Here is a 72,089-nt window from a genome sequence, read left to right on the forward strand (position 1 = left end):
TGAGAAAAGATGCTTAACTTTCCAAATCTCTGTAGAGATTTGGGGTGGGGAGGTTGATGAGAAGACAGATGTCAGTTTGTCAGTTTCAGTATCTTTAAGTCAGCTTGGGTAGAACTGAAGAGAAATGATAAGTAGAGCTAACCTAAAAATAGAAAATTATTTAGCAATGCATGCATGTTTTTTTTTTTTTTTTTTGCTTTTGAGAAGAAGCTGGTATGATGTTTTGCATGGGGAGTTGAAGATACTTGTGTAAACACTGGCCCATACCAGTAACTTTCCACTTCAGGCAGAGCATTTGTATGACACCCATACCTAGGAAAATATTCTGGCTTTTACACATTTTACAAAATGGAAGTAAAAATGTTACCTTATGCCCTCTTCTCAAATACACCTATATAATTGGAGAGGAAAACATATCACTTGAAATGTTTTATTAAGCACTAAAATGCCTGTCTTAAAAAATATAGCATTTCCTAAGGGTAAGTGGATTCCTTACAGAATACTAACATATCACAGGATTTTTTTTTTTAAATTGATGTGGCTCGTAGGCAGGGAAATTCAGGTTTTAGCTTCTCTTAATACTACTTTTACATTAATATTTGGTTTACTTGTGCCTGGGTTTTATTGTTATTTATTTTTAGTTTATTTTTTGTCTCCCGCCATGCGCAATGATTAAATTTCAAAAAGAAAAACATAAGAAAAAGTACCTCCACAGGTCCATACCACGCAATTGTCTGAATGTAGTAAATAAGGAAACGTTGACTGGGCAACACTTTTGACTCTCATAGCTCAGCCTCAATCTTCTGGTGGAGTCTAAATGCTGCAGGAAGGAAATTATCCCCTGGAGCGCCGCCTCCCTTTTCCCCCTGCCATCCCTGCACCTGCCCAATTGTGCAGTCCTCAGCTTGAGCGTTAGGATGTCATTTTCTCAACAAGCACTGGGTCAATTATAAAGTACTTTGGCATTGTGGGAGAGCATTTCTTCTTGACCTCCATCAGCAGATGTTTGATCTCTGGAAGCCTGGGGATTGATTACCTCCTGAGTTCAGTAACCACAGTTGCCAATCGCAGCTAAACATTTGGGAAGAAAGAAAGAGCAGCAAGGTGGGGAGAGCTTACTGCTACTGGGTCTCAGGTCCATTGATAAATTGACTCCTGTGGAAGAGCGAAATAGGAAAGTGTGTGATGATTTGTATAACTTACAGGGGTGGGGGAGTGCAATGGCTTACCTGTTGAGTCTCGCACGCAACATTTGCCTTTATTTCATTGGAGTTGACACACAGCATCAGGATGAAATCTTGGTGCATCTTCTTGGTCTTGGAAAAAGAGAGACAAAAGTATAAACGGCATTAAAAATAGTGTTCTTGAAACATAACTTGTATGGTTTTTAGTTACTATTTTAGAACCAAGAAAAAATGGCTATCATGAAGGAATAAGACTGGGTATCATGAGGCAGAACCAAGGCACCTGCTTCCTCAAAGCATCTCATATCAGAAGTGACTCTGTTTTATTTTTGATGCCATTTACAGACAAGTTTCTAGTCGACCCATAATCTCATTTGCTAAAATATTAATGCAGCTTTTTAACCTCAGCAGAAAACCGAGATGCTGCTACACATTTCTCTTTTCATTGTCTAAATTACTAACTAACTGCTACCTTAAGAAGCTTCCCTTATGAATGAGCTAATACATATTTTCTGAGAAAGTAAGAGAGAGGAGCTCCAGGACTGCCGCCACAAAGTAAAGATAGTAAAGGTGAAATGTCAGTCATCCTGATTGGGTCTAAACAGCCTGCAAACAAGTACTAAAATGCTGCACTGCACCCCATAAGTATGCACATTCTTGTCAACATTTAAAAAATATTTTAGGGCCTGGCGCGGTGGCGCAAGTGGTTAAGGTCCTCGCCTTGCATGCCCAGGATCCCATATGGGCACCGGTTCTATCCCAGCAGCCCCGCTTCCCTTCCAGCTCCTTGCCTGTGGCCCGGGAAAGCAGTTGAGGACAGCCCAAAGCTTTGGGACCCTGCACTTGTGTGGGAGACCCAGAAGAGGCTCCTGGCTTTGGATTGGCATAGCATTGGCTGTTGCACTCACTTGGGGAGTGAATCATCGGACAGAAGATCTTCCTTTCTGTCTCTCCTCTCTGTATATCCGCCTTTCCAATAAAAAAATAATAAAAATAAATCTTTAAAAAAATATTTTAAAAACAAAAGTTATGGGAAAAATTCCACTTCCTACTTGAAATTTTGCCTGTATTATCCTACAGCTTCTCAGGATTTTCTGGTTGCTACTGATTTATTTATTTATTTATTTTATTCTTACCATATTTCCTCGGATTTTAATGGAGTACAGGACAAGGGTATGTCAAGTGACGTCCATAGCAAAAATACAATATACTCTCTCTTATCACAATTTAAGTGTGTACTTGCAATTCTTTTTTCAAAGACTGCTTAAGCTCATGCATACACTCTCATTAAGATGTCTTCTGTCAGCCTCAATCTTCTCTCTGTAAGGTTAGCACCAATTCAGAGCTCACCCGAATGGATGAGTGATTTAAGCTGCTGTTTCCAGTTGGGCATAACGTTGCTCTTGTCCCCTCAGAGCTTTATTTGCCACTGTTTTGCCCAATTACTGCATTTGGAGTCTTTGTTTCTCGTATCCATCGTGTAGACTTAGGGAACCAAAATAGTTTCATACAGTCAGCAAATTTCAGCACCTCCTTATTTAGACAATTTTCAAGGGTGTTAATAAATATCACAGAAGACAGTGCTCTTTTATTGCTTGCTGACACCCCACTATTAGCTCCTTTTCGTGCTGAGAGCTGGTCATCTTTTTCTTTCATTCCTCCTCTCTCAACCCTATGTTAACTCATGATTGATGGCCTGTTACCTCTTACCCAGTGGTTACCAGTTTTTAAATAGTCTCTTGTGTAGGAAATTGTATCAAACCCCTTTGAGAGTCCAAATAAATTAAATGCACTTGTTTTCCTTTATCCATTATTTTGTTGCCTCCATAAAATGTGGTATTAAACATATCAAAGGCAACTCCAAAATATTCTTCGCTTCTTCTTGGCCCTCCTCCTTTGTTATTGATTTTCTGTTTGAGTCAGCCCTGAGCCTGTCACTGAACCACTGGGAACCAAAGCTATATCCCATGCTCATAAAACTATGATCATATACCTAGTATGATTTTGAGCTTCTTAAAAGGTGAATGAATCCTGATGGCTGACCCTTTCTGTGTCATAAGAATAGGTCTTCTTCTTCTTTTTAACAATTTATTTATTTATTTGAAAGGCAGAGTTGTAGTCACAGAAGAGGAAGGGAGAGCGAGATATCCCCCATCTACCAGTTCACTATGTAGTGACCTCCATGGCCAGGCCAGGAGCCAGGAGCTTCATGTAGGTCTCCCCTGTGGGTGCAAGAGCCCAAACACTTTGGCCATTTTCCACTGCTTCTCCTAGGCAGAAAGCAGGGAACTGAATGGGCAGTGGAGCAGCAGAAACGCAAACTGGCATCACAGAAGGTGGCTTTACCCAGCACACCAAATGCTAGCACTCCCCCTGAGCCCCCAACTCCCGTTCCACACAGAATAGATCTTCTTCATTTCTTCAGTAATTTGCTAGCCTTTCAAAAATTCCAAGAAACAAGATTTATCTCTTTGGTAATTAACATTCCAGTGCTTTCTTTTCAGGGACATGGGTCTGTAACATGACTTTGTGCTGTAAAGATGCTTATCTAAACATGTTCACCCTACCCCAGTCATTCCTTACTTTGAACAGCAAATAAAGTTGGAGTTAAATAAAGCATATTTTGAAGTGTATAGAAATGCAGTAGAAGGTCTCGCCTTTCATCCTGGCATTGTTTGTCAGTAGTTGCTGCTCCCATCTTGATGAGAGCTTCCCCCCACTCTAGCTCTGGGTGGCAGACGTACCAGTACACAGTGGGCAACTGCTGTGGTTGGATGCAGTTTGTCTCCAAGGGTGCAGATATTAAAAGCTTGCTGCTTGGTGTGGTGGTGCTGAGCTTGGGTGCTGTTCAGGAATTCAGGCTTGGTTGCCGATAGTCAGTTTCTTAGGCTGCTGACGTTGGAAAAGACGAAGGTCATTCTCCTGAGACCCTGTCAGTCCAGAGAGGATTGTTCTGAAGAGTGGGCGTGGCCCCTGAATCTTTGACTTGCTGTCTCACTCTGTGCTTCCTTGTGCTTGTACGTGATTTCTGCTGCTAGGACGCTCAGGGCCATGATGTAATGTAGGCGTGGGGGCCCTTAGCTGAGCTGTCACCGTGCTGTTTGGACATTCAGCCTCCAAAACTTGCGGTAAATACACCTATTTCCTCCATGAATTACTTAGCCTCGGATGTTTTCTTACGGTAACAGAAAACTGACAAATACAGGAGACTTGATATTGGCATTCATGTTCACATTCCTTCTGAGACTTACAACAGCTTTATGAAGTCTGTAAGTCCTATTAACATTATTTAATTACAGAGCAAACAAACACCCAAGAGGTGCATCATTTGCCCAAGGTCATGGAGCACCCTATTGACCCTGGACTAGACCCAGGCTTTTAATTCTGTATCCACAGTCTGTGCCTTTATCCGTGCTGCCACTGTGAATTCCTCTGTCCCTTTGAATTGAATGTGTAAAATATTTAAGCCATTTAAAAAATGACTTGTAGCTTTTTTTTTTTTGTACTCTTTATTTCAAAGTCTTTTGAGGAGATATGCAGTTCTAAATGTGAAGGGGACATATCCTTGCCCTCTCATATCTTACACCTGCCAAATTTTACTCTTTTGAAGTGAAGGACATTTTCATTTTGGATTAATATTAAGACTACATAAAAAAGCATTTTGCTCTCTGAGGCAAGCTTTTCTTCAGTGTTTCAACAAACCATTTATACTTTTATCATTTTTTTTCCCTACAAAAAAGTCTCCCTCATTTAAATTGTCACAGCTTGGGAGCCCTGCCTGGAATACATAATAACTGCTTGTAACACTTAAAATGAAAACAAATTTACCAAGAATGGTGGAATGACAACAAAGAGCGAGAAAAATATAAGTACATGGAAAATAGTCTCTCCTACGCATATATTTTCAGCACTAAGTATTTTTATTGAAATTGTTGCTTTCTGTTCTCCTGCTTACCTCCTCTTCATCTAGATTTTTTTTTTGTGGGGAGAGGGGGAAGTGTTAGGGAAAGAATATAAAAATCTAAAGACTTCAAAAGCGATGAATGTTTAGCTTTATTGCCTGACTTCCTGGGTTCAGGGGAACATTCAGTGAAGTGTGATTGAACCTGAGTAGATAAGGTAAGATAAATAGAGCAAGGCTTCATTCTTAATGTTGATAATGATAGAGTGGGAGAGCGTTTGGGGGGAGTGGAGGGCTCTGTATCCTGTCCTCTACGCACTAGATAGAAGAGTATCCTCTATCCAGGTGTGATGACCAACAGTATCTTCTGACATTGCCTTAAGTTGCCAGGTTTGGTGTGACTGATGCAGAGGCAAGGTTGTTGGGAAAACACTATGGCATGCTTGGTGGGGGAGGGGATGGCTTTGGTAAATCTCCCTCCACATCCTCCCTTGGACTACCTTTTCCATGGGAAAAGATTCCAAAAGAAGTTGCTTTTGATCCTTGGAAACAAATTGGCTTCCCAAGAGCCCTGCTTCCTTACCAGCCTTAAGTGTCATGCCATGTGATGCTTAAAAAATCCACTTAGCTTTTAGCTAGACTTTACTTTAAGAGTTGACAATCTAATACTTTAAGAGTTGACCTGTTGGTTGGGAGGAGCTTGTGCAGTTCCTGAAAATCCCATGCTCCTCTTGGGGTAAAACCCAGTTACTCCTCCCATGCAAGCCCATGCAGGCGCTGTGATAAAGGTGATTTCCCCATTAGGAAGCAGCAGGCTTTACTGACCTCCCCCTAGTCGGGCTGTGCCCTGGGCTTTTGTTTTCTTTTCCATGCTGTAACATAGTTGGACGAGATAATACATCTTCATGACTCCTTTCAGCTCTAGAATATTGCGATCTGCATGTTCTTATTTTTCTTGGCTTCTTTAATCTGTCAATTCAGAAGTTACAAGCCAACTTGCACTCCTCACAATGGAAGCGACCTATAACCCCGTTTTTGTAAAAGTGTCTGTAAAGTAGATTTATTTTCTTTATTTCATCTGTCTCCCCCTCCCCACCACCACCTGTTTTCACACCATAACTTTATTAACCCATAGATGAGCACTTGGAAGACTTAGCCATGTGTCTTGAAAAAGACAGCTCATTTGTCATATGATCAGATGAAGAACTTTTCAGTTCCTCCACGCCTTAGAAGAGCACCTTTGTCTATTGCATGCAGCATCAGCTATATGACTGAAATGGTATTTCAAACCCATTAGTGGTAATAGTTTATTTAAAGTAACCTGATGGGGAAGTCTTTTCGAAAAAAGGAGAGTACCTAAAAAAAAGATAAATCAAGTAGCTATTAGTAGATGTATCTAGGTATAGCTTTGCACAAGTTACAAGGTTTGGAGTCATCCATACAAATGCATGCAGTCTCCTGTAGTTTCTCTCCTATGTTGCTGGTGTTGCCAACTAGGAAACCTGACTTTGGGTGTTCTTATATGGCTGGTGCTGCAGGGACAGGTGTGACCAAGGTAGCAAAGATCTCTCTACTCCTGACTTGCTGCTTGTGTGACCTGTGGCCATAGGGAATTGCGTTTTCCCCCTTTCTGGGTTTCAGCTGCCTTATTTCTAAAAATTTCTAAGGTCTGTGGTAGCTGTGTAAATTCTGTGACTTAAATCAGAACTGCTGACCAGGAGTAAGTGTTTGGAACCCAGCCTTCTTAATCTGGGCTGGCGAGTCGATTCCCCAGCAGAACTGGCTCCTCCTGCTTAGGGCCATCCTGGAGTTCTGGTTCCCACCCCAAAGGCTGACTTGCTGGGCTGCCGCTCCCTTCCTTCTATGGAGGAGTCTGGAGCCTGCACAAGCGAACCTGCTGCTTGTCCTTTGGCCTCCATAGCTTTCATACCCACTGATACAAGTTCTAAGGAAATGAGTGGATTCCTGCTAAGGACAATTCATCAACAGGCCCAGGGGGATGCCAACAACCACAGGGGGTCTGGCCCTTCTTCCCGTTATAAGGAGCCCAGGGGGTTTTTGCAGAGTCACCCTGGTGCATTTACATTGTTATCAGATCTACTGTCTCCAGAGTGCAATCTCCAGCTCCTCCATGATCATAAATCCCAGACTGAAGCAAAACAGCTTCTGGGTTCCCTAGGAATGTCAGCTCAGGAAATAGTCCCAGCATTGGTTCTGCTGGTCTTTCTTGAAGGCGCAGTATGTGCTTTGTATCATTAGCACATCATAAATTTGCTTGAAGTGATTCCTTACTGATTACTCTGTGCCAGGTACTGTGCTGGCTGCTTGGGAGGCATGAGTGGATAAACAGATCCCTGCCCCGAGGAGCAGATTGTCCTAGTGGAGACAGATGTACAGTAAGTGACGTGTTACGAGGTTATGAGTAAAGACATAGCACCATTTGCTTCATCTTCATTCTTTACTTTTCCTCAAGCTCTACTGTTCAGAATATCCCGGGTTTTTTTTTTTTTTGTCATTGTAATTTCTTTGAAAGAATTTTATTCCTTTTTTTTTTTTTCCTAAGATTTGTTTATTTGTTTGCTTTGTTTGAAGGATAGAGTAATCAAGGTGTACTGCATCTGCTGGTCTGCTCCTCAAATGACTGTGATGACCAGAACTGGGCCAGTTTGAAGCCCGGAGACAGGGGCCTGGGGTTTCTTAAGGTTTCTCACCTTGGTGCAGGGACCAAGGACGTGGTCCATTTTCCACTGCTCTCCCAGGTCATTAGCAGGAGCTGGACCAAAGTGATGCTGCCCAGCCTATGTCAGTGCTGCAGGTGGAGGCCTAAACACCAACCCCTCTCATCACAATTTCTAATTCTTCACTTCTTTCTTCATTAGTGGTAGGGCGAGTGTATTGCTTCAGAATAGCTTCATTCTGTTCTGTAACAATGTTATGGGTTATGTAATGTGGAAGTGCCTTGTGTACATTCAGGGACACATTTTCTAGATTTTTCCTTCATACTCTTGTTTATTTATTTATTTTAAAGATTTATTTATTTTTATTACAAAGTCAGATATACAGAGAGGAGGAGAGATAGAGAGGAAGATCCTCCGTCCGATGATTCACTCTCCGAGTGACCGCAACGGCCGGTGGGTGCTGTGCCGATCCGGATCCAGGAGCCAGGAACTTCCTCCGGGTATCCCACATGGGTGCAGGGTCCCAAAGCATTGGGCCGTCCTTGATTGCTTTCCCAGGCCACAAGCAAGGAGCTGGATGGGAAGTGGAGCTGCCGGGATTAGAACTGGAGCCCATATGGGATCTCGGCGCTTTCAAGGCGAGGACTTTAGCTGCTAGGCCACACTGCCGGGCCCGATTCATACTCTTGGGAGGTAGTCAGAGAGGGTGTCATTGCTTTCATTTGACAAATGAAGAACCTGGCCTTGGAATTCTTTGAAAGGCTGGATATCTGGACTATTGCCAGTATTCTTTTCCCAACTTATGTAGGAAATGTTGCTTGATATTTTCTCTGTGGTGAAAAAGTGCCAGATATTTCAAACAATTGGCTTCAGCTATTTGAAATAACCCCAGATATTTTTTGGCAACTTTTAATATGGGAACTACTTTAAGTAGGTAAACACTAATAATGTGTGCTTTCTGTTTGCAAGAGGTATTGGTTAAAAAGAGGTTTACTTTTTTGTCAGCACTGTGGCTCCTGAATCCAGGCTATCCTCATAGGCCATGAAATTTCCTTAAAGAACCAGAAATCTGCTTCATTCAGTGGTGGTGGTGGTGGTATGGAGCTAAATATAAAATCAATGACATGGAAAAATCTGTTTTTCATTCTTCTCCAGGTACTGGGGACATTAGCTCTGGTTGCCTTCTTTCTGAGAGCTGATGGCAACTGTGTCCCTTGGGAATAGATGACATCCTCCCACGTATCTAGGTAAGTCATTCACAGAGGACAAATGAAACACACACACAGGTATACAGGTGCATGCTGCACTCTCTAGGAACTTTGTCTGTGTGCTTCGGGGTATAGTAATCTCCTTTCCCTGAGGTTTCCATTACACATAGTCAACCATGGCCTAACAGAGAATGAGTATGATACAATAAGATGTTTGGAAAAGGGAGAATGCATTCAAATAGTTTTTATTAAATATTGTTATAATCATTCATTATTGATTATTATTGCTGATCACGTACTATGTCTGACTTATACATTAAACTATGTATCAGAAAAAATATAGTATATGAATATAAGGTCTGTTACTAGTCATGGATTCAAGTATCTGCTGGGGATCTTGAATCTGATCCTGAGGACCAAGAGGAATGACTGGATATTATTTGGGAGGCTGTAAAAGGGGAAGTTTGATTTGTGAGTTCCTTTGTTCCCCTACCTGCTGGAAGCTTTTATTCCATTGTGGAAATCAGTGAGTGCTCAGAGTGGCTAAGCCGTTTGGTACCTTTGGTATCCGTTGTTCTCTGCTCCGCACCCCTAGCCCAGTTGTAGTAGTAATATGACCAGTAGCTATTAAGGAAGTGCATTTAGTTCTGCTGCTCTTGCAAAATATGATTATGTCAACTATTGTAACATCCAATGGATTCTTAATCCTCTAGCCCTCAGAATCTAGAATCCTATGCCTGTCAGTAATGCAAAGAACCAGGTGATTCTACCTCACTATTGACACCATGGAAGAATCACCTCTTCCTTCAGTTTAATTTTTATTTACTTACTTATTTTCATTTTGTTTGGAAGGCACACACACACACACACACACTCACTCACACACACACACACACTCACACACACACGTAATAACAGAAAAAGAGCTTTCATCTAGTGGTTTGCTCTCCAAATGCCTGCAATAGCTAGACTTGGGTCAGAGTGAAACCAGGAGCTTGGATTTCCATCTAAATCTCCCACAGGAGCCCAAGTACTTAAGCCATCAACTGGCACCCCCTCCCCCGGGGTGTGCATAACTGGAAACTATATGGCAAGCAGAGCCAGGACTCGAACCCAGTCACTGTGGTATGAAGTATGGGCATTCCAAGTAGTGTCTTAACTGGCTAACACTCACCCCACCTTTGCTTTTAAAAGTAGATCTGAAATGATAGACAGGCTAGAGAGACAAGGCCAGTCTGCTTGGACTTTCCAAGGCCTGCTTAAGCCCCATCTTTGTGGGCGTGGCTGCTGTCACAGCCACGCTGAGCCCAGTTCCTTGTCAGTACCTGAAATGCCCCTGTGAACTGCCCCCTCTGCCTCAGAGTCTCTTCTTCCCAAGACTCTAATGGGATGGGCACCTCCTCCACTAGCTCCCGCTGCCGCTGGCTTTGGTTTAGCATTTGGTCCTTCCCATACTGAGGTTTGTGTTTCGATACCTGCCAACCTCCCTAATCAGGGCCAAGACTTGTCTTATTCATCTTTGAAAGAGAAAACTGTGGGTACTAGGAGAATTTTCAGCACAGGGAGGCCAGGTAAATGTTGGCAGATACACCTTTTCCTCTGTTTGGATTCTGTTGATTCATAGTTCAACAGTTGGGATCCTTCAAGCTTAAAACTCCTTGCTTCTCTTGAGTGTTTGCTGTGATATCACATTGTGCCCTGGATTTGGCATCTGAACCATATGTATGTCTTTGCCCAGTGAAAGTTCAGGTTCTGAGACCTTGGGCCATATTGTGTCTTTCATTTCAAATTTTATTCATCAGATTATATTTTCCACATTGGCTTTTTCCTCACAGCCAAAACTAATCCTAGGTGTGTTCAGACCCAGTGCTGAGATTGTAAGAAGGGCCGCCTTTGTGCAGTAGGCCGTGGACTGGCATCTGCCAGAGGATTCCAGATTTGTCACCGCTGAAAACTGGGCTTTTGATTGGTGCCCCACGAAGGTGGTTGCTCCTCCCAGCCAAAGACCCTGCTGGAGAGTTTGCCAGGGGAACTGTTTGCTCTTCTCAGGACTTTCACAAATGCATTTTTATGGAGTTCAGTGTGGGTCGGTAATTTTCCACAGTTGGAGTTCTTCTGCCAGGTGGGCCGTTTCCCTTAGATTGTTAGAAATATCCTCTGATAAGGCTCAAGAGCAAATACATTGCTTCTCCATTATGGATATTTGGATACCAGCAGTAGAGGAAGAGAGGGGAGCTGATACAGCAGAGGATCTGACAGAAGCCCAGGGACCCAGACATGAAGATGAAATTAAAAAGTTACAACCAATCAGACACCTTAACAATGGTTACTCCATGTAATAATGACCTTCCTGAGACCAGGAAAGAGTAGGTTCACTGAAAACCAGCCCTCCTGTCTCAGGATGTTGGGGTGATCTGGCTGGTGCCCTTGCAGGTAAAGCGATAAGTCTTTTAAGAAGATGGCGTGTATATACAGAATTATATATATATATGGCGTATATATGCAGAATTATAGTTTATGTTTGCTGGACTCTTTCTAGGTAAGATGCCCGTGCTTATTAAATGTCTCATTCCATTCCCCAAGAATTGAAACCAGTTGATGAATTTACCTCCACTTTATAAATATCCAGAGAAAGGCTTAAACAACTTGCATAGCTTATCTTACTTATGCACCATAGTTAAACTGATGGTTTTCCCAAAATGTTTTTTTTTCTTTGTTTTTGATCAAGGCAAGGGACATTTAAGAAGTTTTCTTTAAAAAAAATTATTTAATTATTATTCTTTTTCAACATTGCAGAGAGAATGAGAGATAAAGATCTTAATATTTGCTGGTTTACTCCCCAATGGCCACCATGTCTGGAGCTGGGCCAGCTCACAATCAGATTCCATGGACTTCTTCCAGGTCTCTGACATGAGTACAGGGGGTCAAGGCCTTGTTCCATTCTCTGCTTTTCCAGGCCGTAAATAGGGAGCTGAACCAGAAGTGGAGCATCCAGGACATGAACTGGTGTTCATACGGGATGCTTGCAATATAGATGGAGGCTTCACATAGTCCACAATGGTGCTGCTGGTCCATTGAAGAAATTCTTTAGAGAAAAATCTATCACTTTGGGGACCCCAGTCCTTTGGCAGAGATGTGAGAGTTTGAGCAAGAAATCTTTTCTCCAAGGAAGATCTGATATTTTAGGATGCAACAGGTACAAACCAGAATGGTTTTGTGACCTACCATGATTTGCCCAGCATCCGAATCTGTATTCATCCTTTGCTCCTGAGTATTAACTGATTGATTCAAAACTTTGTCACCCAGGCCTGTGAGATTCTTTCTCCTAGGGATGTGGTCCTGAGAGATGAAAGCTAGGAAGTCTTGGGAGTAAACTCATAGCACAGAAGAGGACAGGCCCAGATTGGTGATTCCTGAGGCTTCTGAGGTGTGGTCTCTCTTTATCCCTGAAGGTATCTGGTGCCCTGCTGTTTTACAAATCCTTGGCAAGTTCACTACCAGGATTCCTTACAGCATCTGAGTAAGATGTGCTCAGCTCTGCTGTTTTGATCTCATATCTACCTTGAACACCCGTGCCTACAGGAGGAGGGTGAAATGCATGCTGTCTTTGGGGGTTGTGGGCTGAGCCCAGATGCCCAGAAGGGGCTCCTATACCTGTTCATGTTGCTCTGAGAGTTGTTCAGCAGCTGCTGGCTTCCTACTTATCTGCTCTTGTTGCTGGGCTTGGGGCTGAAAAGGGTGGGTAGCCTTAGTCAGGCAGAAAGCAAAAGGACCAAAGGTTGCAGGGTGGGGCTGAGTATTCTCAGGGCTCCCAGTTGGATACAAGAGGAGAAGGAGGAAGAGGAAGGCTAGTGAGCCACCACTGAAGAGTGAGTGTGTATACAGGGAGTGTGTCCTGAGAGCTGAAAAGCTAACCCTGGCCTTGGCAAAATTGCATAAGTACCCGTGAATAAAGACCCATTTGTTAGGAGAAACACTAAAAACGTTATGAAAATATCTGCTGATACAAAGTAGGTCCCTGGAAAGAGCTGCATGTCTACAAGGTAAACTTCCTGAATTTGTTTGTCATCCTTAAAAATGTACCCAAGAGCTCAGGGGAGATCCAGGAATAAATTTATTTCAGAGGAGAGTGAGTAGAAATGACCTAGTAAATTTGATAGGACAATTATGCAAGAGACTGTGAGAAAAGTGGAGGGATGCATCCATAGTATGGAACACCTGTGATAATGTAATCAAGGACAATACATAATACAGATTTTGAAATGATAAGTTATGACAAGCCAAATCGGTGGATGCAAGTAGGCTCACAAGGCTAGGAACCGAGTCCAGCCAAACAGATGTTAAATGTTTAGAATTTAGGAAAGCTCTTAGGGTGAGCTCTCAAAACATTTTACTTGCAAAATTAGGTCAGGTTGATTTGGATATGACTGTGCTGGAAATCAGACAACAAACATGGACACTGGTGAGACACAAGGTGCCTGGCAGAAAGGGAGAGGAGGAGGTGAAGGACAAGGCTGAACATAGGAAATACTTTAAAAAAAAATGAAGCTTTATTTGGTAACTATAGGAGCTGATTAATTTTTTCTCCACGCTGTGAAGGCATAAAATAAAGCAGGAACAAGGGTCTGCCAAGGAAAGGAAATAAGCACATCAGATTCAGTTAACAACAACAGTACAAACCAGGGTATTTTCTGTGCTGAACAGAACCATGGAATGTGGTGATGCAATCCCAGTCATCCACTCACTGCCTGAACACGTGTCTCCACCTCCTGCAGCCCAGGCCACGTAAACAAGCCTCTGCCCCCGGGGTGCCACTTGGCCCGGAGCGGAGGGGATGGTGAGCATCTTGCACAGTAGATGGATCTTGGATTGAGTCTTGGGTGATAATAACTGTTCAGCTGGTATCTTATTTGGTAGTTTTAGAAACACCTTCATAGAAATACCTTTTGTGGCCCTTGTCAAAGTGGTATGGGACAGAACAGACAGTGTTAATCCCATGGGGTCTATGCTTGAAGTCATTTCTCTGTCATGTTTGACATGATTGGCTTTCCTTTCTGGCTTCCTCGTCTGTGAGACTGAGTGAATAGCCCACCTGTTGCTATGGACTGAATATTTGTGTGTCTCCGAATTCTAAAGTGATGAACTCCTTAGACCCTGAGGTCATGGCAGGAAGGTGATGAGAACATCAGGCCACACCCTTGTGCATGGGATTGGTGCTGACATAGAAGAGGCTGTGCAGAGAGCCTTACTCCTTCCTCTGTGTGCGGTTAGGAAGAGAAGATGATTGCCTTTGAGGAAGTGGGTGATCCCCCCCAGGCACTCTGTCTGCTTTGCTAAGTGACTTTCCTGCTTCAGAACTTGTATAGAGATCACCCTGTTGGTGACATTTTGTTCTAGCAGCCTGTGGGGACCATAGCACTTTGCCATCATCCTAGATGTTCTTCAGAATCTGTTGACACCCCTTTCTGTACTCTTAAATGTCCTCTGTGTCCCCCAGAGGACTGTCTCCTGCTTGCCTCTCCTTCTCTTGTCCACCGTATGCTGATGACATGTTCCCCCCCACCCCCAGGGCTGACAGGTCGAGAATTAGTGTACAGTTAGGGGAAGGGAAAAGGAACTGGGGAGTTCCCATGGAATAAACTGTGGTTGGTGCAAGCGTCCTGGAAGTTTCTGACAGCCCCTTCTCCTCTTTGTTTTACTGCCAGCCAATTTCTTTCTTTGAGCTCTGGCCCTCTTGCTCCAGCATTTTACAAGAATGCTTGTTTGTTCCACTACACCTCACTCAGCTGTCCTGCATCATATTTACTTGTACTACCCCCTGCCTCCCCGACTCTGAGCAGGAATATAGATTCATCTTTTACTCCATCTTCTCCTCATACATCCCTCAATCCTCAGGGCGTCCAAATCAATCTCCAAGCCCTTTCAGTGATACCTGTGTAACATCTCCATATGTGCCTACTTTTTCGTGGCCCTGGAACAGCTAGGACTAGGCCAGGCCAAAATGAGGACTCTGGAGCTGTATTTTGGTTTCCTGCATTAGTAGCAGGACCCCAAGTTCTCAGATCATTGTCTGTTCCTCCAAGGCATATCATGAGGAAGCTGGATCAGAAGCAAACATGGGATTCTATCCAAGGTTGAAGGTGTTTTGAGCAACAGTTTAAACTATCACAACAGATGCTGCAGCTTCTTGTTCCTGGTGGCAAGAACTCCAAAATGCTCCCCATGTTCCTACTGGAAAAATGGTTCTAAAATAAAAAACCTGCCTCTCTTCCTCACTACTGGTGGGAAGACAGAAATGACTGTGTACAGGTCTTTGTTATCAGGTTCTAGTTTAATTGCCAACCTCAACTCTGTAATCTCACTCCGTCTTCCCCTTGACTTCTGGGCTTCAGTCAGATTGTACTTCTCCAGATGACCCTTTTTCCTTATCTGCCTGCCCAGCCCTTGTCGCTGCCTGGCTAACTCTTCTACACTTGCACCTCTGCGTTGTATTGCCACACATCCATATGGAAAGTTTTGTCCTGGTCCCTTCCAACCAGGCCCAGTCAGTTGCCTTCCATTTATTGCCACCATAACATCTGGAATACAGCAGTGACACTGTCTTATCCTCTATCAGGGAATGAAAGTTCTTTGAGGGACAAGACTGTTGATATACATAATTTTACACCCAGAGTTGAGAATATAGCAGGTGTTCTGTTCTGTTAATGTTTATAGATAATGATGTATATGCATAATGAATTTATTTTGCAGAGAAAGAAATAGAGGTTAACTCATGTGTCTAAGAGTGACATTGTAAATCTAAACATTTATCTATGTTTTGAAAGACTCTCAGAATATACGCACCTTGGAATTCAACCTTTATATGGTAAAGTTTTTTTTAATAGGTTTTTAAATTTTTATTTTTAAAGTTTTATTTATCTTAAAGATGGAGTGACAAAGAGACGGAAATCTTTTTTCTGCTTCACTGCTCAAAAGCCCCCAACAGCTGGAGCTGGGCCACGCCAAACTCAGAATGCAGGAATTCCATTTTGGCTTCCTGCTTAGGTAGCAGGAGCCCAAGTTCTTGGGCCATTATCTGCTCCTTCAAGGCACATTAGCATGGAGCTGGATCAGAAGCAGAGTTGGGATTGTATCCAAGGACCCAGGTGCCTACCACAGCAGTTTAAATCATTGTGCCATGATGCCTACTGCCTATCCTTGTTTTCCTCAGTGACAGAAAAGGACCAAAGAGCAAATGTGGCAGATGAAGGAAGGAAGTAATAGAGAGGAGCCTGATGCTACACAAGCTTCTCTTTTACCTCATAGCTCCTTTCAGGGCCTATTTCTTTCTCTGTTATATATATATGTATATATATATGTGTGTATATATATATATACAGACTAAATGCTTACATTAAAGTTCCATGTAACTCTGAGATTCTATTATACTGTCTGTGTCACAGTGTTCGCTAAGCTATTTTTTTTTCCTTAAAGGGCTCGGTGAGCAACTAATGAGATGTACTGAGAAGTATGGTGTGTCCTTAGACACAGGTACCCCAGACAGCATGCTATGATGGACACACCTGACTGAACTCAGATCCAGATATCTCCCCCTGTCCTTGACCTTTCATCGGTGATGATAATTCTATTGTCTTTTACTTCCCATCTAGTATACACAAGGTTAATGATGTGGAGGACTCACCAGTAGATAGAACTAGTTTGAAGTATTGAAGATGGTTCTGGTCTCTTCTAGAGCAAGCCTTACCTAACCAACTCTACTAGGTCTGTCTGCTGATGATGAAAGCACTCCAGGTTGGCCTAGCACAAGGGCATGTTCAAGTCCATGGAGGATTCCCCTTCCCTCCCTGTCATCAGTTAATACTGATTGAATTGGGGTTGACACCTGATTTGATCTGGCTTGATGTTATGCCTAAAACACCTGTTGTAGTTAGACTCTTGGAAATGTGAAGGGTCTTCTAAAAGTTGTTGGACAAATGGAATTAAAAGATAATTTGCATTGTCCTTGAGCCTTTTGGATACAGTGGGGAGTTAAGTCCCTTAATTTCCATGGTGCATACAGCAGCAGCAAAGACTCAAGCTGGAAACTTTGTGGTTAGGTTAGGTATGAAGAATCCTGGTAACCTGAAGTTATGAAAAGGAGTATGTAAAAATTCAGAAGTTGTACTTACACATGGGAGCATCTCAATATACAGTCTGGCATATAGGACAGGCAGATCAGAAAGAGGAGAGTGGTAGACGAATAGAGAGTATAGGTGAGTGTCACACCCACTTAGTCCCATGGCTACATCTGGAGTGGTCCTGGACCCTGCTCATGGAGGTCTGGCCTTACCTCAGCATCTATTCTCATTTCTGTGGCTTCCTTCTCCAGTGAGTGTTTTTTCATAGCAGCTACTCTTTTCTATTTCTAGTAGTAATTGGAAGAGCCTAACACAGATACCCATGGTTCAGGGTCCCTGTCTTGCTCTGACTGGTCATTGGTAGGATATTCAGGTGTCTCAGTATCTATGTCACTCCTGCTCCACATTTAACTTATGTCTTCTCTAGCATTTGAAGCTTCTTTGCTAAATAATCAAATTCTCATACATTGATATTTAAGGAAATATTTAAATTTTAGTTTCATAATTTAGGGCTTTTGAACCACAAGGAAACCTAGGAGGTTTTCAGGGGGTATCTGGGAACCCTTTGAGTGACATAGTAAAAGTGTATGTGTGTGTGGTAGATTCTCCTGGGGAAAGATTCCTTAACTTTAACCAGGTTCTCAAATGATCCATAAGCCACTCCTCCCACCCCCCAAGTTAAAGATCAAGATCAAGTTTATGAAGCAAGAGCCCAAACTGCAGAATTTGTGGAGAACTGTGACATTTACTAGTTGGGTAGTTCTTGCATGTTTAGTTTATTCCTCTGCACTTTGTGCTATTTACAAATGAAGTTAGTGTCATACAAATAGTACTTAACATAGGAGGGTTATGAAGATTAAAATAGATAGCTCAAATAATGTGCTTAGCACAGTGCCTACCATATAATAAATTTTTATTATGGTTAATAAATGTAAATGTGATAAATTCTGCATTGGCGCAATTCTGAATATATTTTACTATTGAGGGTGTTTTCTTTTGGTCATAGAATTATGAGAGCAGAGGTAGGGACTAAAAACCAAATATAAATTTTTAAATATAAATTTTATGCTCTAGTAAGACATAGTAGAACATGCTGTGAAGGGGTACTCACATTTTATGAAACTTATAAATATATGAAATACTAATGAGCTATATGAATCTACTCTGTACTGATGATTATAGTTTTATATTTGAAAATCAACTGCTTGTAGGTTAGTAAAATATTGAAGTAACTATTGTTTCACTTAATTTTAAGAGTTGACAAAACTTAACACATGCGCATTTAATACCCCTTGGTTCACTCTGACAGAATAGTTGAGAAGTCAACGCATTGATTGAGTTTGTATGAATGTTTCAATATAGTTGCTATTACTTGATCATATTTCTTTAATGCTTCATAAAAATCTATCATAAACCACATTGTTGTCATTACCAATTAAGTTGCATAGGAAAATGGGCTCTCCATAGTGGGCTGGCCTCTTATTTTAGAATAAAAGCAGATTCAGTCAAATAAATCTTACTAGAACTACTAAGATGGAAGCACCTAGTTGGGAAATAGACATGATTTTCTCAACTTGCTTCAACTGTTTTACAATGGATTCAGATTTCCCAGAGTGCTGACTAGACTCTTACAAATAGTAGACACTTCCTTGGGGGTGGTTCTGAGAACACCGTCAGCTGTGGCCATCCAGCAGGTGCTAACAGGTCACTTCTGATGAGTCTGTCCATTGGCAGAGAAAATCCTCAAAATTCCTGATAGGAGGCCTTTGACTTTTAATTTGACAGGTGGTTGGTCAAGTGGGAGTGAATAATCATTACACAGGGAACAACATCAGCAAAACAACACCCAGCCCAACTCACGAATGTAAAAAATGTCATGTTTCCAAAATAATGATGTTCAGCCCGCCTTTTGGAAGGGCACGAAACACAGGAATGCTCTTTACCACTGCAGCATCATGTTCATATTCCACTGAGTAGAAATGAAAGGATTTTCCTGCTGTCTTGTTCCTACCAACCTCTGTCAACTGGGTCCATGATCTGCATTTACTTTGGGCAAGTGAGGTATCTGGGTGGATTACACATGTGAATAAAAACAAAACCCCTGCTATTTGTAGGCTACACAGGTTAACAAGACTCAGCGAGGTTGATGATTCTCGTAGTGAGGATGGTGATGGTGAGGAGAACAATACTTTGAGTTGGGTATTCTCTGACGTTTTGATGGGACATTTGTGCACAATTTTAAATCCAGGTCTGTCAGTTATACCTTTGTGGAGCTTCCAGGGTCTGTCTCATATCTGAGAAAGTCTTCCTTGTGCCAGTTGGCTCCACCTGCTCTTGACCATAGTGAGGCTTAGGGCCCGTGGCCAGCATTTTGCTTAGGTGTGAGGTTGTTGCCTAGCAACTCTGTTCAAATATGCTGAGAACTGATTCTGACCCTTGCACTGATCCTCTCACAAGACAGCCCCCCTGTAGGACACTATCAGCACAGTGCCTAGCCCACGAGAGGAGCTGGTTAGGTACTCTGTAAATGTTTGGCTGCTTCTTCTTGTTAATCAATACACAAATGGCACCTTCATGCAAAGAGCAATCCACGCTGTTCCCCTCTCTGTTTATCTTTGGTTTTTTTTTTTCCCCCTGTGTTTAAAGGGAGACAGGATGGATTGAAAAACTTAAAAAAATTTTTTTAGTACATTACTAGTAGTACTTTTTATTCAAAAGAAGCTGCAATTGTTAATATACTTTTAAATATTTCCTATTTCTGATCTTTGATTTCTCTCCTTTTTTTAAATGAGAATTGTCTATTAAGTTGGCTTCATCTTTCTTAAATCTAGGTATGTGAATGCAGGCTTCTTGCAAGTGCTCTGGAAATTCAGGACCTTGAGACATAGTGGAAAGCCTAGGATTAAATTGATTTTTGAACGATTACAGCTGTTGTTCCTACAAACCCATTCTATGGAGAGTTAAAGAGAGGTCTGTTGTATGGCTTTGCACCAATGTCAGTTTAGCTACACTTGACTTTATGCCTTCCTGATCAGCCCTTTCACTGTATTGCTCTGGGTTCTGTTTGCACACAGGAGAGAGATCTGGACAAATGTGGAGGGTGTAAGTTAAGCATCTCCTGTATTACACCTAAGGGTCAGCGTGGGGCAGTGGGCACAATGGTGGAACGCACACATTAGTGCTCATCTGGCAAATCACTTTGCAGGCCATCTAGGCCGCGGTTCCCCCCAGAAAGCACTAGATCTCCTTTTGGCTTCTCTGAGTCCTTGAACATATACACATACAACCCCATGTATCACTTTACCAATCAGGTGACCGCATCATTGAGGCCAATAGACATAAGTCCTGTTTTATGCCCATGCTCCTCCATTTTGTGTCGACCTGTCCTACCTGACTGCTGGCCCCTGTCTAAACAAACTTCATGTCCATCACAGTCTCTCATAGACTTTCCTCCTGGCTCCCACATGTGTGTAGAAACATTCCCTATTTTACATTACCCAAGAGGCTTTTGCTCATCTCTCTGAGTTTTGATTAGTATTTGTATTCTTATCCTAAATGGGTACAAGCAGTCCTTTTCAAACCATAACCCTAGAGTTCACATGTATTTGATACTGGTGTGGGGGCGCCCAACCCTGGTGAAGGAAGGTATACAACTCGAACCTGTGTTTTGTAACTCGAATGTGTTTCCATAGGAAAGGCATAATTGAGCTTATAGGAAGAAATAGATGATCCTTTGCCATTAAAGAGTTCTATTAGTGGAGTAGACGTGTATTTGATACTGTTTGGGATGCCTGCACCCCATATCAAAGTCATGGCGGCTTCACTTCTGACTCGGGTTCTTGCTGCTGCATCTGGGAAGGCAGTGACTGGCAGTCCCTGCTCCTCAGGTAGGAAACATGGCTAGGATGCGAGGCTGCTGCTTTTGACGGGGCCCATTCCTGGATGTTACAGCCATTTGGCGAGTAAATGAGAGGATGGAAGGTCTCTTGCCCCTTTTCTCTATCTTTCTGCCTTTTGGGAAAAAAAAAAAAATCTTTACAAACAAGCTGTAGTGGGGAGGGCAGACATGCACGCAGGTGCAGAGAGAATACTGGTTAAACATCTGAGGCCATAAGAGAGTGAAAATAACAAGACTGTGGTAGAGTGGATGAAGGTAAACACAAGTTCCTTGTACAGTCAATATTTTTGTATGAATGCATAACATTCAAATATTTTGACATTTTAAAATAAAAAACGAATATAGCAATATCAAACTAAAACTATATCTACTCTCCCATTTTCATAATATCCCAATACAACTGTGTTTATTTTCAGCTGTTATCCTGGATATTCATATTCATTTATTACCTAGATGGAAGCATGGTGTGACAGCCTTTTGTAGTTTCTGTCTTGGCCAACTTACTTTCCATATATTTATTTTTTTCGCAGACCCTAATCTCAAGAGAGGCTATAACTACTTTTCCGGGCATTTAAACTTATGCTTAAAATTATATTGTTTCTGACTTCTGCTTCTGATAGTATGTTGGATTCTGAGTGGGATCTGACTTGTCTGGGAAACCAAAAAGTCTGACAAATGCTGGCTAAAGGTGAGTGCAGCGCAAGGGAGTCCTGACAGGTCAGAGCTGTGGCCCAGGGAACCGCTAGAGAAATGTTTAAGGTGTAAACTTTGCTATCATATGTAAATTTTTTTGCCACAGTCCTTGCTTAGTGGACTTGAATAGCTAAACAGTTCCAATCAAGACAGGAATGCCCCAGGGTTGATGGACGTGGTGTGCCACAGGGCACTGTCAGAAAAGCCAGTGCAGGAAGCTGGAGGGAGTGGAAGCTTGCTTTACCTACTGGCCAGGGGGAGCATGTCTGGGGTTCTGTGAGCTCGAATGAGAATTGGTTTAATTTTGAGAAAGATCATCCTTGTGTTGCTGCCCGTCTACGTGGTGCAAGTGTTTTGTAATGACAGTTTGAATACAACCTATTACACTTGTATTTTCAGCATAAGAACACAATTGAAATGAGACCTTATATTGAACTCCAGTGCACAAAATCAATAAAAGGGCAGCTTCTTTGATGACATTTTTGGATAAGGTAACACAATGTCATGGACTTGGTCCTTGACCTCCCAGTTCCAGCTATCATTTGTTAGTACTGTTCCTGAGCCCATGTGGTTATCATAAAAATGGCTTGTACCTTGTTAGTTTACAACTACTTGAGATCACAGGTAGGTCTTATGAGGAAATTTGAAGCTTTAGTTGGTGAGTCAGATATTTTGCACTTCTTTCTCATTTTCATTAATCTTTTTATAATAATGCTGTAATAACAGAGTCCTCCATCCCTCCCACAGAGGGCCTGCTCCATTCTAAGTACTCAGTATACAGCAACTGATTTGATCTTCCTAATAATCCTATGCAGACATTGCTAACATACTTTATTAATTCTAAGGAGTAATTTTCTCCTGCATTTTAGTATTTATGGAATTGAAAGATCTCTGATTTTTAATACATATCCTAGTTTCATTTACAGCATTTTAAAGTTTCTTAACAGACATAAAATAATGGTATATTTTACAATAAAGGATAGCTGGGATTCCTGGAAATGCAAAATCAATGTTCCCACTTTACAAATGAAGTCCTAAGGTACTGAGAGTTAAGTAGCTTGCTCAATATTACAAGGCTTGACCTTCTGGCTCAGGACTCTGTTCTCTTGGCAACCTTGCGTCCTCCTGGCATTTGGCTTTAGCCAGTGCTTTCCCCTGTCCCTATTCACACTGCCACTGACAGGCAAACCTCTAACTTCAGTGCCCCCTTGCAGTTAGGATCTTGGATTTCATCAACTGAGTGGGGGGCCTCCTCCAGGCAGATACCCTTTGTAAGGTCAAAACATTGGGCATTTTTTCATTCAATAACACTGCTGGAATTTGCTTATGTATCACTTTCCCAAATGAAAGTGATTCCAAAACAGTTCTGTGGGGAAGAGGCCAGAATGAGTTTTGATTGGGGCAAAAAATGGAAAGGAAAGGGGGTTCTAGAATTACCTCTGAGAGACTTGCAAGAACTCTTGCCAGCTAGTTGTGAAATCATTCTAAATGAAATTGACCATGGTGGAGTCGTTTATATCATAGAAATCAGCAAAAGTCATGAATCAGAGCTTTTTTGTTTGTTAGTTCTTTCCGGAGCATGTGAGGTTGGAGGATGGGGATGGGGGATGGGGGCTGAGGGAGGGGGAGGGGGGAAGGACTGGTCTAGCAGCACAATGCTAGTTAGATGGCACAGAGAGCCCCTATTGGTTAAAGGCTCAAGGAGAGTGAGTGTGAGGAACTGAGCAAGCTCTGAAGTTCTTAAACTAATCTCAAGCTCTGATAATTCCACCACTATTAGAATGAGATTTTATGTGTATGTATTTTAATTTATCTTATTATCTAAATGTTGGTATAGGGAGAACTTTGACATATATGAGGCATATTCAAAAAGCTTATGGAAAAAATAGATATTATGAAGAAAACTACATTTGGTACACAAAACTTTTTGCATCAAAGGATACTTATCTTCTTTGATGATTTATTTATTTATTGGAAAGGCAGATTTACAGAGAGAAGGAGAGACAGAGACAAAGATCTTCCATCCATTATTTCACTCCCCACATGGCTGCAATGGCTAGAGCTGAGCAGATCTGAAATCAGGAGCCAGGAGCCACCTCCAGGTCTCCCATGTGGGTTTAGGGTCCCAAGGCTTTGGGCCATCCTTGACCGCTTTGCCAGGCCACAAGCAGGGAGCTGGATGGGAAGTGAAGTAGCCGGGAAACGAATCTGAATTCATATGGATGTGAGCACTTGCAGACAGCAAATTAGTCAACTAAGCTATTGTACTAGCCCCAAATTATCATCCAGTTTCATTTTCTGTAAGCATTTTAAAGCATCCATGTATGCTATCCTCATGTGTGTAGCTATTGAGAAATACAAATCACCCCAAAAGAGCACACTTTCTATTTATCTTTGTGAGGTGGAGTGGCTTTTTGCAAAAGTTAGTAAGTTGTCAATGGGGGTTCCAAGATCATCTGAGGGATATAGCCCAGAAAAAGAAAAAGAAAAACAAATAAACAAAAAAAACCTGATTGTGTCCTGGGGTGGGGTGGGGGCAGTCAGTGACTTCCATCCAGGGAGTGAGCAGTGACCACTCATGGTGAGTGAAGCCAGTTCATGGGAAGTCGGTCACTGCTCTTCCATGTGAACTCTCGGGGTGTTTTCTTTCTCTTCTTGAGATTCTCTGGAAAACCCACAAAACAAAGGGCATGTGAGCTCATTGTGAGAAAGAGGAAGGAACAAGATGCCACAGAGACTGGGCCTCATCCTTCCAGCTCTACGAAAGAAAACTGCACGGACTGGAGTGTACAAGGTTACAGTGACTGCCCCAGCTGACCGAGGACCTGAGCACTTGGCAAGAAGGAAAAAAACACCACGAAGCGTCGAAGTTGGAAGGGAAACCAAGAGTGAGAGAAAGGAACTTGGGTCCCCAGGTGAGAGCTCTTTCATGTGCCTAAGGCCACAGCAGATGGAGCACTGTTGAGACACAGGGATGTAGGACAAAGAGGAGGACAGTGGCTACCTGACACGTTCCAAAGAACTGTCCGTTTCCTATTTCCTAAACGGGCTCTTTTAGAGAGAAGCATCTGTGTGATTGTTTCTACTTAGAGCAGCTGCGGATTGAGCTAGAGAAAGGTGTCCTCATTGACTTTAGGATGCAGAGTTCAACAGTCAGGCTCTTGGCTAAGTCGGCTAGAAAATGTGGACTCTATGAAGGTGTAAGGCAAAGACTGGACAAAAGCTTCTGGAAAGATATCGCTGATGTCACTCCTCCAACACGCACACCCACCCCCAGAAGAGTGGTGCTCGTAAGTTATTAACAAATTTGACTTTCCTTAATATTCCTTCAGCTGGCAGAGCAATCATAGCTGATTGAAAATAATTATCAACCTCTCCAGATGATTAAACAGCATGCTTGGATTTTCATTCATATCATCATTTTGATTGAATGATGTGTGTGTGTGTGTGTATGGGACTGTGTATTAACAAGGTACCTCTCAAAAGTAATAATAAATGCTCAAGAAAAAAAAAATAGAAATGAACTGCATATTGCTCTGTGTGAAGGGTAAAATCGGAATGTGAGACAGGTGAGTAAAAGTACCAAATTGGGACCTAAAATACAATCTGAAGGACAGCCTGTGATGGAGATTGAGTTTCATTAAGTGATAAACACATAGAAGAATGCTCATGGCATTCCAAGCATAGCATCAGAGGATTGAAAATTCTGGTCAGCATCAGCAAACAAGTAGTGTAATTAATCTGGAACAGAAAGAATACCACAGATGTTTAAAATTATTTTTTCTACTGACTCAGTCTCCTGCATATTTACAAATTGAAAGCTGTAGATTAATAGCCCCTGAGATTCACGCCCAGCGGGCCCTACTCCAGGACTGTGTCTGCACTCAATGACATCCTTTTGGATTCAAACTCTTTCCCCTAATCAGAATATAAGAAATATTAAAACTGAAACCTGCTTTGTCTCACACTGGCCTCTCAAGTGTATTGTGTTAAGGATTCATTCAACAAGAAAAACAAACCAAAACTCCCACCAGAAACTGCAGTGTGTCACGAAAGTGGTGCAGGCCGCTGTCCTTCGCTAGTGCAACTTCGCTTGGCGCAAGCTCATTTATAATACGGTGATGGTTAACTTGCTTCCACCTGGTTCATTTGAATTCTGATTTTGTTCTCTGTCCCCATCTGGATTAGCTCAACAAAACTTTAAATGCTAGGGAAAAAATTATGCAAATATGGTGGATGTTCATAACACACTGAGGACATTTTATTCCACAGCCCAAGGAGGAGACAAACATTTCCATGAAGAGGTAAACCAAGTCATCAAGCTGCGACTCTGAGGAATTGTTAGCACGTTGTCCTCTTTCAGGTGGATTTTTTTCTTGGTTTTTAAAGGATTGCAGTGATTCTTAAACATGAAAATTTTCTGAAGGGACAGTAAAAGGCAGAGTGGGTGTACATGTTTGGAAAGAGGCAGCTTTGTAAAGAAAGGTCCCATCTCCTAGCTGCCTGCCCTTCCTTTGGAAAAGGGCTGGCTGATGGAACCCCAAGCGAACTTTGTCCACAGACTCAGCTTGATCACAGAATGGCCTGGAGAAATTTAAGAGAGCAGAAACCTGGAACCCTGCAAGACTCTTTCAACCCCGCAGAGTTCACTGAATTCTGATTTGAAACTCCAACTCTTTTTTTAAAATTCAGAAACATTACATTTCTTTCTTTTTTTTTTTAAGATTTATTTATTTTTGTTGGAAAGGCAGATATACAGAGAGGAGGAGAGAGAGGAAGATCGTCACTCCGATGATTCACTCCCCAAGTGAGCACAACAGCCAGTTCTGCACTGATCTGAAGCCAGGAGCCAGGAACATCCTCCAGGTCTCCCATGCAGATGCAGGGTCCCAAGGCTTTGGGCTGTCCTCAACTGCTTTCCCAGGCCACAAGCAGGGAGCTGGAAGGGAAGTGGAGCTGCCGGGATTAGAACCGGTGCCCATATGGGATCCTGACTCATTCAAGGCGAGGACTTTAGCTGGTAGGCCACCATGCCAGACCCAAAACTCCAACTCTTGTGTGAGATTTACGCATGCATAAACTATCCCACAAACACTGAAATCAGATTCAGTTTAACAGATTGTGAGGTTCTAGAAAAGGTGTTATCCTCCTTTGCTGTGAGATTGATCAGTAGTTAAATCTGTAGTCCTTTCTCTATGAAATAGGCTGGCAAAACAGAGTATATAGTCAGAATAGATAAGAACATACTTGAAGGGAAACACCTCTGTAAAACCTGGAGGCATAATCTAAATGCTGCAATTGGGAAATGCAGGGTACCCATTCTCTTTCAAGATGCCCAAAGGTTTTCTGAGCTACATAGTCACACAGAGAGGGAAGTACTCAGACAGGATCTGAAAACTCATCTCTCTGCTTGGTGACCAGGACAGAGATGGAAGAAGAAACCAGGTATAATAATAATTTCTCAGAGTCTCTGGCCTGCAGAGGATGCATTTGATCGCTACAGGTGAAGTAGTCCTTTTCCTTATTGCCTTCGTATCCCCTCTTCATAATTATCATCTCCTTTTATTCTTTCCCAAGTCAGTAGGTTAAGAGAATATCAGTAATTATCTCTAATAAGCCCACTTAGGTTATGTTTACATAACAATAAAAGTGTTTCAGGAAGGAATTAAACATTCTTGCACTGGGTGCAGGCATTAATTTCTTCATGTGGGAACAGTTCTTTGCAGAATATTTCATCAAAACACTTAGTCCAAATCAATATGCTCATCCTAGTTAAGCAGTGTTTTCAGCACAGAAAAGCCTCCTGATTGGATAAGAACTGCCTCACCCAGAGTGTTCTAAACAGTGTTATCTTTCAACACATTTTCTAACTCCTTTTATACAGAAGAAGGAAACATAAAAAAAAAAGTAGGGTGACAATCTGGCTAGGAAGATAGGGCATCAGGGCTGAACAAGGGACCCGCATTGCAGTGGAAATGGAGGAAAGGAAAGGAAGAGAACCAGTGAATTTCACAGCACTGCAAGTCGGAGAGACCAAGCGACAGACGACAAATGTGGGAACTTAGAATAACACAGAGCAAAGTGCCATATCGCATACTCTAGGATCTTTGGCCTGTAGTCTTGAGTTGATGGAAACTTTCCATTTTCCAGATACTCCATTATTTACTTTTTTAAAAAATTGCTTGATAGTTTTTTCCTGTATCTCCCAAATTTCTCATGCTGGTTTGTTCAGGACAGGTAAATGACGTTGGATGGGAAACTATTTCAAGAGAGGATATGGAATCTGTTCCTGGTTAAATGGGACTGTACTTGCATCAAGAGTGAAATCATCATGGCTGCCAACATGACCTTCACGTTTGGCAGTTAGCCCACTATGTATAGCTAAGGCCCTTTAGGCATATAAAAGTCAGAATTCTAACCAATACCATGTCCTTGGCTCAGTCTGACAACAGAGGAGAGCTGTTTTGGGTTTTATCACTTCCTTCCTGAGAAGACTAAACTTGCCTCTGATTTTCCACAAATTCACCATTTGTCCTCACTCTCTACTTTCCTCCCTTTTGGGATCTTAGCTTGCTTAGTCTCTTAAAAGTTGAAAAATTCCAACTTTCTTCCTGCCTCCCACTGCCCATCCTAAATCCCTAAACCTGTGTATAAAAACTACTCAATTCTTTCTTCTTCTTTATTTTCTCCTTGTAATTTTTGAGCATTTGAAAAGCCTGCTCCTCGTTTTTTTTTAATCAAATGCAAATTTTGCGTATTTAGGCATTTAAAAGTTAAAACATAGCTTCTTAGAGACTGCTTTCTTTCACTTTTTGAAAAGTCACTAAACTTCTTAAAAGAGGTCTATACTTAGCATCTTCACATCTCATTAATTCCTCAACCCATTACAGCCTGGCTTCCACCAACACCACTCAATTAAGAATACTGTCGCCAGCATCCTCCCAACTGCTAGCTCAACGGCCCCACTTTCCCTTGTCATCCTGCTTGACATTTCTGCAACATTTGACACGGTTGGCCAGCCCCTCCTGATTGAAACTCTTTCCTTTCTCAGCTTCTTTTATTTCCCTAGCTCCTGCCTCTCAGCTTTCTTCTTGGGCTGCCTTTGCCGGTTCCTCCTGCCCTTTGATGTTGTTTTTCTACGGGATCCATTTATGGTCTGCTCACACTGTGCACTTTTGGTCTATTCTAATTTCTTTGGTAATCCTGTACGCATTGATGAGGTTCTCTGGCTCATAAATTCTTAACTGAACTCCAGTCAGTGTTTCCTAGAGCCAACAGGACAAGTTCACTCATTTTCTCTGCGCAGGCTGTATTATGATCATTACCATCATCATGATCATTGTTATTAAATTTGCTATGTGTTTGCCCATGCTGTTTGCTTGGTTTACTGTATCCTTCCTTCTCCAGCCAGGCTGGGAGCGTGCCTGTTCGTTATTCAAGACCAGTTTCTCTGCTTTCCATTCTTTACCACTCTTAGGAAGAGTTTGTTGCTATTTCCTTTTTCCTTTTGAAGCGTTTTTAGTGGAGACAATGATCTACATGAATGAAATCCTTTGCTGCCAGTGACTGTGGTGAGTCCTCTGCAGGAATTGTCTCATTTAATCTGCCCAGTGGCCTCTGACACAAGTGTTCCTATCATCCACCACTTCTGCATGCAGAGCCCAAGACTCCACCTAATCATATTCCCAGAGTCCCACACAAAAGTCTTGAACCCTGGCGGTCTGAGTCCAAGTGCTTGCTATAAATCATAGCCCTTGCGTTGTCTCTTCAAGCCCCAGTAGCTCATTTTCAACCCTTGCTTTCTTGGTGTATAGATTTTTCGTTGTGTTAACTTATTTTGTCCTAAGAAGACTCTCAAGAAATAGTGTGACCATGGTTACTTCTTTTATGAATGAGGAAACAGAGGCATGAATAGTTGAAATAACTCAAAAAGGCACAGCCCACCAAGTAGCCAAGTCAGAATGCACTTTGTATTAGTCACCTCTGTTTTGAACTTCCCAAATTGCTCTATAATTAACCACTTAAGTGCTTTCATCTTTTGCTCTTCAGTTGGCTCCTGGAGGGCCCTGATGATGTCGTTTTCCACTTTTTGATCCCTTTTAGTTTAGTCCCATAATGCAAAGTCAGTGAATGTGGAGAGAAAGAGACTGAGAAGTATTTTGACTATTGTTTTTCTAGGGCAACTGATCTACACCCACTTTATTATATGTTTTCCATCACAAATCAGTTGTGGTGTGTAACATTATGAAACCAAATGTGAAAATGCCATCTCTGCAAATGTTCTTTTCAAGTAAAAATAGTTTCAGTTCCCAAAGGTAAAATAATTGCTGCCCTGACAATCTCTGCTTTCTCTGCCCCTTTAGCAGTTTTGAACTGTTGTGTCCAGGTGGGAGGTTCACTGGAAGAGGTAAATACCACATTTCATCCAATATAAGCGTAGCAACAAACTGCAGTCATCTCACACGTTGCAGGAGCTCCATCAGTGAGACTCAGTCTCAGGCCATTGATAGCCCTTTGAATTTCCCCCTCCTCCATTTTCCAATAGCCTGGTTTCAATGTGCACTGATACTGCGACATAAAGTCAAGAAACGCATTCCATTGTTAGTGATGTAATCTCCGTCCTTCCTCTTTGTCCAAAACAGTTGAGGTTTATAGTTTTTCAAACATAAAATGCAATCATTTGTCTCTTACAGTACCACATATATAGTAATTTTTCTTCTTTCCTTCTTTATAAAATTATAATTATGATATATTATATTGTAGAAAATATCCAAAGCACAAAATTTTCTCTAGAAAACTAAACAAATTCCTTTTTGTTGTGCATTTCTAATTATACTCTCCGACTTAGTTTTCTTGAAATCCCTTTTCCATGTGTTGCAAACACTACTAAATATATATGTGTGTATACACACACACACGGAAATCTCAAATTCTGTAAGGTAGGTCACATCATCTATGTTTTCTTCAGTTCATTTTTCTTATCATAATGTATTTTTCCACATTAGGGTTAACAAACCTTGGTCAATATTTTTAGTAGTAATTCATGTGAAAGAGCACCTATGTTATCAACCAGTTCGTTTGGAAGAGTGTGTGAACTAGTTTCCGTCACGCTAAATGTACACGTCTTGTTTGCACTGAATCCTGCATCTCAGCTCCAAGAACTGCCGCTGTGGGTTCAGGGACACTCAGAATCTTCTCGACAAACTCTCATCTTGGTGGCTGGTTGCTGATTGTGACCCCCCCCACTGAACCACATCTTCCAGATGCTCAGGACGTCCCCCACGGACTCTGGCCTGTCCATCTTCACAAATTGAACAACGTATAAGGAAAGGTAAAAGTTGAATCAACAGTGAGAATTTATCCAGATCAGTAGAATGTGTTTCCTTCTCCTCCCTTTGTTTGAAACATGTGGAATCTTCAGGATTGTTAGTAGTACTTTAAACCTGTTCCTCCATTTTTTATAACTTTTTCTTAGTAATTGCATTCAACTTCATGGCAACATTATCATAAATAATTTAGATTTAGCTGTTTTATTTTCCCTTATCCATTTTTATTATATCATTCCTCTTTTGTTATCTCTATTGTTTTTTTCAACTGAAAGAGATACCGGCGCAATAAGATTTGTAAGTCATTGCATCTTTATTTTTTATCCCAGGTTGATATTTTTATCTGGTTTTGGAATTCTAGTTTTCAGGTAATTTTCTCTTAGCTTTTTGGAAGCATTTCTTTATGATCTTTCAGTACTCAATCTTCTTGGAATAAAATGTGATGGAAATGTGTTTTAGGAAAAAGGAGGCTGATATTCTTTTCATTTTGGGGAGAGTTTTGGATATTTTGAATATTTTGATATGCAATAATCTCATGAAGATTGTATTTGTGTGTGTATTTTCTTTTTAAGGTTTTAAGCTCAGCACTTTGTCAGCTATTACAAAAAAGACATTCAGATGTCCTTGAATCCTAAATCCCCTAGCAAAGAAATTCTGGACTGACTGACTTTCCTAGTTTCTTTCTTTCTTTCTTTCTTTCTTTCTTTCTTTCTTTCTTTCTTTCTTTCTTTCTTTCTTTCTTTCTTTCTTTCTCTATCTCTTTCTTTCTTTCTCTATCTCTTTCTTTCTTCCTTCCTTTCTTTCTTTCATTCTTTCTCTCTCTCACTCTGTTTCTTTCTTCCTTCCTTCCTCCTTTCCTACCTTTCCTTCCTTCGCTTTCCTCCACTCCCTCCTTCCCTCCCTTCCTCTCTCCCTCCGTCCTTCTGTCCTTCCTTCTTTTTTTCTTTCTCTCTTTCTTTTACATCTATTTATTTTTATTGGAAAGTCAGATTTACAGAGAGAAAGATCTTCTACCTGTTTAATCCCCAACTAGCTACAATGGCCAGAGCAGAGCTGATCTGAAGCCAGAAGCCAGGAACCACCTTAGGGTTTCCCACACGGGTGCATGTTCCCAAGGCTTTGGGCCATCCTCAATAACTTTCCCAGGCCACAGGCAGGAAGCTAGGCAGAAAGTGGAGCAGCTGGAATGTGAACTCGTACTCATATGGAATCTTGGAACATGCAAGGCAAGCACTTTAGCCATTAGGTTACTGTACTGGACCCTCATTATTTCTTTCTAAATAACATTTATTTATTTATTTATTTATTTATTTATTACAATGCCATGAAGTTAAATGACATATTACTATGTATGACAGTCTCCATTACACAGCTACTATATATCCCCTTAAATGAAGAGCCACAAAACAAAATTAACATCAGGAAGAAAAAAGAAATTAACAACACCAAGAAGTTAAATAACATGCTACTAAATGACTAACGTGTAGATGAAGAAATGAAATTAAAAATCTTCTTGAAAAAAATGATGCTACTCTATAATCTATGAGTCATTGAATGATTTAATCAGAAGAAAGTGTTTTAAATAGATGAAACTAACTAAAAACATCAAATCCTATGCGATATAGTTTCCGCTGATTTTTGTTGGTGAAGTGTGTCTCTTCTAGACAACAAGTAGATGAGTTTTGTTTTTTAATCCAGTCTACTAATCTATGACGTTTGATTGAGCTTAAGCCATTTACATTCAGAGTTAAATATACAAGGGTGATACTTTGGTCCTGTCATTTTAGGAATGGGTTGTTCATTGGTTTAGTCTTCTGTTGTCATTTTACTGGGATGTTCTTTTCATTTGCCTTTGGTTTTGTTTGGTGCTATTCCTCTTCTCTTTTCTGTCAAGAGAACATTATGAAGCATCATTTGTAGGGTAGGTTTGAAAGAGGCAAATTCTTTTAACTTTTCTTTACTGTGGAAGAATTTTATTTCATTTTCAAAGACAAAAGAAAGCTTTGCTGGATATGTTATCCTAGGCCGACAATTTTTTTCTTTTAGAATCTGGAATATATCACTCCATTCTCTTCTTGCCTGTAGAGTTTCTTGTGAGAGATCTCCTGTGAGTTTAATTGGCATTCCTTTATATGTCAACTGATGTTTTTCATGTGTACCCTTAAGGATCTTTTCCTTATGTTCAATTGAAGAGAGCTTGATGATCATGTGTCTTAGTGAAGATTGCTTTTGGTCAAGCCTTTTGGGAGTTCTGTGCCCTCATGGATCTTATTTCCCAATTCTTTCTGTAGATTAGGGAAATTTTCCTTTATTATTTCATTAAATATATTTGTAAAACCAGTTTCTCTTTCTGCGCCTTCTGGGACTCCCATAACTCTTATATTTGGACTCTTAATAATGTCTTTCAATTCTTGAATACTTTTTTTGGCCTGATCCAACTCTGCTTCCAGCTTTTTGTTTGCTTCCCCCTGATGACAGGAGATATCTTCCAATTCTGAGATTCTTTCTTCTTCTTGCTTCATACTACTTTGGAGACTCTCCATTGTACTTTAAATTTGCTCTCCTGTGTTCTTCATTTCTGATACATCTGCCTTGATTTGCTTTACTGCTTCCTTAAATTATTTGGACTCTAGTATGTGCTTCTCATTATTGATCAGAAGCTTTAAAATGAGTTTTATGAATTCTGTGTCCCCCATTTTCTCGATGTTTTCCTCAGTAAACTCTGAGGTTGGCAAAGGGTTTTGCTCCTTTGTGGGGGAGTTTTTGGTAATATTCATTGTGCCTTTGGCTCTTCTTTTGCTGTTGGTCATTGTACTTCTGGTTAGCAGAGTGTTCTTCTTGGGTCAGGTTTCTAAGCTCTGTCACCCACAGGTCTATAGTTTGATTTTACTTATTGCAGTTGGTACACAACTCTTTGCTTGCAGCCAGTTGTGCCACAACCTCCAGTGAGTTGCAGGTCTGGGTTCTTATGTCAGATTTCCACCATGGTCTCCACAGCCCCAGCTCCTGTCTCACCAGTCTCTACCTCCTGTGATACCATTCTGAGGTTGCACCGTTGTCTCTGCAACCTTTGTCCCACTTCCGGTTGGAGCAGGATTAGAGAGACACAATATGTGCTATATAATTAGGTTGTTGGTGGCGGTGATCTTGTTGGAACCTGTTGGACATTAGGTCTGGGTGCCACAGGGATCTATTTTGATCCGTAAAATGCCATAGTTGGTATTATTTTCCTGTGGAACCAGTGCAATCCACGGAACTCAGTGAGTTCTCGCGAGCTCAGCATATGTGCAGTTCACTGTTGTCCCCTGCCGTCCTAAAGCATTCGCCACAGTGGACACAATGGTGCCTGATGTACCACTACTAGAGTTCTTGATCTGCTGGCCATTAGGTCTGAGGGATACCCAGACCTGTCTTGGGTGGAACCTGTAGAATGCTGTGTTGCTGCAGTTCACTCAATCAGAAGTGAGTTCACTCCCAGCTCAGCCTATGCTCATTCCTTTCCCTTGCCTTTGCCTCCTTATGCAAAACGGTGCTCAATTCGACTCTAGGGGGCTGACTGGATTGTGAAATTCACGCTGTTCTCGCACTGCCCATATGTGATCTGTTGCTTTGTCTCTGCTCTTGGTCAAATCAAATGGACCAGCAGGATGGACGGTTCTTTGTCTGGGTTTACCTCCCAAGCTCCCAGTGAAAGTCCCTTCCCACCTGGTTGCTGGTGGAGTTTAGGTTGCCATTGGTTGAATGCTGCTGGAGCATCAGTCACTGCAACACCACACTGTTGTGTCCGCTGCTTTCCTGTGTCTGTCAGTCTCCAGGTATCCTTCTGCTGTTGTTCTGTCCTTTGCTATTTTCTGGAATGTGTCCTCTCTGTTTCGTCCTGATTAAATGTTTCTCTGTCCATTTAAGCGTGTCCTTACCCTCTTCCGCCATCTTGATTCAACTCCCATACCTAAATAACTTACTTTTAAAAAGAGCCGAAACCAACAGAGAAAAAGAAAGCCAGTTTTCATGCCCAAAATGAAAAGAAAGATCTTTTCAAAATTACATTATCTGATCACATGTATTGTGATCAGTTATTCCAATTTTTGTTACTGAATGGATACGGATATATAGAAATAACAGACAGGATCACTCTTTCTGATTGTTAAGCCTATATAATTATCTATAACCACACAGAAGGATTTAGATTATAGAATTGGTATTTGGAAGAAAAAAGATCTGATTTCTGTGCCCTGAAGCATATGTTCTCACTCCTTTGACTGATAAAACTTAGAGATGAAGTTGTCTAGAATAGTAGTTTGGGCCCCTTTCATTATAAAATCATCTTTAGTGGTTTGACAAGTACATTTATATTACACATTTAGATTCTATGAGTTTCTGACAAAAATGTACTAACAGTATGCAAAGCTACAGGCAATATATCAACAAAAACTCCGCAGCAGAAAATAGGTCACTGACATGTTTAAAAAGAAAAACAGTGGAACTGACTGAAATTTGTGGACTGATCTTGGCTTGATGTAGATGTATGGCAGGCTCCTTTACTCTCCCATAAGAGCAGATTTCCTTTCATCTTCACATTAGTGCTGCACATTAGTACCTCTATTTTACATGACAGGGGCCTGTAGGTAAATGAACTGCCAAGGGTCACATAGCTGGCAAATGACCAAGCCAGGACGTTGTCTGAGCCACTTGATTCCTTAAGAGTGCTTGGTGATGATGTTTGGTCCATTGGGACAATGTTCAGCATTTTGATGGCTGTTCTTCAGAGAGATGCCCTAGAGGTAGTGGTCTTGGATGGGTCAGGGCGTAAAGAAGAGAGGGGGATTTTAAGAAAAGAAAATTTGTAGAGTGACACATAAGTGTGAAGAGTATGGTCCATGGAGAAATTTATAGGTAGTCATGTATGGAGTGATCAGCTTTGGTGATGCAAGGCTGATTTTGTAGGTATTTTGTCTATACAATTATCTACTCGGTGATTACACATCAGTGGTTGAGGTGATTGAAATAATAGAGTGTCTGGAGATCTGGTTATTTCGATTATATGGATGCAGCTTTAAGATTAGGTTTCATTAATTTAGAATAGGATCCAAATTACCATAGATTTCAGATGAAATTTGCTATAAAAGCACAGTGTGGTTCGTATTTATTCATCAAAATAATTGGTTATAAAGTTCAGGGTGGCATTATTGGGTTGGCAAGATGCTGGATTGCTCACTTAGGAGTGGATCTTTAAGCAGGAAGGGTAAAAATTAATGCCAGACAAACATGTTGGTAAGCACTGTATAGCACTTTCAAGTTTAAGCTTTCAGAGCATTTGTATATACATAAATGAATCAAGGGCCAGTTGAATGGTTGAGAAAATGCTTTTCACAGAGCTGTTTAAAATTTAACAGGTGTCAAATGCAGGCAAGGAAACTAAACTGCATTTCTAGTGTGTTTTACGTTCAGTGACACAAGGACAGAATGTGTTACCAGCATCTTTTTCCAAGGAATGCTTAAATTCCAACTATGGGTTAGATTTTATCATGGTCAAGAAATATAATGGATTATCAATTAGTACGCTGTAAAATATTTTACCAATTCTGATATATTTTGTTTCTACCTGCCATAATGAAAAAGTTGCTGTAATGAATTGCATTGTTAATGTATTAACTCAGCCTACTACTGATTGCTGTAATGTGTTTCTCTGTGGTAGCCAATGCAGTTGGGTGTAGTTTCCTAAATTCCTTCTGAAACTTGAACCCCTCAGTATTGATGTGATCGCTGACCACTTTAAAGCCTTGGTATCCTTTCAAAAACAAAGGTCTTATCTCTTCAGATCCTGCCCTGAATTCCACTTGCCTCTGAATTCCAATCAAAGGCAATGAAATAATCCAATTCTCTTTGAAATTTGTGATGCAATCTAAGGCTGATGTGGATCTCAGGTGGTCCATGTGATGAGCATGCTTTCCTGCTGGATCCTTGCCTGTATGGTTCTACGTGCGTGCATGCGTGCGTGTGTGTGTTTTATGCACATGCCTAGCTCAAAGCTGTTGAGGACAGGTTTTTTTTTTAACTGTTTTGAACTATCACAGCTTGATACAGTCACTTTAGTGGGAAGATAACTGGTATATGAGCTTCAAGAAGTTGGGAGTGTCGAAGTTTTGTCAGGACAAGTGGTGTGATTCATTTTCAGTACAATCAAAAGTGATTTTCAGATGATGGACTGAATTTCTGAGGTCTGGAGACTGACTTGCCTGTGGGATATGTGGGTTTTTTTTCTTTTTTTTTTTTTTTTTTGCAATATTGAAGATAGAAAGGATACAGGGATGCATTTACAGGTCACAACATGTTTCCTGGGGAATGAGCATTCTTTACTCTAGTCCCTTCTATGGCTTTCTTTTTTTTTTTTTTTTTTTTTTTTTTTTTTTTTTTTTTTAGATTTTATTTTTATTATTTTTTCATTGGAAAGGCGGATATACAGAGAGGAGAGACAGAGAGGAAGATCTTCCGTCCGATGATTCACTCCCCAAGTGAGCGCAACGGGCCGATGCTATGCCGATCCGAAGCCAGGAGCCTCTTCTGGGTCTCCCACGCGGGTGCAGGTTCCCAAAGCTTTGGGCTGTCCTCGACTGCTTTCCCAGGCCACAAGCAGGGAGCTGGAAGGGAAGCGGGGCTGCCGGGATTAGAACCGGCGCCCATATGGGATCCCGGGCGTGCAAGGCGAGGACCTTTAACCACTTGCGCCACCGCGCCGGGCCCTATGGCTTTCTTTTATACTAGTTTTCTGAACTTCTCCTTTGGACACTTCATCTACTTATTCCTTTGTCTTGTTTTCAGATTGGTGTTGTGTTCGATTGTTTCCACCACCAGTCTGTAAAGGTCCCAAGATCAAGGTCTACATTTTACATTGCTTTTGTGGTCACCACAGTATCTAACAGTGGACTGAGTTTCCAGGAGACTTCCCTGGAAGTCTTCCCTGGAAGTCCAGTGGAATCAAATGGAGCAAATAGTCTTTGGAATCCTGACCCAGACAACACAGAATCCATGAAATCTACTTAGCCCATTGGCAGCCTGCTCAGATCTCCATCCTCTGTCCAAGTGCGCTCCAGCTGCATCTGCTCACATACATTCCCAAAAGGCTTCTTGACTTTTTTGGCAAATATTTCATATTGATAGTCCTTTCCTTTTTCTGGAATGCTAAATTTGGCTATATGGTATAAAATGCTTCTTTAATCAATGACTAAGAAGGTAATAGTTACAAATTGTATATTAACAAACTAGTAATCAATAAGTATAGTAGATTATACTGGTGTTGTATCAATGAAGGATTTAATAGCAAGTGTCTGCTTATAGGCCTTGTAAGTGGATCTTTGTGTATCAACTAAGCACAACAAATTTATCACTTTGCTGAAGTTCATTCTTGTTTATAAGGAGCCCAGGTTATATTATTATTCTTAGTTATATTATTATTATTATATTATTCTTAGTTATATTATTATTATTCTTTTCCCCTTTTCTCTTAAAATTATTTATTATCTATAATTTTAAACTCAGTAAATAGTTATTGTAGACATTTTGGCAAAAACAGAGGGACCAGAAAAAGCCAATCCAAGGAAATCTCATTGCCAGACATAAATATTGCTAAAATTAAAAAATTCAGTTTTTTTCTATGTGTGTATCTGCGCAGGACCATCACTGCATAAGCTTGGATATGGATGACATGATTTTGTATTTTCCTGCATCCGAATGAATTCTGATTTTATCCTTCAGAGAAGGACATTGCAATCAGCTAGTCAACTGAGAGAAAGCTTCATTGACATTGCATTACCATTAATTGGAAATTATAAATTAATTCATAAAAGTAGGTGTTATTATAATTCTCAGTCTTCCATCTAACCATATAGTATGCAAAATTTATTTAGATTTTCTTGCATCTGTTAGTAAATTGTTGTAGATTTTTTAGGGTACTGGTGCTAAAATCTCACCCTTTGGTCAGATATTTCTTGGTGTTTATCATTTTCTTAAATTGTAATTGTGAAAAGGATTTTTTTAAATTCTTGTGTTTATCGTTATTGCTAAAATTGCTTGTGGTCTTTTCAATATTTATTTTGTTTTCTGCTTTATTATATACTTTCTTATAAATTACATAAGGATATTTTGAAAAGTTCATAAAAAGCTAAGAGGTGCTTGTTTTGGTCCAAAGAATTTTGAAATCCACGCGTAGTTTTTTAATAAATGCTATTCTCATCAATGTTTGAAGCTCCTCAAGTTAATCTTTCCTTGATAATTTTAAGTAGACCACAGCATCGTTTGCAAAGGATAGCATCTATATTTCTTACTTCCAGTTCATAGCCTATCACACTGACAAGCACACGTGGAGTATCTCCAGTGTTTCATAGGTACCTGCTGGCTGCTGTTTTGAGACTGAAGCTCTTTTTCATAGAACCTCATAGATAACCACATTTAAAAATGTATAAGATTGAGAGTTTCTTGGAGTATTTAGTCACCATGGGTAAAATTTACTAATTGATTACTCATGTATGGTACTAGGGTAATTGTAGTTATAATAATAAATAACATGTGTAGCATTTGTCTACATTATTATACTTAATCTAGTTAGATTTGATTATGCTATTCCCTTTTTGGAGGATTTTTTGCTTATCTTTGTATTTTTCTTTTTTTCCATTATTATCTTCATAAGAAATCATATTTTCCCTCTGCAACGTCTCTGAGTGTCTTCTGATGTGTTCATAATCGTGGATATGTGTGGCCAGAGATCTACTCAAGCTAGCAGTGAGAAAAAGAATAACTGTAATTCACATTTGTTGACTACCTACTGCATACCAGGCAGTCCTAAGAAGTTTCTGGGTTGCCTTTTTGATGCACATAATGATCTTATGAGGTCTGCATTTTTGAGGAGAGGGGTTATCTGTGTGGTAACTGAGGCACTGGGAGAGATAACGCAGATGGCTTCAAGTGCATAGCTAGCAGACGACACAACATCTTTTTTTAGTCTAGGTAGCCTAATGGCAGAGCTATATTTCCTTCCTCACATGGTCATATTATGGTATAAATCTTAGTAGTAAACTTCTGTAATTGAAATTTTAATACTGCTTTATACTGCTGCAACAAGGTGCAACCAATAGATAGGTTAAGACTTGAATTATATTTAGTTTTGTTTTTATTTACAAATCTCAAGACTGAACTTTTGAAAAAAAATTGTTAGAATATGTTAGTAAGCACTTTTCATAATCCTACTTAGGAAGCATAACTGATAGATTTTTGTTTTGCAAAATTAATTTTATTAAAAGCAAAATATCTCTTGTGGTAGGATAAATGTATGCCACTGGTAACATGCGGGTGAGGACATGTCCCGTTAGCAGTCTACTCTTTGGTGGTTTCCTTGGTGTGGCTGCCTCTGTGAAGGGCAGATGGTAGACAAGCAGGGCCTGGATGGAGCGGGAACATGGTGCCTGGGTCCAGCTGGTGTCTAGCTGGTGTCCAGCCTCAGGTGTAGCCACAAGAAAGCTAGAAACAACAGGAGGAGAAGTGTTCTTGTGTATGCAAAGAGTATGCAAGACAATTACATTTTCTTCCAGGGTTAAGAGATCTATAATCCTTGTGATTAAGTTGTTAACATACTTTTTGTGTTTCTGAAACCATGTTTATATACATGAAGATTATTAAACTTTTTTGTCCGTTTAAAATCTCTCAACATCTTGCTTAACCAATATGAAACTATTTGAAAATCTAAAAATTATCAGCTTATTATATTCATTAAATATCTCTAATTTCAAGTCACAGAATTAACTTTTCAAAACTTGTTTTGATTTATGTAAGGGGACAATGTTCATGTATTTTATATGCATAGTTATAAGAACACGGTACTTTCCACCCTACTCTCCCAACCTCTTTCACTCCTACCCTCCCTCCTCCTTCTTTCTTACTTATTTTTAAATTTTTACAATGACATACTTTCAATTTCCTTTATGCTTAAGCCTCCTCTAAATACAAAATTCAACAAATGGTAAGTGAAAAAAAACACACACTTTCCTCAAGATGATAGACAAGGGCTACAAATATCTTTTAAGTTTCATTTGAAGTTATAATTTTTTTGAGTAGCAGAGATCTGGAGACAGATAGAGTTCCTATTGCTACAATGCTATCAAATGCATGATCACTATCAAATGCTACAATGACGGGGGCTAAGACTGGGCTGGGGCAGAGCCAGCAGCCGGGAGCTTGGAAAGCAGTCCAGGTCTCCAGGGGACGTGGTGAGAACCCCGTTACTTGACCATCACAATTGTCTGCCAGAGTCTCCACTGGTGGAGAGCTAGAGTGAGGAGCCAGAGCTGGGTACTGAACTGGGCACTTTTATACAGGATGTAGGCATGTTAACCACCCAGCAAAATACCTGCTCCCCAAAATTAACACTGATATGCTGTTTTGGAAAATTAATTTAATGGACTCTTGATATACTTGAACTGTAGTTATGTTCCTTCCCTTCGGCTCATATGTCCAGAAATAATTAAATGACAATGGAATAATAGCTGCTTTCAAGTTTCACTACAAAAATAATGCTTTAGGAAGATCATCTTTTAGGTTATCAGACATTCTACTCATTTCCAGACTCAGGTCAACCATGCTTTACTTCCATATTTTTTTTCTAGCAGCTTAGATTATAGATAATCCTTGGAGTTGATGCTTTCCAAAATCATTCTTCTTCATCAAAACTGTTTCTCACATTCATTTGGTATCCCCCAGTTGTTTCTACCTTCAGTATTATAATTGCACATTGGTTTGGGCTATCTGCATAAAGATGAATTAGTTTGGAAACCAAATTTCATTATTCCTTCTACAAAAATAGGTCCAATAACAGATGCAACAGATTTTAACTATTGTTTCCATCGGGATCACAGATGGTATTGATGTGAGAGACATCTGTGGCACAGGCCAGAGAGATGGTTGTCTTCCTGTTAGAGTCAGGGCAAAGGACGTGGCAAAAAAGATCTAAGGATGCCAGGAGAAATTCCACGTGCGCACTCAGGTCACGGTAAGTGAACTGTAACAGATCTAGATTCCAGCTGTGGGGACTGGGTACAGTAGGATCCAGGGTTTTTCTGCTCTGTTTCTGGCAGAATCTATAAGGAAGGATAGATGCAATATGTTATTGGCATTTGAATAAGTATAGTTTTTTAAGTGAAAAAAATATTAAGTAAGAGTATGGTTACAACAAATTTCAATCTCCTTGCACTGTTGTTGAGGAGATCTAGATGGCAAGAGATGTGTGAATCAGCAGATAAGTTGATCAAACCTGTAAAGGAAATATGGATGGTAAAGCCTCCAGCCAGGTTTGTGCCATTAGTTGAATATATTGACGATAAAATATACATGTGAACTTAGATTATTCATTCATTATTTTAACAAATATTATTGAGTACCTGCTATGTTTAAGAAACTGTTGCTGAGAAGCAATGACATGCAAATTAAGCATGTTCCCTAACTTCCCAGAACTTGGAATATTGTTAGAAGGCCATTATGTGTGATAAAACACTAGTGCGAATATAAAAGATAAATTTCCAATTGAAGTAATTTTTTTTCTTTTTGTTAACATTTTGTACACCCTTTTAAATCAGAAGTTATTAATATTAGGGTAACATTAAGCATTTTACATGTATTCATACATTTAATCATCTTACAAAAATGTAATTCACTTAGGGCTAAACATCAATACTTCGTGTTAGACTTTCTCTAAGACTTTATCCAGTGCATTAGTACTTACTAGTTTCCTTCTCATCAGTTAAGAAGCACCCATGTCTAATTTTTCTGTAGTGTTCTGCATACATTGGGCCCATTGCATGGGAATGTGTTGTTGATAATTGACCTCACTAGCCAGGGGAGGGTCACCTTGTTGCATTAGTCATTTTGTCAACTTTCCATAAACGTGGTTTTAATCCTGCCTCACAGCTGTCAGGTAATCTCACTTAACAGGTTTTGAAGTAACGACAAACCCTGGGGAAGTAGGCAAGGCCCAGGACTGCCCTAACTCATATGCAGGCCAGAAAGTTTTTGGCATTTAGAATATGGTGATTCTTCAAGAAGGTGGACAGGACTCGTGGTGACCCAGCAGCATCTCCCAGGTGGGGCTGTTGTAGGGCCAAAGCTCTTGTCCTTGGCTTTCCACAGTAGCCTCACCTCTCTTGGCTTTTCTTCTCCATTGCATGTGCCTTGGGCATCACTCTCCCACTTGATTGCTTCATGACATTGACTGAACACATGTTCAGAGTGCTCTGCTGGCTGACGTAGCTGTGAGCTCCATACTTAGCTTTCTCTTGAGATAATATCCAATAGGACCTGTTTTAAGGCACCTGGTTTAGTGCAGAGGTTTGGTGTTAGTGTTCCTATGAGCTTATGGCCAGTCTTAAGCCGGTTGTCCTTGACTCTAGACCTGACCCCTGTGTACCAATTTGTGGTTGGGATGTGATGTGTGAAGAGTTTTTTTTTTTTTTCCAGGAAGTTCTCTGTGTGTCAGACACTCTAAGCATTTGGGAAGAATACAGTGCTACTGCTAGTCACTGCTGGTCTATTTGCATAGCTTTTCCAATATACCTGTATTATTCATTTATTTTTAGATTGAATGCCTGAGAGAGCCTTGTTGGTGATTTGTGTGGCTGGTGGGCTAAGGAACAGAGAAAGACTTTGCTATAACAGAATGGAAACAGAATGAGAGAAGATAGATCATGATACTATTAGAATTTCATAAATATTAAATTTCAAATAAATGTCTAAAAATAGAGTTGTTAGAAAATAACTGATCAAATGATAGGGCAGAAAAGAAACTCAAAATATTATTTTGATCATTTCCTACTTTGACAAACCAAAACAGAGATATGTCTGTTATTCCAACATTTATATCCCTAGGAAAACACCCAAAAGTCTGTGAACCAACTTATTTGAGAAATCAAAAACCTCCAAGTCCTTCATTTCATTCACTCTGCTTTCATTTCCTTCTTAGCCTCAACTAACCTGCACACTACCCATTTTTAGTTTATTTGTCTCTTCTGTTAGAATACCTGCTGCTTTGGCTCCAGTGCCTAGAAAGGGCCTAACCTATGGGACATATTTACAAGTATTTGTTGACTAAGTCAATGAATTAGTATAGCATTCAAAGTTGTCTAGTAGAATACACACCAAATTAGTAACAAGATCTGTCTCTGGGTGAAGCAGATAGCAATGCTATAGGATTGAAGGGAGCAGGGAGGAGGAATGGTGAATTTTGTTTTATGCCTCTATATTTTGAAATTTAAAAAATTGACTTACTTCACTGAAGTTTTTAGGCTGCTTGCACAAGCAGGAAAAGGTATATGTAGAGATTTTGTTATAATTCAAATATCTGTTTATTGATCTTCTGTGGTCTTTTTCTGTATGTCTAGGGTTCTACAGCAAAATGGAAGCTTTCTCTGCAGGAAGGATCACATTTTAAAATCTGTTTTTAGTATTCTATATGTGAGATATGTGAGATAGACATGTGAGCCTTGGCTGACTGAGCTAACCACAACATTGTTACTACTTTTTATTTTATTTTTTAAGGTTTACTTAGTTATTTTAAAGGCAAAGTGACAGAGACCACAAGAAGGTTTTTCATCTACTGGTCTGTTTCGTAAGTGCCTGGAATTGTAGGCCAGGTGGAAGCCAGGATCCAGAAATTCTGTCTGGTCTCCCAGGGACTCAAGTCCTTTGGCCATCATCTGGTGTTTCCTGGGTAGGAAACTTGCTTAGAAACAGAGGTGGGATTTGATCCCATTGCTCCAAAGAAGAGGTAGAAATCCTGAGCTGTACTTCAACATGTGGTGGACCAACCTGCTGAGCCACAGGGCCTGCCCCCACTTATAAAAATGAATTTCCTTCTAAATATGTGCCAACAATCTTTTATAAGTATTTTTTAAGGTAATGGCTTGTAGGATGACTTGTAAATATATAACTAATTAATCATAAATAATAAAGTCACATTGTAGACATAAAAATTATACAACCATACTTAATGGCATTGTTTAAAGATTAGGAAATTGGAAACTTAAATATGAAGACTATAATAATCAAGGTCCAGTTGAAAAACAACCTGTGCTGGATATAGTGTAATAAATAAATGTATTACAAAGGTGTTGAAATAATAATTTCAAAGGTATTAGAAAACTTTACCTCCCCGCCCACCCCCCAACTTCCCATCTTCAAATGTCGCAGTAGTGTCTTCCATTGGCCAAACTTTACAGGGAGCAAGTTTGAAAGGCTTCCTGGATAATAGAGCTTGTGGAGTTTGCTCCTTGATATATAGAATACATCATGGAAAGAGTGAGGAATAATGTTGAGAGTAAATAGGCAAATGACCTGAACAAATGGCATAACAGAGAATAACAGTTTATATTCATGTAAGAGTGAAATTTTATATAAAACATTGAAAAAGGATTTATTTATAGCAATTATTTGCTTTTAAAAAATTTATTTGTTTATTTGGTAGAGATACAGAGAGAGAGAGAAACAGAGAGACATCTTCCACCTGCTGAATCACTCCCATAATGTCTGCAACAGCCAGTATGGATCCTGGCCAAAGCAAAAGCCAGGGTGCTTGGGCTGTCTTCTGTTGCTTTTCCTAGGTTATTTGTAGGGAGCTGGTTTAGAAGCAGAGAAGCTGGGACTGAATTAGTTTCCCTATGGGATGCTGGAGTTATAGCTGGAAGCTTTATTGTATACCACAATGCTGTCTTAAGAATTTTATATGACAATAGTTCAAATATTTTGAATTGACACATAGCACTAATGACTTTTCATCCTTTTTGGGTGCAGGAATGCGTTTTCACATCTATAATATTACCAATCAAGTTAGTGGTTCTTTATTCTTATATGTTTCTAGATATATATTATGACCATACCTTTGTTTGCTCACTTGATGTTAGGCATTTTATTTATGTGTTCTAGAATTAAGTGTTTTTACTTATTGTAAGACTGGAGGGGAGAACAGAAGGGAGAGGAGGGTACTTGAGGAGGAGGAAGGGAGACATGACATTGAGTTATGTCATAAAATTAAAAAAAAAAGAATTAAGTGTCTTAAAAAAAAAACCTTTCCTGATTTACTTCTAAATAGTGAACTCTGAGAAGGACTCTGAGAATATATTTGTAGCATTTTTTGTGAAAAATCTCCTCCCTGCCCATAAATTAGAAACCAAGTTGGACATAACTGTCATTATATTTTCTCTTTTTAACTTTGGCTTTTGAAATATTGGAGACATTTCAATGTACTGTGTAGGAAGAGAAATGAAATGAATGAACCTTATGGATCTGTTGAGGATCATCTGGAGGTGAATTTGTGGAATTATTATCATTTATTGCTTTTCATCAGCTATATAATTGAGAAGATTTTTCCCAATGATTTATACTGCCATAAAATACTTGGTCTTATTTCTATTAATTATGATTTGGAAGATGTAGTAAGTACAATGTTAATGAATGTGTTGAATGATGTTGGATTAATTGGAATGACAAAAACGCCTTAAGCAAAGGGTGATAGTTTGAGACTATTGGCAAATGCGAAGATAGAACTGTTATTTACTTTGTGTCCTGCCCTGTCTTTAGAAATCTGATCATTCCAGCACAAGATGTTACATCCAAATCTTTGATCATTTTTGGTGATTCAGAAACAGGTTTTCATTATGGAAATTTCAAGCATGTTTAAAAGTTACTTCAAGTACTATTTACCGAGCTTCAATCAGTTCATGACTATTCTTGTTTTCACATATCTTTCCAGTCTCTAAACTCTTCTCTCCTTAAATTCCACTGAGTTATTTTCAAGAGAATCTCAGGTACCATACAACTTCATCCCTGATTTAAGTGGACTATTAATGAGCAATAGGAGAGAGAAGGAAATCAGTAACGTCTCATTTAGTTATGTGCCAACAGGATCAATACAGAGTTCTTCTGTTATCCATGAATGCTTGATATCAATGAGCCGTCATAGTGGGAATTACCAGGAAATGACGTATCCTTTTGTGTGTTTCTCTAAACATATGCAGTCGATAGATGACCATGTAAAATGCATATGCTTTTTAGAATGGGAAACAGTTTTCAGAAATCATTAACAGGCATTTAAAATCAGAATCATGCATAATCATCTAATTCAAGATAGAACTATAATGGAGTGGAGTTTGGGGCAGATGACTGGGATTGTTTGGAGTCTCACAAGAAGTTCCAGAACTTCTTGAACTTGCTCATCACCAGTAGTGGTGACAGTGTCCTGGAGCTTTTGCAGAAGGGCGAGGAGCTAAGGAGAGGACTTGATAGAGCCATAAACAGAGGGAGAGTTCCTTCCTCACTTTACACGTCCTCCTTGGATAATAATGTCTTTGGCTATTGCATCAATTGTTCATCATGTCAATGCCTTTTAGATCTCCATTTCTTTACCTCTTCTTAGCTTAAGTTCAAATATCTGACCCCTAGTAGATGTTTCTCTTGTGCCTAAAGTTTCTCCTATTCAACGTGTCTGGAAACAATTGTTATAACAACCCTCAAGATACCTTTCCTTTGGGCCCAGCGGCGTGGCCTAGTGGCTAAAGTCCTTGCCTTGAATGCCCTGGGATCCCATATGGGTGCCAGTTCTAATCCTGGTAGCTCCACTTCCCATCCAGCTCCCTGCTTGTGGCCTGGGAAAGCAGTGGAGGACAGCTCACAGCCTTGAGACTCTGTACCCATGTGGGAGACCCGGAAGAAGTTCCTGGATCCTGGCTTTGGATCGGCCGTTGCAGTCACTTGGGGAGTGAATCATCGGACGGAGGATCTTCCTCTCTGTCTCTCCTCCTTTCTGTATGTCTGACTTTCCAATAAAAACAAATCTTAAAAAAAAAAAAAAAGATACCTCTCCTTCTCATTTTCTTCATCTTTTAGGTTGGCTCCATAATTCAGTCAGGTGTTGCAACAGAAACTTAAGTTTCCCGGTCTTCTCCCTTTCTCCTCCTGCCCTCAGATTCATCAATTGCCAATTCTTGTTCTGTTTGCTTCTCAAACTCCTCTCTGTGCCTGTCTCTTACTGCTACTGCCTGTATATTGGTTTAAGCTTCCTGGGCTGTGGAGGTGTCCTGTATCCTTTGCAGTCTCTGCTCTGCTGTTGCTGACAGTTGGCATATGTGATAGCTATCTCGTCCCAATTCCTTAAACTCACCCTTTGGTATGACAAATACATCAACTTGTTCAGCTCATATCTTGTTGTTCCTTGAGGAGCTGACTATTGAATCCTGGAAATCCATGTAGTTCTCCCCACATGCCAAAATGTGGATTCTGAGCCATTTAAGGCCTGTGATTCTGTGTTTCTAGTAAGACACCAACAAACGCTGCTGGTCAACAGATCACACTTCAGTATCAAGGATCATTATTTCTGTTCTTATTTCTTAATCACCCGAGAAATTTTCCTTGCTGTTCAGAGTTCAGCCATCACTTCTTGGCCTTTTGGCGAAGATCAGGTATAGAACTTAAGCCATTTTGTTCTGCAAATCAGCCACATTTTCTTCCCTGATCACTTAGTTGATCAAATTTTCTTTACATTTCAGTTCAAATAGTGTCCATTTGGAAACCTTCCATGAATGTCCCAGGAAACCACAGGCACCTTTTCTCTTTTTCACACTGTAGTAACTACATGTATCTGTCCCAGTGCTAGCTCCTTCACTGCTAGCTCTTGCACTGTGGATTCTTGCCTGATTGTTTTCCCCGAAGTGTTCAAGTGTTATTCACAATGCCAGGCACACGGGAGAAACACAGAAAGCATTGGTTGAAAACTAAGTAGATGAACTCCCCATTGACAACTGTTAAATAGCTGAGTGGGCAGAAGCTATTGGAACCAAAGGTTTTTTTTTTCTTCCAAAGCCCACCATTTGAGACTGTAGTTTTCCGAAGTTGTCATGGAATTTTTGGAAAACAAAGTATCTTTATGAAGGGCAAAGAAAATGCTGGAAAATTAAGAGAGGGTTGATGGGTGAAGGGTGAGGAGGACTGTAACCGCAGCTTGATTGCCTAGGCTAATAGTTCTTGGAATATGTGCCAAGGAAAATAATGAGTTGTCTTCCTGCTGGATTTAAATATTGAACTTATTGACAACTGTATTTAGCTTTCTAGTGGTAGGAGACTGACACAGTAAAGTGTTTCTTCATGTATAATGTGTACAGGAATCATCGAGGGACCTACAGCGTGGATTCTGATTTCCAAGGAGTGCTGCTGAGTGGGCTCTCAGATGTTACATATCTGATAACATCCCAGCTGATGCCATGGATCTTGGGATCCCATGCTGAGGGGCAAAGGGCTATGAAATCCCTGGGGGTCTGTCACCATTCAGCTCCAAGTTCTTGCTTTTCCCTGTATTTGTTCTATTGTAGCTGTTCTCTGGCTACAGCAGTTTTATTTTGCAGAATCAACCATGCCACGTGATAGGAAACCTTTCTCAGGCTTGTGGATTTGCATGGCCTCGGAAACATTCAGTAATTGAGAAGTGTTCAACAACAAGGGAAAATGAGTGAAGGGAGAGGGTGCTGTGTGGGCGGAGAAGGAGAGAGTGTGCTGTTGTGTGTGTGTGTGTGGGGGGGTGTAGCGAGGGTGGGGTGGAGAGGAAAAGGCTATAATAGGTCTCATTGGAATGTGGAAATGTGTGTATGTAAGAGACCTGTTAACTCATGTCTTAAATAGCTTAACACCCCAACGTGGTTGGGCAAGTACAGTAGCAAAATGAAAAAAAAAAAAAAAAAGAAAGAAAGAATCTAGGGAATGTCAAAGAATATTGTGGAATAACACAACGCCCCACACTGTGGTGTCTTCCTCTCTTTTGCCACTGATGGTTGGATGTCTCTGCTGCTCAGTTGGCTCTGTTACCTGTCCTGCTTTACAGACATGAGGTGGAGCAATCATGAAGGGGGGAATTTTACTGTTTGTGAGGATGCCTGAGACTTTGGTATCCACCTGCAGCTGAGACGCCGTTCTAAAGTGTTATTATATAATATCTCTGCAGAAATCCCATTTCAACACTCTGATCTTCCTGACTTTGCTCTTTAGAAAAAAAAAAAAACCAAGATTTTGTGCGGCTTACACACCAGTGGTGAATTTTTTTTCCAAACTAAAAATAAAACTGCCCCAAATTTCAGGTGGTAAATTTTCTTCAATCAGGAATTATATATATATTTTCTATTGATCTGACACTTGTGCATGACCATAGGCTAGTAGAAAGTTTGCAACTCTCCAGAAGAAAGAGACTTTCCTGGAGATGTTGTTGAGAAATATTACTTTTATTGCTTGGACTAGTTAGGATTTTATAAGTGTAAAGTGCCATGCAATTCTGTCCACAGTTAATCTTCATAAATAATTTCATGACTTGATTTATTATTGCCATTTCCCTTTTATAGACAGTAAGACAGAGGAATGGATTACCAGGGAGCTGAAATTAGAGCCCATGCTTTCGAAAGTTGAGTTTAAGTGATGGGCTACAGATGACCTCTGTGTGCCAGAAATCTGATAAGAACAAGTAAATGGCGATTTGGCATCTCTAGGTTATGTGTTGGTTTGTAAAGGAATAATGAGCATATCAGAACCAATCACGTGATATTTGGGAGAGAAAAAAAAAAAAACCCAGCACTTTTAGTGAGGAAACTGGCTCCTGTGGGCTTGGTGATTTCGTTGGATCATCTCGCAAGCCATTTGTTTGGGTAAACATCCCTAGACTGCTGTTTGGAATAGCTGCCTTCCACATTTTCCTGGCAGTTTTTATTCCTGATACCAGTGTTCATCAGATGCTGACCTCAGGAACCAGGTTTGGAACAAAAGAATCTGTGGAAAACATCCACGGTGAGCCAGTGGAGGTATCTGACAGTCCCGTGCTATTGGCCCACGGCCAGCAGTACTGGCATTAGAAAGTGTATTCAACAGTGTCTGAGCTGGTGGGATCTGTGTACATTAAGGTGCGAGGGGAGTGTTTCACGGCACTCATGGTGTAGGTTCATAGTCGCAGCAAGAGGAGCCTCTAACTCTCAACAGGGTGATAGCTAGCTTGAGGAAGCAGGCGTGGAGGTAACACCAAGGGTACATACATCTTCAGTGTCTGGTTACTCCCAGTAATCTGGAGGACCCATAGTTCTTTCCTCCCATGTGGGACCAGGAGACCTTTCTGTTGCTTGGATTTTAGCCTGGATTATGTTGGCCTGAAGATCACATGCTAATGAACCAAAGTGCCTTCTTTCAACATTATTATTCCTTTTTTTTTCTTTCATTTGGATTTTAGAAGAAATAGAACATTTTCATGGACACCTGCTGTGCCCAACTGATGACTCAGCTCTGCTTAGGGGTGTCGCTGGCCAGATGTCCTCCACAGTTGCTGTCTACTTTGGAGCCAGGATAGCCAAGTCCACTCCACCTAAGGGATGGTAGAGATGCTGGCTTCTTTCTTACTGCCGAGTCTCTTGATGTTTGAATCAGGTGGGGATTTATATTGACAGGGGTATATATTTGGAACAGGAAGAAGTTATTAGAGAATGTGTTAAGTCATGTATTATCAGGATAGATTCCTCTCTATACACAACAGACAAGCAGTTAATTCTAGTTAACTGGACAGTTGTGGCAAGATATCTGTATTTTAGTTCTGCTTCTGGGAAGATTTTTTTTTTTAATGATCAATAGCACTTTATGTTGCAAATAAAAGACAGAATGGATTGCCGGCTCAAGTTGGAAGACGGTTGTAATAATAAGGCTTATATTCTTCATGATAAACAACACCTGAAGTTTGTGAAACACTCTCCCATATATCATGTCTTCTGATACCTTTTGAAAACATCATTTAAGGAGTAAGACTATTTCATAAAACTATTTACATAAAAGCATTAATCATAAAAATGATCTTGATTTTAAAATTATTTACCATTTATAATCTTTTTGGAAAACTGTTAAGTTATATATCTTTTCTCTACTTTGTAATTCAGCCCATGCTATGATATGTAGGCAAAAATGCAAAAAAAAAAAAGTGTACTCCTTAATCACATACATACAATTTCTGCACTTGCCTCTGAAAAATGATACATTTTAAGCTTATGACAACAAGTGTTAATGCTGTGAACTGGAAATTACAACATACTTCATGGCATACCTCATTAACTGTTTCCACTTCCCCAAGAGTTAGACACCAGAAAGGCATTAATTTCCAGCTTAAACCCAAGTAAGGTTAAGGGAAATTCAGATATGAAGAAGGAGCCCGCGGCCAGGGGACCTTCTTGTTTGTTAGAGCTCATAAGTGGTAAAAATAATTGCTTTTCTGAAGTACAATCCTAATTCAGCATTTTCAGGGCCCATTCTAATTTGATGCTGTTCTGGAAAATGCTGTGTGGAAACGGATTTGTTTCTAGAGATTTTCAGGAAAGCAGCCAATTCGAACTGCTGAACTCTGAGATCATCCATGACGAGTCCAGAAGATGAGGGTACTTCAGAAATTCGTGGAGCTGGAATTCAGGATCAGTTTATTTTGGTGCAAAAGTTTTCAAGATCCATGCATAGTTTTTTTTTTTTAATCATAATACATATTTTTTCCTGACCAATTCTGAGGACCCCTCCCATTTGTATCTCAACTACTTTGAATTCATCCATATGTGTTTATAAGTCCCTTGTTCACACCAACACCTGGAACTTTCTAGCTGCCTTTTACACTCATCGTGAGAACTTACAAGCCTTTCAGTGTCCTGGTCAGACCAGTTTGGACCTGGGCTGAACAAACAGATAGGTGAGATAGACTGATACATTCCATCAGGCTAATTCCTGATTTCACAACTGGAGCCTGCACAAGATGCCGGGCCTCCAACTCCAAGAATGTCTTTCACCCTGGTGGAGGTCAAACCCAGCTGCCGGCTGTAACGTGTAACAAAGCTGACTGCTGGGCAGTGACCCTCTGACGGCTGGCCTTTCTGTCCCCTGCCCCTCGCTGCCTAACCCTGATGGAGAGGTGCCTTCTAAAATGTTGCCCCTCTTTATGTCACACCCTGCCACAACTCCAGGTCCCAGAGTGCTGTCCTCTGAGCTCTCAGCTATCTTTAGGCCTGGTCCACTGCAGGCAGCCTCCTGCTGTGTGGAGGCTCCTGTGTGTGGGGAAGGCTAGCATTGTGCAACAATGATCCCTGTGGCACTGGGGACAGGTGACATCCCAGTGGGCTCCAGGGACTCCTCGTCCACCTCGCCTGGGATTGTCCCCGAGAGAGCTCTTACAAGTCACAATCACCCTGCCACAGAGGAGGATCATCCAGAGAAACTCGTGGAAACAGGGCCGTGCCCCGTGGCAAAATGAGTCAGTTCTGTGGCGTGATTTACCAGCTGTCTGGAGAAGAAAATACTGCTGAGACCTGGGCTGCAGCCACGAAGTGTGAAGGTGTCAAGTCAAAAAAACAAGGGTGGGTCTCACTCTCCACTCCCCGCCCCCTCCCCTTCACCACCCTGAGAAAATGATCCCAGTGTAAACACTTCCTTTAACATTTAGGATATCAGTGTGCGAGAGAAGCTACTTTATTACCCAACGTTAATAACACTCACTTTGAACCTTAATTCTCAAAACCACAGAATTTTAAAAATGCTGTAAAATAGCTGACACGTGTGTTCTTCCCCCTGCTTTCAAAGGAATTATTTTTGTAATTACCAAGCAGGGAGAAGTTGAATTGTTCCCCTCGTTCCTCCCCCCCCCCCCCAGGCTTCCCTCCCCCCCCCACCCGTGCCACAGTAAACAGGAGAGTGTGTGATGAGATATGGCAACTAAACGCATTAATCATATTCAGATTAATTAATAAAGGGGAAGTTGAAAATTTCAGAGCATTCTTACATGCTTTTTTTTTCCTTTTCTTAAGAACTCTTTTTTATTGTTATTTTTTAAGTTGTTAAGTCTTTTTTTTTTCCCTCCAGTTCTGAGTACAAATAAATGCCTGACATATGGTCTAAGCCAAATTCCAAAATGTAGCAAAAACAGGGCCTGCATATTTGGCAGGAATTTAAACCAGTTCAGGTCAGTGTCTGTTTCTGTTCAGAGAAGAGTCTGCATTTACGCTGGGCTAGGAAAATCACACAGAAAAACATTGGGAACAACAAGCAGCATTGTAAATCCCGCGGCCCAGCAGGCCAAAGAATAACGTTTGGAACAACTCAAGAATTACCTCCCGAGCTTGCAGTCTGAGTTTGCAAAACGTTTTTTTTTTGGGGGCGGGGGGAGGGTGGGGACAGTGGACAAGAGAAAAAGAGATCTGATTGCATTGTGGTTCGGAAATTGCCTCGTCGCTTGGAAAGCTCTCACCTTGCAAATCACCCCCCTCTTAGCAAAAGCACATCTTACTTGTTAACTCTTCCCCTGTTCCCTAACCTTTTCAATCACCCCCTTCATCACTGCAGAATGGCCTTCGGAACAAAGCAGTGTTTTAAAGGCTTTCCCACTAAAAGTTCGCCCCTCCCCCCCTTTAAAGAGGCAGTGTAGGGGTAATTTTCTTTCTTTCTGGTGGGTTTTTTTTTTTTTTTGGTGTGTGTGCGTATGTGTGTGTGCATGCCTGTGTGCTTTAAATTTGTTTTTTTGCCATCCACTCTTGGGAGGCCGTCATTGTTTTGGAGTTGATGGATATTTCTTCAGAGATACCATCATATCGCTTGTTATTGTAACACTTATTGGTGATAAAGTTCAGACTAAAAATTAAGCAGCTGCAATGTAGCAGCACAAATTAGTTTAATGTAAGCAGTCAGGAGCAGCTGGCTGGCTCAGGACTTGAATTTAGCTGTGGGGGGAAGGGTGCTGTGATGCCGCCTGGTTTTTTTCCTCTACATAAACATTTTTGGCTTGTTGCAGCTTTTGTGCTGGTCATGTGACAGTGTCCCTAGGCAGATCATTTATTTCTGTAGCTTTCATGAGCAATCATTAACCTTCAGACACTGAGTTTCCTTTTGGCTTTGTGGCATTTATTATTATTATTATTATTTTATTATTTTGTGTACTAACTAGTTTAATTCAGAAAATGTCAGGAAAAAAACTGATGAGCGATTTATACTAGACTGTGATGCCTGCTTATGTTTAGGTCTCTATGAGAGCAGGCCTCGCGTTTGACTCAAGGATTTCCTGGTGTCCTGGGATCAGAGCAGAATCATTTCTAGCGTGGCTGTCACTGGGGCTGATACGTCCTCTGCTGATGGAGAAACCTGGTTTGAAGATCTTCATTCCTTCCCCGGAAGGCTGGGGCCCCAAAGGGGGTGGTGGTGTGGTGGTGGTTTGGGCTCCTGAAGTTGAACATCGCTTCACGGTCACTTCTTCCTCCCACAACAACTGATACCATCAACCTTCAGTAAACAGTAACACTTCATTTGTAGTGACTAACCGGAGCCGGGATTTCTTGGGATCAAAAAAACAACAAAACAAAACAACAAAAAAAAAACAAAGGGACTCAGCGATGGTGTCCAGCATCAATCAGAAGGCAGTGGAGGGACAGGAAAGTGTCCTTTCTGACATCCACCAATCATGCTGAGCCTGTTTCCTGAATTGATCAGTTGTGTGTTTCTCAGGTCTGTTTGTGTTGCTCAGGCATCTCTGCCAACGAGTGATGCAGGAATAAACTGCACAGGGTCACCCCCTGGTGTCTATCATACATGATATCTCCAGACACTCTCAGAATGCCGATGATCTTGCGGGCATTGTGTGGGCCCTGTTAGATATTCATTTATTCATTCCCTCATGGTGCGGGGTTGGTGGGGGGGACACTCCAGACCACTTGCACAGAGGGATTTGATAAAGTCTATGTATAAGCCCCAAGGATCTGTGCTTAGTGTAAAAAAACAAGCAGAAGGCTCAAAAAAAAAAAAAAAAAGGAAGAAATAATTCATTCTCTATTTTCCTCATTGAAAGAAGTCCAATGACGATAGCTATTTTAATTGATTATTAATTGTTTTATAAGGATAGATGTATGGGTTACAGCATAAAATTTCATTCTTTGAAATTCATGATCTAGGAGCTCAAGGCATAGGAGAAATTGATGCCGTCATTTTTTAAACATTTTACAGCCAGCTGAAAAGTGATGAAGAGCTTGATGGAGTGATAGAAATGTGGATGCCAAAGTATGTGGTTTCATGATGTTGCGTGAAAATAAGTGGATGGGGCCTGCAGGTGTAATTAGTGTGGCAGTGCACAGAGTGTTCTGTGAGTTCCACTGTTGCAGTAGGGGTGGGCCAGTGGGCAGTGGGCCAGTGTCCTCATCCCAAAGAGACAGAGATGGTTTTTTTTTTTAAAGATTTATTTTTATTTGAAAGAGAGCTACAGAGAGAAGGAGAGACAAGGAGAGGGGTCTTCCATCTGCTGGTTCACTCCCCAACTGGCCACAACAACTGGGAGCCAGGGCTTTCTTCCAGGTTTCCCAAGGACTTGTGCCATCCGCTTCTGCTTTCCTAGGCCACAAGCAGAGAGCTGGATTGCAGACAGAGCACTTGGGATGAGAACTTGCACCCTGTGGGATCCCGGTTCTGCAAGAGGAGGCTTAGCCTACTACATCACAGCACTGGCCCCAAAGAAATTTCTCATGCAAACAGAGGGTGCGAGAATTCTAGACTTTCTGTATTCTTTCCAATTTATTTTCTTGCTCATTGGACTTCAGATCCTAAGATTGGCAGGGCTATATTAGATGTTTACCTCGTAAGTTTCTAAGGTTTTGCTTTCATGGGCCTCTTCCTCTATAAAAGCATGGATAATTGTATTTTACATATGTGTGTATGTATATAATATAATCCAGGTTGGATTATTTTTTATATATTGTTATTATACCGTTCCCCCTCTGATTTAAAAATAGATAAAAATAGGGCCTGGAGCCTTGCTTACTAGCTAAAGTCCTCACCTTGCATGCTCCAGGATCCCATATGGGCACTGGTTTGTGTTTCAGCTGCTCTATTTCCCATCCAGCTCCCCGTTTGTGGCCTGGGAAAGTAACTGAGGATGGCTCAAAGCCTTGGGACCCTACACCTGCCTGGGGACCAGGAGGAGATTCCTGGTTCCTGGCTCCTGTCTTCGGACTGGCTTAGCTCTGGCTAATGAGGCCACTTGGGAAGGGAATCAGTAATGGAAACTTTTTCTATTTCTCCTTCTCTCTATTATCTGCCTTTCCAATAAAAATAAATAAATCTTTTAAAAAATGGAGATGAAAGATTGATATGGATACCAAAGGTATTGTGGGCCCTGGGCACTGTGTTTTTGTACCTAACAGATAAATATACCCTAAGGATGGCCATGGTACATAGCAGAAAATGCTTGGTGTGGACCAAGCAAATGCAACTGAGAAAGGCTGCACATATAGCCTCTTTACCCCAGATCAGAGCATCCATGGTTCATCCTGGGCATGTTTTGTCTGAGGCTCCCTGACCAGTGATGGTTATGTGACAGTAACTGCAAAAGCAGACTCTACTGCTACCTCCTCCACGTGTGTGACAATGTGGAAGTCCTGAACTCTGACTATAGCTCTGTGTGCCTTAGGTAAACCAAAGTCCTGTGGCCTGTGTTCTGGAATGTACCTCCTTTTTGCAAAGCTCTTGTCTGAATCCTAAGCCTCACATGCAAAGGCAGGCTGCATTCTGAGGCCTCTGTCCGTGCACTGACCAAATGTCTTTGAGTGGACACACACTTGCTACTCACAATTCATTCTGGTCCTTTCGGCACTTGAGATCTCCTTAACTCCTCTACTGTCATCTCACCTCTAAACTTATCTGTTTGATATTGAATAAATTATTCTCTAGCAACAATTTTCTGATCTATTCAAAATGTCCAAGTTATTGCCATTAAGGTGTTTGCCAAGTGACCAATATGCAATTTTTAAAATCATGACAAAGACCTATAAGGTATGTATTATAATCCCATTTCATAGTTGGGAACTTGAGGCACAAAGAGGTTCTGTAACTTAGCTTTTCTGGATAGAAAATGAGTAGCTTAGAATTAAAATCTAGGCAGTTGGATCCATTTATCAATTATTAATGCTATGGGGTTCCTGGTCTTCTTATACCTATCTCAGAGTTATTGTGATTCACTGAGTAAGAAAACATCCGGTGCATGTCTCCTGTAGGTCAGCATATTCCTGCTGGCTTTCCAGAATCCTCTGTCAGTGCTCTGGAGACAGGGCAGGTGATGTAGAAAGATAACTGGTATACCAGACGGTGTAGAGCATGCTAAGAACCTCTTACGGTGCAGGAACTGAATGGTCGCTTTGCGGATGAATACAGAATAAATGGGAGGGCTCTTGAGAAAGCAACATTTCAGACCTTCAAAGCAGGATTGACTGTAAATTGTGGGGAGATGGAGGAGGGAGTTTTCATGCTCAAACAAATGTAAGGCATGAGTTCAGATATTTTTTCTGTTATAACTGGAAGTTTTAAGATAGTCAACACCTGGCAGTTACAGTCTAGCCCAGAGATCTCCTGCTCACAAAACCCCTTCTCTAGTTGGGTAGTTACTAAAGTATTATGATTTTAATCAGAGCTGGGGCCAAAAATGAGACCTGGGAGAATCAATTAGAGTGATGCTAGTAGGAGAAATGTCAATTTTGGACTCATTGATTTATTCCAGCTTTGATTCTTATTGAATATCACATTCTGAGCAGTATAGAAAACTTCTTGTGAGATCTAGTATAAAAAAATATTGTCTTTGAAGAGTCTACTAGGACAAGAGAACAGGAAAATACAGTTGCTACTGAGTTTGCTTAGTAAGTCACGTACCAGAGGCGGAGGTGGCACTGAGCAAGGCTCTGTTGCCTCTCCCTGTGTGCGGATTAGAAAATGCTTCATTTTGGAGGAGCCAGACGAGGAACGAGTTGTGTTTCCAAGGATAAGTGGTAAATGCAGACTTTCAGCAGTTTGTTACTCCTGGGGCTTCAAGTTCTCACCTGGGGAATCTGGAGTTGAGGTGTGGCTTCAGGATTGTTGAGATTACCATGGTAAGGTTTAAGCAGAGAGAGACACGATCAGTTCACTGGGGCAGATAGTGCAGAGGACAAGGGTGAAACAGGGGGACCAGTTAGGATCCAGCACGGTTATTCTGGTGTTGAAGGATGTGGTCCTGATTCCCAGTGGCCCCGAAGTGGGGATGGGGAAAAAAGATTGTGTTTGGTCCGGGGATGGGGAGTGTGGAGTTGGGTATAGATGAAGAGGAAGGAAACTAAAATTATCTCCCCAGTTTTTTGGGTATTAACAGAGTTCGTGAATACAGATGGAGGTTTGCTATGAGTGGACAGATAATTACACTTGATTCTCATTATCTGCAGTGATTTTTTTCTGTAAAGTTGTCTCAAACACTGAATCAGAGAGTATTAAACTACTGTTTAATGCAAGAATGTGGGATTAGGTTCCTCTGAGCCTCTGGTCATAACACGTTTTGTCAACTGATCAATTCATAACCTGGTTTCAGTTTCAAGATATCCTATATGTGCAATTCATTAACATTGACTTTCAGGCAACAACACTGTAACTCATGCTGAATGAAACATACGCATTTTTTCATAAATCCCATCAGTTCTCATGTGGTTAGGAACACTGGATAAAATTTTGGCATTACACCTGGGGAGCACTTTAAAAAGGGAAACTCCAACAAAATATAGAAAAATAGGGAAGACAGGACGCTAAACTGCACAAGGACACTTTTGCTATGTAACAATAAGATAGTCTTCTCTTGCTTGCCATACTGGAAACGTTGCATGGCCAGCTGGCAACTCGGATTTGTCACTGCTTTGTGCATGTCTGCAAATAGTTTTGAAAACATCATGTATTTTGATTCTGGGGTTACAGATAAAAGGTAGAGTGTAAGACAATTTGTAAATGTGGGATCGCAAGTCATGAGAATCAATTTAGGATCTGAAAATTTTGCTTTTGATATGCCTTTAATTAGTTAGCAGGTTTTAAAGTGAAAATCAGTCGGGATACTAAAACAGAAAATAGATACTTGTGATATATTAGTATTTAGATTGATAAAGCACCTTCTATGTGGAAGAACTAGATTGTTGTGCAGCTTGGGGGATTATTCATATGGTGTAAGTACACAGTGGAAGCATGAACAAGGAGGGACCCCACCCCCATGGCTATTGTGATGTCCGGGGCAGGGCTAGCAGAGCATGTGTGGCATTGATGGCACTTTGGGTCCTGTGAGATGAGCTTCCACCTCTATTGCTTCCCTTCATATCCTGCAGGGGAATTTGCTATGAGCCAGGCTCTTGGTGACAGTTCTGAGGCTGGTCTAGGAGATTAGATTCAAAGTCAACACTGCATAAATGACTTTCTGAGCTAACGCTTCAAAGAGAACAATGTCTCCTGGAGTGTGTTGGTCAAAACTTGATGGAGGAACTCTGGACAGGAGCCATTCCTATACTGTAGGCCGTGACCTTGGTGGGGCAAAGGCTGCTCTAGCTTGGGTCCCGTGGCTGCCCTTTAAACTCACACCGACACAGCTTCTTTGAGATAGGTGACTTCAGAGAGTTACACTTTTGGTGCCAGACACTCTGCATTGATGTTCTTTCTTCAGTTATAAGGTTTTTATATTTCCACCCAACCACATCCTTTCTTTGTGAACTCTGTAACCTATTCCCATGTATCTACTGGTGCTTTTGTCTAAGTCTGTTTTTCTCCCCCTCTCTATTATAATTCTGTTCTTGCAAATCAAGCTAAAAAAATAAAATATATAAGACAAAAAAAATGAGTTAGAACTAGGATTCTGTCATTTAATGTACCTTCTTTTTTTCCTTTCCTCTGTGCTTTGTATTAGATGCTAAAAGCATCTATACAAGGTACATGTATAGTGATAGAAGAACTAGTTCCAGTCCCTGCACTTCCACACCTTATGAGGTATGGCTGTAATGCACTGAGAGGCAGACTGGACCCAGAACACTGGGGCTCAAGTATGGGTTTTGTTGCTGTTTGTTGATGTAACATTGCACAAATCGCTTTTTCTCTTCCTGCTACTACTTTCATTTGTAAAACATTGCGTCTTGATATCTGGATTCTTTTCTGGTCTTTTACTTTCAATGACTCTGTGAAATCAAATACTACAGCACTGTGCTGTAGACTGAACTTGAATGTTACCACTGAACTTGACTGTTATTAGGAAACAAGCCTTCATGGACATGGTCAAAATTGCAGACATCTTAGAGTCAGCAACCCTGTGTATGTATGTGCACATTCTCTTCCGAAAATATGGAGAGATTATCAATGTTTACTGTACAAATGTTTCCTTCTGAAGAATCTGAATTCTGCCGAGGGATTTACTGAAGGAAAGAGGCTAGCCATGGGCAAAAGACTCAATAGTGCCTTGCACAATTGAACACCAACGGGAGAGTGGATCCATCATTTCTCATTGTTGTGCTGGAGTTTAGCTGGATGATTCCATTTGGAAGATACTGCTGTGCTTTTATAAACAGGAGCAATTAGCTCATATGAAGTTCAGGGTTCCCAAGAACATCTTGGGAGGTGAGGGAACTACACTCAAAAAACCTAAATTCAGTCATTTTCCAGAGGCGAACACAGCAATGAAAATCTATTTCATGTGCCCTCACTTTTGTATCAAAACTCCTTGTTTTTGTGGATAAAAGACGTGTTGAAAGAATGAAATGAAGCATAAATCCGAATAAAAATTGTCTTTCAAGTAAATATTAGTTTATACACCAGAAGAGGCTGATGACTTCACTCCCATACAATGGACCTGGGTGGTTCAGTGCTCCACATATCAACAGAAGGAAGCTCTGAGAGATGTTCTGAATGAAAGCACATCCTACATGGAATTAACGGTCTGAAAACTAGCAGGAAGACTTTTACTACACGCTGTGATGTTTAGAGTAAATATATTCCTTCTCTGAAGGATGTTTTTATTTAAGCAATTTATATATATTTAAGGAATATATATACACACCCACACTTATGTACACACACTCACCACCAGAGAATCAATGGATTACTCTTTTCAAATTGATAGTTCATTTTGGTACACTGAGAGAAGCAGGTTGAATCCATGGGGTGGGGCTGACACCTGAATTGGGCATTGTGCTTGATTGGCTGTGTAACCCTAGACACTAAAGTAAATTCCCTGGCACTTTCCCTGAATGTAAAGTGCACAGAGCAGCTATTTCTACTCCCTTTTCTTCCCTTGTATGTTGATTAATCAATTGTAAAGTGGATGCTGTTCTTTCAAGAGATAGGCTTGCTTTTAATACAAGTCCGCTGGGTAATATTTATGGAGTGCTCAAGTACGTTTGGAACTGTGATCAGAAGTGAATTGAGTTTCTAAAAAAACACAAGGCATTTATTTAGACTCCAAAGAATATCTGATCATTACAAAATGTGGCTCAAATCATAATGAAATAACTGGTAAGACTTTTCTATCAACTCTGGTGCCCTGCTTGAAAGAAAGAAAAGAGAGAAAGAGAAAAAAAGAAGGAAGGGAGGGAGGAAGGGAGGGAGGGAGGAAGGAAGGATGGAAAGAAAAAATATTTTCTTGGGATCATCTGAGCTACATGGAATCTTCTTTCTTTGTAGCAAGATCATATGAATGTGAGAATTGTGTTGGATCAATGATCATGCATTTGCTATGACCCTGAGAATCTCAGGTTCTAATGCTTATGCTAAAAAATAATAAATAACTTTTTTTAAAAAGAAGTCATTCACATTCCTTGGCATTGTCTTCCGTTTTCCATTGAAAAGTGTCTACATTTTGCTGTTTCTAGCCTTATTGCTTCCCTTGGTTCCCAGCCTCTTCCAGCTTCTTGTTCCTCTTCATGCCTCATTCCTCTCTTCCCGCAAAATGAAAGGCATTGATATCTAAACTTCACCACAGGCAGCCCAAGGAGTTTGGTAAGTCAGGTGTATTTTGTTAGAATGTTCTAGTTCCCCGCCCCAGGAAAGGAGACTTTGCCATTCACCAATTTGAAGTAATTAGGGAAGAGCTGGTGTGGGGGTCCTTTACAGGAGAGATAACAAGCAAAGTTGCCAGTGTGAATGCCTTCTCCTGGAATGCCAGAACATTGTTAAGAGCCTCCTATCAATTACACTGAGATAGTGTGCTTTCCATTATTAGCATCAGAATTATTTTTAAGATGTATGGGGTAACCATGATAAGGTCCATATGTAAAACTGGCCGCCTCCTAATCTGGCAGATAAGCTCTGCTAAATTTAAGCAGTTTGATTGAAATGTAAACATAGGGTCAATCAGAGAAGAACATTTCACTTGAGTTTTCAAGAATAGTGATGTGTGAAGTATTAAATAAAATAAAACTTGGATTTGCTATAAAGCAGTATGAATTGTTTTATGTATTCATTTGATTTTAAATATAATTTGATTAAAGACAGATGGTAAGCTCTATGATCACATGTTCTCTGTTCCCCTCAAATGTGTCCTTCATACTTTATCCTTCCTCAAGGCCCTCCTTCTGAGTCAGGGCCTCCTTAAAGGCTCCCCAATACTTGCACACACGACCTCTTCCATCAGCAGTCTTGTAGTGTTTTGCCCCGGCTGCTATTGTAGCACTGACCACAGACCATGTCTCCAATTATAAGCTACTTCCCAGCTTACTTGCTGGTGCCACCCTAGGCTCAGCACACACCCCTTCTTTGTCTGTACATCTGCCCTTTGGGCTGAACTCCTGCAGGACTACCACTATCTGGTATACCTTGTATTTTTTTTTTAAGACTTATTTCTTTAATTGAAAATTATAACTTACAGAGAGAGAGAAAGAAAGAGAGAGAGAGAAAGAACTTCCATCTGCTGATTCACTCCTCAAATGACTGCAACATCCAGAGCTGGGTCTCCAGTGTGGGTTCAACAGAACAAGCACTTGGCTCAAGCATCTTCTGCTGCCTTCTCCGGCACGTTAGCAGGAGTTAGATTGGAAGTGAAGCACTGGGAACTTCCAGCAGTACCCCTATGCCAGAGTCGTAGGTTGCAGCTTCACCCAACGTGCTGCAGTGCAGGCCTGAAGATCTTGTATTCTTAATATCTCTCATGATGGTTGAGTCTTAGCAAGGCACATCTTTAGCTCTTAAACTCAAAATGTGTTTTTGTCATTGGTTTCTGTTAAATGTTTTTAATAACATATATTATTGATTTTATTAATATAAAGAGGGTGGATTTCATGTGTTTTGTAGGTACCTTTCTGATAATTACATTTCCTACTTACCCCTCTTCCTCCCTTAACCCCCATTCTTCCTTCCTTCCTTTTTTTCCTTTAAGTTTTGCAAAAGCATAATTTCAGTCTATTATATAATCACAATCTAATGCCCCAGCAGTCACAAAATTCAACAAGTAAAAAGTATAAAGACCACAGTTGCACAGGAATATAAACAAGATCTAAAAGCAACAATCAAATCACAGGATGTCCGATTTGTTCCTATACATTTGTTTGTATTCTATGTAAACTATAACATATCAGAGAAAACACATGAATTTGCCTTTCTGTTTCTGTTTTATTTCACGGAACAGAATGGTTTCCAGTTGTTTTTGAAGTAGTCAATAACAACAATAGCCATGAACTTTATGCTTTTGTTCCAATTCATCACTGGATTGCGTTCTTGTAAACTGCAAATGAACCTGTCCATCTGTCCTCTCTGTACTTTCACATCCTATTCCCTCTGCCTGGAATTCTTGCCCATCAATAATATTCAAAAACTACTGCTTCCTCTCCTAAACACTCCTGCCCTCTTCCCACTTCCCAGCTCTGAAACGGTTCCCCCTCAGTAATCACTCATTACACTTTTATTTTTCCTTTGTGTCACTTAGCAGAAGCATACATTTGCCTTTCCATGATTTGTCTTTTTTACAAGCTTGTAAGTGAAAATGGAATTAAGATAATGTGTGTTTCCCCTGATCAATTTATAATACCTTTGTATCTGAATGGAGAATTTATGTGTTGATATCAGTGTAATATTTCTAGGACCAAGCACAGTATTTGACACAAATGAAGTTGCAGTAAATATTTAGAAAATCAAGATTGTGTGTGTGTGTTTTGTTATATACAATGTACTACATGAAGATGTAATAAATAAAAGATGATGGTACTTCAAGATTTGGATCGAAAATAGAATTGAAAGATAAGTATATGTTGGTGCTAAATTTTTTTGAAATTTTTGGATAGTGCGTCATGATATGAATTTTCATGACCTTTAGATGACCCTTGATGTGCATGGATTTCAAAATAAATGTGTACCAAAATAAACTAATCTTTCAGACCAATTTCCCCTGAATTAAAAATTACTTCAGAAGCCAGTATGGCGGTGTAACAAGTTAACCTTCCACCAATAGCACTGACATACCATATGGGCATTGGTCCATTTCCAGCTGCTTCATGCTTATCCATCTCCCTACTGTTAGTCTGAGAAAGAAATAAAGGATGGCTCAAAGCTTGGGGCTCCGCACTTATGTGGGAAGCACAGAGGAGGCTTCTGGTTTCATATTGGCCCAGCTCTGGTCATTTAAAGCGGTTGGGAGAGAGAATTGGCAATGGAAGATTGCTCTCTGTGTCACTGTTTCAAGTAAAAACAGATAAATCTCTTAACAAATTCTTCTGTATGTTTTTTTCTTGGAGACACACAGAGAGTAATGGTGGAGCAATGCTCTGATAGGTGTCTCAGCCACTATTCCAAATGCTTGCCCTTTGCAAACTTTGTGGAGCACATTGTGTTTGTCTTTTCCCATAGGGGAAGTTTGCTCTGATGCCTGCAGGTAAAAAAGATGTATTGTGTTAGACATGCAGATCCTCCAAAGGCCTTAGTGATTGAGTACAGGAGTGTTTCCACCATAACATGTTCAGGACTATTGATACATTAGTTAAACATTGATTAGGAAAATCAAGATGTTAATCACAGTATTCTGATTTTTAGAAATATATGTTTACTTATTTGAAAGTCAGTTACAGAGAAAGAGGGAGAGACATCTGCTGCTTCATTCCTCAGATGGCAGCAACAGCCGAGGGCTGGCCAGACTAAAACCAGGAATGAGGATCTTCCTCCAGGTCCCCGACTTGAATAACAGGGGCCCCCAGCACTTGAGTCATCTGCTTTTCCCAGACTATTGGCAGGGAGCTTGATCAGAAGTGAAGGAGCTGGGAACAAACCAAACCCCATATGGGATCCCCCAGCATTGGAGGTGGTAGTTTTACCCCTGTGCCATGATGATAGCCCCTATAGTCCATTACTTTGAGGGGTTAGTGATATGGATAATGAACGATACAACAGAACCTTTTTGACATAATCCCTTTGTCTAACTGAAATTTTATGTCTTTTGGCCAAAAGAGATATGAACAAGTTTAGTAGCTTCGTGTGCATCAGGGTAGTTTGCAAGGTTTGTGCAAAATGGAATTAAAGGGTAATTTTATTCTGATGCAAAATATTTTGAAGTGTTGGCCTGGCGTGGTGGCCTAGCAGCTAAAGTCCTAGCCTTGAACGTGCCAGGATCCTATATGGGCGTTTGTTCTAATTCCGGTAGCTCCACTTCCCATCCAGTTCTCTGCTTGTGGCCTGGAAAAGCAGTGGAGGACCCTTGGAAAACCTTGGGACCCTGCACCCACGTGGGAGATCTGGAGGAGGTTTCTGGATTCTGGCTTCGGATTGGCAGCACCAGCCATTGTGGTCACTTAGGGAGTGAATCATCGGATGAAAGATCTTCCTTTCTGTCTCTCCTCCTCTCTGTGTATCAGCCTTTCCAATAAAAAAATAAATAAATCTTTAGAAAGATATTTTGAAAACTATGCATAGATGGAGTGATCAAAATGTTTATGGAATATGCTTATTATGAAAATACTGTGCATGAATTCCAAAATGTTTTGAATCAAAATAAATGCACTTTTACATTTCGTGGTACATGAGCTTTTGAAAGCCTGCCCCCTGGTCCCACCTCGGCATCTCAGAATGTTTGCAATGACAACTCCGGGTCTTGACACTTGGCTGCTGAGTATTGAGGATGTAAAATGAGGAAAAGAGTGCCTCTGGAATACGGCTGAGAAAGAAGCCCCAGTACATACTGAGAGGGTATTGATTGAGGGATTTGCCAACTTCTAGTCCTGGTGGCATTGAAGTAGATCCCTAACTTTGGGCAGTTTCTCTTGTGTGTGCTCAGTGAAGACCATGTTGGGCTGAGAAGACATAGTTCTCCATTGTCGGCTTTAAGCTGTGATGGACAGTACGGAAAAAAACACTCAAAAGTACAACAAGCCAAAGCATTGCGTAATAGGTAGAAGCAAACACATAAATAACCCAACGAATGCATCAATATTTGCAGAGTTTAGCTGCATGAAATACTGAAATAAAAATAAACTGCTAACCTTCTTTTGAAATTTTAGCGAGGAGCCTTCAAGTAAGGCAGAGAGCATTGACATGAGTAAACAGGTGTGATTACTAACACTAAGCTTTGGCACAAAGATGCTGGATACAGTCTAAGTAATTGACAGGTATTAATTCATTTCGTGGTGATGCACCAGCTGGATGTCTTCTTATAGGACAAAGACAAGCCACTTCCTCATTTCCGGGAGTGTAGACAGCTCATCACCTGTAGGGAACTGCTTCTGCAGGGACATATCACTGTCCAGGGAGAGAATGCATCTGACGGCGGGAACTCTGCAAGGAACTGCAAGAGCCTTTCAAGTTTCAGATCTCTGTGCCATCCACTGGGTGCCTCAGAGTTCAGGTGCCCCTTCTCCCCTCCTTGTTCCTCTTACTCCCTTACTCGTGGTGTTCCTGAGAGCACACCCTGCACAGATTTCCATTTCAGAGTCTATTTTTCAAGGACACCTGATCCGTCATTCCAACTCTACTGCTGTGCCAGTTTTACAAAAAAGGGAGCTAAGGTGCTACGGATAAGCCAGCAGCCCACAGTTACAGTCAGGATTCAGACTGGTTTTGGTTAGTGAATAATAATTTATGAAATATAAATCTCAGATTCTTAGCTTGGGAGCCAAACATTTCATGCTCAGTACATTATCAAGTTGTTACAGTGAGGTGTACAGGAAGTAGTATCCGCTTCCTTTGGAAATTTCTGGGAAGAGAAAAACATAGATGAAAGACTAAGACAAGATAACTTGTAACTGAGGGCACGATAATGTGGCCTGTTCTAATTATGATTGTGAGAATATGTACACAACGTTAAGGAAATGTACTGCTAAGAATTAGGGTGAGATGGAATGCATCACTAAAGAGATTGATTTTGTGCTGCACTTTCCTACAATGAAAGAAGAGAGATCAATCTTGAAAGAGGAAGCAGGTGGAGGTCAGTGTGATGAGATGCATTATCTCATTTAATCTCAACATTTCTGTGAAATGAGTGCTATTTTCAGGATGTATGAGTAAGTTAAGGTGTGCACAGGGGTCAGCTTACGCAGCTCACTACAGTGGTGAGCCCTGGAGCTAGGACCTTAACCACCACTCTTTAGGGGACACGGGTAGTGGTGATGTTGTAAAGAAGGCAGGAAGGATTAAGGCAGATTCAACAGGCGATCAGGAACCATCACAGAGAAAAGCATGTGTTTGGAAGATATGCTGATGAGAACTCTAATTCCAGCTCCAAACATTACTGGAAAAGCTCTTTAGTGGTTTTCAAATTCAGTTTCCTCTACTAAAAATGGCAATAACCAAACTTAACTTTTTAGCTTGTAGTGAGGATTAAACATAACATGTAAAAAGCAATTTGTGTAGTACATGGAATGATTGTGGGAGGCACTCAGTATTGTCATTGCTCTTGGCTTAATGTGGTTTCCTAAGCTTGAATGGAAACTTCTGGAGAATACAGGAACTGGAAGTAAAGTACTAAAAATGGCACTTTAAGAAGGTCAGATGCCTGCATGCTGTGTGATGGTGTGATGGACTAAAACAGGTTGGGATGGAGCAAGAAAGTTTAGCACCAATAACTTGCATTTCCCAGTCAAATGTGGTAAATAGTTTGTGTGGTTGAGTAATTGCTGTTGAAACAGAGGAGCGGGTAAACCTAAACACCTCCACAGAGAAAGACTGGGCAAGATTTCTCTACTTAGAGGTCGTGGAAGAGGCAGTGAAAACATCCAGGTGATCTGAAGGCCAAAAATAGATGAGCAACACCACTGGAGGAAAACATGGAATAATGAAAGGAAGTGCAGAATTTGAGGGCATGATGATAGTCTTTAAAATATATATATTTATTTGAAAGGCAGAGTTACAGATAAAGAGGGAGACATAGAGAGATCTTCCATCCACTAGTTTACTCCACAAATGGTGCCAATAGCCAAGGCCAGGTTATTCCAAGGCAAGGAGCCAAGAGCCAGGAACTTCTGGGTCTCCCATGTAGCAAACAGGGTCTCAGATACTTGGGCCATCTGCCACTGCTTTCCCAGGTGCATTAGCAGGGAGCTGGATCAGAAGTGGAGCAGCAGGATACACATGGTGGTCCTATGGGATGCTGGAATGGCAGGCGGTGGCTTCACTTACAACGCTGGCCCCTGGTAGTCTTATGTTGAGGTGAAGGTGAGTTACCGTTGTGAAACATATTAAGACAACTGTGAACAGTGGAAAAAAAGTAAAGAAAAGCCAAGGTTTCATGAATTTCAATCTGAAGCTGCAATTTTGGGTGTTTGTTTATCTAGTTAAAATACAGAGGGCAAGTTGGCCAAGAGATGTAGCTGCCTGGAACAGGTGGTATCCTTGCTGAAACAGGGCTGAAGACTTAGGAATGGATGAGGGCATTGGAGAACAGGCTGCCAAAGAAATAGCACATTTGTTCATGGAGATCAGCCTAGGGGCAGGTTCTGTCTGGTTACAAACCAAATCCTTTCCTGCCTGCATTCATGGGCTTTCTCCCCATGAAGCTTACCCATTCTAAGACTGACTCAGTGATTTTTTTTTCAGGTTTTCATTTTTGAAGGTTGCTTTAGAATGAAATGTCAAGGCCGTTGTGTCTCTTCTGTTCTTTCGCTTTAAGAGCAACACGGTAGAATGACTTGCCAACACCAAGGGGTTCAGAGGAGCTATTTCTGTTTTTCCAAAAGGCTTAATAAGGAAGCAGCTTATTCTCTCTGAGGAAAATGGCACTTCACAGAGGCCAAATATATTTCTGTAAATTGTGAAGGATAATAATATTGCTCCAATTAAGGTCTTCATGCTCAAGTATAGAGGCCGAGCTGACCTTATACAAATAGGACAGTAGCCAAAGAAAGATGGCACTTGCCAAAAATGCTGTTACCTGGAACTTAGATGTCACAAACAAGCAATTGTCAGTGAAATCTAGAGAAACTAGAAGCACCATCTTATTTTTTCTCAAACAGATGAATAGATGAATTTGTAAATTGAGAAACTATAGGGAGCCTGAATCAGGGAATTTGAAAGTATCAACCATGCTGAGCCAAGTGGCCTTTCGCAGAGTCTAGAATTTCTTATGTTCCAATAACAAAGCCCAAATCCCTCAGGCAAACAGTCCTAGAAAAAAAAATTTCATTATCAGCTCATTAAATGAAGTTAACTCTGAGCTCTTAAAATGTATTTATTTTTACTGAGTATTGCTGATGTCTTCTAGAATGTGTCCCTAGAATTTACCTTCCCTAAAAATGATGGAGCCTGGATTTTAATTGAAGTCCATGTCTTTGCTTTCTTGTAGACTTGGAAAATAAGATGAGGAATAAAAACCCAAGGGAAGCCTTTCTTTAGCCCATCTGTGAGTCATCCCGTTGTCTATTAACGCATTTTAAAATATACAAGGAAAGAGTTATTTTTACATTCAGGAAAATATATTAGCAGTGGGAAGAGGGAAGAACTCATCTGTACTTAAAATTCAATTAGATTAGCTTCAGGCTTGGCATAAGATTAGCTTGCATAGAGATTTTTTTCTCTCTCTTTAAATACTCAAGTTTTATTCCCAACCATTAATATAAATGTTCATGCAGAAGTGTTTGTGCTGAAGGATCAATAAATGCCCTGGGAGCCTTCTTTTTTTTTTTTAAATGAAATTCTGTCTTATTTAAGGCAACAAAAATATGTTTGGAAAAAAGAAAGTACAATTTCACATCTACTGACCAGATTTATGCTCATACCACCTGTAGCTATTTTGGGGAAGAAAAATCTCTGATTTGATGATTCCTCATTTGTATTCTGTAGTACAATAGGCTATGTGTGACTATATGGAATTTTTCACTGGTGACTGCAATTATGTCAAGTCGCTAGTGACCAAAGACATTGACCAACAGTTTCTTATGATTCCCTTCCTAAGTGATACCAATGCAATAGAACAGATTGTCATGGAGAATTTACCTCTCCAATTCTCTTCTCTTTCCAGAGGATAACTCCCAGGAGGCTCACTGATGATCCTTGGAATTCTATCAGTCCTAAGGTTCAAGCCTTAGAATTCTTTTAAGAATTGCCAACTAGGGGCTGGCATTTGGCCTTGTACTTAAGATGTACACTTCCCATATTAGAATGCCTGTGTTTGATCTTGACTCTACCTCCTGATTTTAATTTGGTGCTAATTGCCTGAGCCCAGAAGTCGGCAGTGATGGCAAATTTAGTTGCGTTCCTTACAACCACATAGCAGACATAGATGAAGCTCTTGGCTTCAGACACCATCCTTATTCTTCCACTGCAGACATTTGATAAGTGAAGCAGAAATGGCTCTCTGAAATGGGAGCTCTGTCTGTCTTTCAAATAGATAAATAAATAATGTATCTTACCACGAGCCGCGAGGTGCAGGTGATAAGACGATGGACTGGTTTGGTGAGAAGAAACGTGTTGAGTGTTTGCTAACGGTGAGGCCTGGCAGTTGCTACCTTATTCTGGGGTTGTCTGGGAAAAAGGAAAGGCATCAGACAGGCCCTGGTTTCCTGGGTTTCTGTTTATGGATTAGGAAGTTAGTTCAACTTTTAAGAGAAACTATTGCTTTTCAGCCATTATGCTAAGAAAGGGTGATGAATTTTGGTTCTGCAGCCATCTGTATATACCTTGCATCTCCTGGGCTTGATTTGAATCAGTAGCAGTCCTTGCCTTACTTGGTACCCAGCACCGTCTGAAAGATAACTGCTGTTAGAGAGAACAGATCGGTTAACAGGAACATTGAATCCCTTCTTCGAAGAAAATAAAGC

Source organism: Ochotona curzoniae, unplaced genomic scaffold, assembly GCF_017591425.1.
Source record: "Ochotona curzoniae isolate NIBS_2020 unplaced genomic scaffold, NIBS_Ocur_1.0 scaffold_3890, whole genome shotgun sequence".
In the NCBI taxonomy this organism is placed as follows: domain Eukaryota; kingdom Metazoa; phylum Chordata; class Mammalia; order Lagomorpha; family Ochotonidae; genus Ochotona; species Ochotona curzoniae.